The 68,146-nt window shown below is 38.7% G+C and overlaps 10 protein-coding genes and 1 non-coding gene across 18 annotated transcripts; 3 read left to right on the top strand and 8 right to left on the bottom strand.

Moving 5' to 3' along the window:
• Positions 1-8,683: 8,683 nt before the first annotated feature.
• Positions 8,684-10,947, bottom strand: LOC103427836 (vacuolar protein 8-like). Its single transcript, XM_008365914.4, has one exon. The coding sequence runs from the start codon at positions 10,611-10,613 to the stop codon at positions 8,844-8,846; it is 1,770 nt and encodes a 589-aa protein (XP_008364136.2). The 5' UTR covers positions 10,614-10,947; the 3' UTR covers positions 8,684-8,843.
• Positions 10,948-18,052: 7,105 nt separating this feature from the next.
• LOC103427833 (dynein light chain 1, cytoplasmic-like) lies at positions 18,053-18,706 on the top strand. The gene is made up of 2 exons (XM_008365912.4): positions 18,053-18,330; positions 18,430-18,706. The coding sequence occupies exons 1-2, from the start codon at positions 18,193-18,195 to the stop codon at positions 18,619-18,621; spliced, it is 330 nt and encodes a 109-aa protein (XP_008364134.2). The 5' UTR covers positions 18,053-18,192; the 3' UTR covers positions 18,622-18,706.
• A 277-nt stretch (positions 18,707-18,983) lies between these two features.
• On the bottom strand, positions 18,984-22,552 carry LOC103427835 (protein TRANSPORT INHIBITOR RESPONSE 1-like). Its single transcript, XM_008365913.4, has 4 exons — positions 21,745-22,552; positions 20,644-21,139; positions 19,575-20,381; positions 18,984-19,394 (listed from the first exon to the last, which is right to left on the bottom strand). Exons 1-3 carry the CDS (start codon positions 22,194-22,196, stop codon positions 19,623-19,625), a joined length of 1,707 nt encoding a protein of 568 aa, XP_008364135.2. The 5' UTR covers positions 22,197-22,552; the 3' UTR covers positions 18,984-19,394; positions 19,575-19,622.
• An 805-nt stretch (positions 22,553-23,357) lies between these two features.
• On the bottom strand, positions 23,358-27,937 carry LOC103427832 (external alternative NAD(P)H-ubiquinone oxidoreductase B2, mitochondrial-like). The gene is made up of 10 exons (XM_008365910.4): positions 27,608-27,937; positions 25,992-26,274; positions 25,700-25,906; positions 25,312-25,562; positions 24,966-25,188; positions 24,785-24,889; positions 24,327-24,596; positions 24,098-24,219; positions 23,818-23,937; positions 23,358-23,650 (listed from the first exon to the last, which is right to left on the bottom strand). The coding sequence occupies exons 1-10, from the start codon at positions 27,694-27,696 to the stop codon at positions 23,560-23,562; spliced, it is 1,761 nt and encodes a 586-aa protein (XP_008364132.2). The 5' UTR covers positions 27,697-27,937; the 3' UTR covers positions 23,358-23,559.
• Positions 27,938-34,521: 6,584 nt separating this feature from the next.
• LOC103427844 (uncharacterized) lies at positions 34,522-35,911 on the bottom strand. Its single transcript, XM_008365928.4, has one exon. The coding sequence runs from the start codon at positions 35,538-35,540 to the stop codon at positions 34,692-34,694; it is 849 nt and encodes a 282-aa protein (XP_008364150.3). The 5' UTR covers positions 35,541-35,911; the 3' UTR covers positions 34,522-34,691.
• A 2,488-nt stretch (positions 35,912-38,399) lies between these two features.
• Positions 38,400-41,184, bottom strand: LOC103427843 (uncharacterized). The gene is made up of 7 exons (XM_008365927.4): positions 40,960-41,184; positions 40,086-40,849; positions 39,769-39,957; positions 39,566-39,674; positions 39,427-39,485; positions 38,858-39,353; positions 38,400-38,777 (listed from the first exon to the last, which is right to left on the bottom strand). The coding sequence occupies exons 1-7, from the start codon at positions 41,120-41,122 to the stop codon at positions 38,668-38,670; spliced, it is 1,890 nt and encodes a 629-aa protein (XP_008364149.3). The 5' UTR covers positions 41,123-41,184; the 3' UTR covers positions 38,400-38,667.
• A 2,990-nt stretch (positions 41,185-44,174) lies between these two features.
• On the bottom strand, positions 44,175-45,824 carry LOC103427842 (F-box protein At1g61340-like). The gene is made up of 3 exons (XM_008365926.4): positions 45,045-45,824; positions 44,869-44,943; positions 44,175-44,775 (listed from the first exon to the last, which is right to left on the bottom strand). The coding sequence occupies exons 1-3, from the start codon at positions 45,318-45,320 to the stop codon at positions 44,506-44,508; spliced, it is 621 nt and encodes a 206-aa protein (XP_008364148.2). The 5' UTR covers positions 45,321-45,824; the 3' UTR covers positions 44,175-44,505.
• A 1,182-nt stretch (positions 45,825-47,006) lies between these two features.
• LOC103427841 (uncharacterized) lies at positions 47,007-50,643 on the bottom strand. Of its 4 annotated transcripts, none has more exons than XM_008365924.4 (14): positions 50,261-50,643; positions 50,101-50,163; positions 49,852-49,904; positions 49,569-49,649; positions 49,338-49,411; positions 49,123-49,214; positions 48,922-49,028; positions 48,691-48,833; positions 48,568-48,615; positions 48,289-48,341; positions 48,093-48,177; positions 47,903-47,969; positions 47,691-47,801; positions 47,007-47,325 (listed from the first exon to the last, which is right to left on the bottom strand). In XM_008365924.4, the coding sequence occupies exons 1-14, from the start codon at positions 50,464-50,466 to the stop codon at positions 47,213-47,215; spliced, it is 1,296 nt and encodes a 431-aa protein (XP_008364146.1). In that variant the 5' UTR covers positions 50,467-50,643; the 3' UTR covers positions 47,007-47,212. The 4 variants fall into 4 exon arrangements, with proteins under 4 accessions (XP_008364146.1, XP_070678933.1, XP_070678932.1 ...); XM_070822832.1 differs by having other exon boundaries at positions 48,691-48,779; XM_070822831.1 differs by having other exon boundaries at positions 48,691-48,779; positions 49,569-49,655; positions 50,261-50,597.
• Positions 50,644-51,040: 397 nt separating this feature from the next.
• Positions 51,041-51,112, top strand: TRNAD-GUC (transfer RNA aspartic acid (anticodon GUC)). The gene has a single exon. It is a non-coding gene; the product is annotated as a tRNA-Asp (tRNA).
• Positions 51,113-52,934: 1,822 nt separating this feature from the next.
• On the bottom strand, positions 52,935-57,527 carry LOC103427840 (calmodulin-binding protein 60 D-like). Of its 5 annotated transcripts, none has more exons than XM_008365921.4 (9): positions 57,243-57,527; positions 56,736-56,890; positions 56,420-56,495; positions 55,938-55,996; positions 55,318-55,814; positions 55,071-55,231; positions 54,788-54,991; positions 54,220-54,451; positions 52,935-53,986 (listed from the first exon to the last, which is right to left on the bottom strand). In XM_008365921.4, the coding sequence occupies exons 2-9, from the start codon at positions 56,846-56,848 to the stop codon at positions 53,412-53,414; spliced, it is 1,917 nt and encodes a 638-aa protein (XP_008364143.1). In that variant the 5' UTR covers positions 56,849-56,890; positions 57,243-57,527; the 3' UTR covers positions 52,935-53,411. The 5 variants fall into 5 exon arrangements, with proteins under 5 accessions (XP_008364143.1, XP_017185741.1, XP_008364142.1 ...); XM_017330252.3 differs by having other exon boundaries at positions 55,318-55,811; XM_008365920.4 differs by having other exon boundaries at positions 57,029-57,361.
• Positions 57,528-62,905: 5,378 nt separating this feature from the next.
• On the top strand, positions 62,906-66,648 carry LOC103427837 (sphingosine kinase 1-like). Its single transcript, XM_008365915.4, has 10 exons — positions 62,906-63,477; positions 63,767-63,889; positions 64,019-64,119; positions 64,512-64,584; positions 64,766-64,852; positions 64,978-65,055; positions 65,210-65,280; positions 65,418-65,720; positions 65,833-65,955; positions 66,082-66,648. Exons 1-10 carry the CDS (start codon positions 63,141-63,143, stop codon positions 66,271-66,273), a joined length of 1,488 nt encoding a protein of 495 aa, XP_008364137.3. The 5' UTR covers positions 62,906-63,140; the 3' UTR covers positions 66,274-66,648.
• The last annotated feature ends 1,498 nt before the right edge of the window (positions 66,649-68,146 follow it).

Here is a 68,146-nt window from a genome sequence, read left to right as displayed (position 1 = left end):
ATCTGCTCGGCGAACATTGAGTTGACTAGTCTCTGATAAGTCGCTCCTGCATTCTTTAGGCCGAAAGGCATGACTTTATAGCAGTATAGTCCTCTGTCGGTAGTGAAGGCTGTGTGTTCTTGATCCGAAGGGTTCATGAGGATTTGGTTGTATCCTGAGTAAGCATCCATGAAGCTCAGGAGTTCACACCCGGCCGTAGAGTCTATAAGTCTGTCAATAAGAGGAAGAGGGAAGCTATCTTTCGGACACCCTTTGTTTAGGTCGGTGTAGTCAACACACATTCTCCACAAGACCTTTTGAAGCAAAAGACTTTCTTTGGTCTGATTTTTCTTAACAAGGACCACATTTGCTACCCATGTCGGGTAATTGACTTCGCGGACAAAGCCTATGCCTTTGAGTTTTTCAACTTCTGCTTTCATTGCCTCGTATCGTTCAGCGTCATAAGATCTTCGCTTCTGTCTCACCGGCTTGATCTTGGGGTCAATACTCAAACGATGACAGATGACATCGGGAGAGATGCCTGGCATGTCCTCGTATGACCAGGCGAAGACTTCAGTGTTCTCTTTCAAAAAAGATATCAATGCTAACCGAAGGGGTGGTGACAATGTGGTGCCAATCTTCACCATGCGATCTGGATAATCTCTTGAGATAGGTACCTTCTCCAACTCTTCAGCAGGTTGGGCTTGCTGGGTGAAAGAGTCATCTCGAGGATCATCGGGTTGATTGTTGCTATCAGGAAGATCCAAGTTCGCTTCATCTAGGCTGGTCTTTGTGACTTGGTCATGTACAGACAGGGTTTCCTTGGGTCCGGGCAAGTGTTGTTGCTTAACTGAAGTGTTGTAACATGATCGTGCACTAAGCTGATCTCCTCTGATGTAGCCGTTGCCATGGGGGGTTGGAAATTTCATCAACAGCATATGCGTGGATACCATAGCCTTGAGATCATTGATGCCTGTGCGCCCAAAGATGACATTGTATGCCGTTGGGCAGTCAACCACTAGGAAGTTAGTGGTAATGGTAGCCGTGTAAGGGCCTGTACCAATAGTAAAGGGTAAATGTATGCTCCCTAAGGGTTGCACGATATCACCGGAGAAGCTTATCAGAGGAGAAATCGAGCGATCGAGCAAGTGTTTAGCTACACTGAGTGCCCTGAAAGCTTCGGCAAACATGATATTGACCGAAGCCCCTGTGTCTACGAGGATTCGTCGAACATCAAAGTTGGCTATGTGAGCCTCCACGATCAATGGGTCGTTATGAGGGTAGATGATGCCTCTTTCTTCCTCAGGGTAGAAACATATCGGATCCCAGTTAGGCTTTTGATACTTCCCTCCCCTGATGTCTTCCACGTGAAACACTTGGTGACCAGGCCTCAGAATTCGTTCACTGTTTTTCATGGCCCTATTGGAAGATTCAGATATGGGTGTGCCGCCGCTTATGGAATATATGACATTCACCTGGCGTTGGTTACGGTTATCCCTTTGAGGGTGAAGGAGGAATTGATCAATTTTTCCTTCTCGTGCCAAAGCTTCAATACGATCACGGAGGATGATACATTTCTCGCTATCATGGCTGTTATGCTCATGGTAGCAACAAAACATGCCCGCGTTATTCGGGGGCGTGTAATCTGGGTGCCTCGGCTTTGGCTTTGGTATCAGGTGAGCTATGCTGGGGTAAATGGCCGCGCATGTGGCATTCAAGGGCGTGTATGTCTCATACCTTGGGGTAGGGGGTATCTTGACGCGGGTTTGACCCACTGCATTGACTGCCTGGGGGCGAGCGTTATTGTGGCGATACCCTTGGTTATCGGGATAGTGTCCCTTACTCTTTTTACTGAAATGAGAGTGGTGAGGATGGAAATCCTTCCTCTTGCCTTGAAATTGATATGTCTGTTGATTCGGCGAAGCATTATGCAAGGCATGGGGAGGTGCCACTGCTGTTTGGAAAGTCGAGGTCTTCTCATTTAGGTGAGTCTGGCTTCCACCTCCCACTTGTTGATAAAGGATGGTTGTAGGGGGTTTCTCCTAATATGTCTTTGCCTCGGCGGAGGCATGGTTATAAGCCTGCGCCATCACCTCAGAGTAAGTCTTCCAAGTATTGGCATTGATCATGTATTTAAAGAAACAATCACGTAGGCCTGCCGTGAAGGCTTTGAGGGCAGTCTTGTCGTCTGCCTCGGCACACCGGGAGTATTCATGGCTGAAGCGGCCAGCATACATACGTAATGACTCATCTGGCTTCTGGCGGATAGTGTACAGGTCATCTGCAGAGTGCAAGCGATCGGTTTGGAAAATGTGTTGGGAAACAAATAGTTTCCTCAATTCCTCAAATGAGTCTACCGTCTCAGGTGTAAGACGACAATACCAATTTAGAGCTCCGCCAGAGAGGGTGGAGGGGAAGAGAAGACATCGCTCTTCGTCGGTGTGCATTCGGTATGCCATGGTGGACTCAAAGAGGTTAAGGTGCTCAATCGGGTCCTCTTTTCCAGTATAAAGTTGCAAGCCAAGCTTTTGCTTTGTCTTTGCTTGAAGGGGGGTGTTGAGGATCCTCCTTGTAAGAGGGCCAGGCCTGGGTTGGTTCCAGTCAGGTATTTCAGCCTGTCGTTCAGCCTTCAACTTGTTTACTTCCTCAAGAAGTTGTAGGACAAGGGGGTCCTGAGCGGAGTTATGTGCCACTGGAGCTTTCTTTCGTAAATCTCCATCTCCTCTTGGAATTAGGAAGGTTTGATCAAGGGCATGTGATTTTTCCCTGGACTCGTTGTACTGGCTTCCAGGGTATGTCTGTCGGAACACCTCTGAGTCCCCTGTACCCTCATGTCTCTCTAGGACTTGTTGCCCCTTCCCCAAATTGGTGGCCGGCTCGGGCCGTGGCAGGGGACCGAGTCTCTCAGAAATCCTTGGGTCATTGATCTTTGAGCTTATATGGATGGAATTCTCTCGACGTTGCTTCAGGAAATCCCGACAATCGCGAAAGACGGCTTTCGATCCTTCTGCCCCTTCAGCAAAGAGGTGTCTCCCTCCACTTCTCATGGTTCGGGTCGAAGCAACTGGGTTAAGAGAAGCCTCATGTTGATTATCAAGTCGAGGGGTAATCTGTTCCCTATCAGGGATATCTATGTCGAATGCATGTGACCCTCCATGTTGGAGGGCACCCAGTTGATGGTTGACTTCCACGGGGGCAACAAGCTCGCGTGTCTGAGCTTGCCTAGCTTCGTGGAGTGTCTCGAAGAGCTTCTCATATTGCTCCTGGAGGACCTCATTCCTCATTGCTATCTTGTTGTTCTGAGCTTCCAACTCATCGACTTTAGCTTGAAGAAGAACTCGTTTTCCTTCCTTCTTTCGTTGTTTCGCACTATGTGCAAGGGGGGTGTCATTCTGTGTGCTGTGGCTTCCTTCGCTTCCCATGTTGGAGAGGGATGCCTGGTCAAAAGAAAGTGTACGAATGATAGAAACCAGCTTGACACAGCTGAAGAGAGTAGGAATAAGTGTCGTTTCCCACAGACGGCGCCAAATGTTGATGCACAAAATCAACGAAGACTTTGGTACAACAGAAAGTGTCAGGTTTTATGACCTTCGCTTGGTTGCTTCGGTCACTAGTGAGGATAAGTACGTAAATGAATAGAGACAGAGAAGCAAACACAGGATGTACGTGGTTCACCCAGATTGGCTACGTCCACGGAGTAGAGGAGTTCTTATTAGTAGTGAAGGGCTTACACAAGTACAAAGGATCAAGCTCTCAATTTAGTGAGTTCTTGTGAATGATTTCACACAAAATGGCATTAGGCAATATTGTGGGGGAATGACCCCTATTTATAGAAAAACTTGTAGCTTTGTCACATTGACATGTGTCATGTTATGATTGGTTCTTGATGTTGACACGTGCTGCGCTCTGATTGGCTTCTAATCTTGACACGTGTCGAGTAGTGATTGGCCTCCTGGTCGGAGGGGAACTCTTCTGGGTCCTTGACAGTATAGCGTTGGTCGGTGCTCGGTAGTTTCGGGATTGGTCAAGTATGGTACAAACATTACCGATATTTAATACCTTGGTATAGACACACACACCACACAACCAACTGACATGGAAGAGCCTAATCTTCTAAAATTTATCTCTTTTCTTTTCTCGCTCAACGTGCATGCAATTTTCCCCATCTTATTTAAACATGATAAGATAGATAAAGATGCAATCGACAGTCGAGTGTTTTGCTTTGAAGTCAGCTTCCAGAAATACCAGAAAAGAATAAATTCTGAAAAAAAATTATATTTAAATATTCAAAGTCAACCAACATGGCATGAGATATTGAGACCGTCACATTTATTTATTTAGTTTTAATTTATTTAGTTATATAGTTAGAACTTGGTAGCTGTAACTGTAAGTATGGCTGATCCTAGGACGTAGAACATGGACCCAAAAGTTTGAGAATATGACAAGACAGTCTCAATATGATTTGTATGTGCCAATTTGTTAGTTGATGATATGCATTAGTCTCGTCGATTCCTTTAAACATATAGTGTTATGCATGACAAGTTTTTTTAGCGTAATTGTCAAATTATCATATAATATTACCAGTTCACTTGCGGTATATAACATAAAATTATGATATATCAACTATATCGTGCATCTAGTAAATTGTAATATTAAATAACTGTATAACACATCATATTAAAATTTTCTCATTATGAATGAACATATCAAAGGTTGTTACAAGATAGTCGTCCACATTTATGGTTCTCCTCCATGCCTTTTGACTAGAGGATGGACCTATCAATACAACCAGCACGAGAGTTGAAATTTTGTTGCACCCAAAGCCACTTCGTTTGTTCTCTTTTGTTTAAACAACCCCAAGTAGCAAGTAAGAGTGTCTCATCATAATCGTAGGTGGAATGTTACTGTGCATATTTGACATTGAAAGTCTCTTCAACCGAAGTGTTATTTGCTAACTGGATTTGAAGTCAAATTTGACATCAATGTCAAATTTATTTTTAGGGTAAAAGACTGTTTACTACCCTCATGTTTCGTGGTTTTCAACATTTAGTACATCAAGTTTTTTTCGTCTCAGAGTCATACCTAAAGTGTAAATTTTGGGACAGTCTCATACATCTGTTAGTCAAACTGTTAAGTCTTCTGTTAATTGATGATGTGGTGCCCACGTGGACAATGACTGGGCGCCACGTGTCAATAAGGGGTCCACTTGGAATTAAAAATTCAAAAAAATATTAAAATAATTAATTTTAAAAATATTATATATATATATATATATATATTTTTAGAAGTTGTCTTCTTCCTGAACCCCCCCCCAATGACCCTCCCTCCCTTCTCCCTCCCTTCTCTCCTCTGCTCCCACCCAAGTCGCCGCCGCCACCCCATCCCCGGTTGACCAGGCCCACCTCCTCCGGGTCTGCACCATTCAACAGAACTCGCCCGAGTCACATCTTCACTCGAACCTCAACTGTTTCGCCTTCCAACTCACCCACGAGTTCTTCCTTCAGATCTGCAACTCCTTCCTCCTTTCATGGCGGCCCGTCTTCCACCCAGATCTACAACTCCTTCCTCCAGATTTGCAACTCATTCCCACCACCCCGATTTCTTTAACGCCATGAATGGGTTTGGATTTGGGTGCGATTTGGGGAATTTAAATGTGGTGGTTGAGGATTTATGTGGGTCAAAGCTCGTCGTTGAGGCGAGATTTCTGGTTTTGAAGTTGAAGGAATCGATTCGGCCCGATGGATGTGCAGCGAATAAAAGGGAGGGAGAACAGAGGGAGAAGGGAAAGGGGTCAGGGGTTTGAGGAAGAAACACCTTTATTTTTTATTTTTTTTGTAATTTTGTAATGTTTAACGTTTAATACCCGGGTGCTCGGGTGCTCGGGTGGAGAAGATGAAAGGGGTGGAGGGGATGAGGGGTGGAGGGCAGGGATGGAAGAAGGGGGTTCTGGGTTGATTTTGGGCTTTTTTTTTTTAATATAATATTTTTAAAAGTAATTATTTTAATATTTTTTTTGAATTTTTAATTCCAAGTGGACCCCTTATTACAGGTGGCTCCCAATCATTGTCCACGTGGGCGCCACATCATCATTTAACAGAATACTTAACACTTTGACTAACGGATGTATGAGACTGTCTCAAAATTTACACTTTAGGTATGACTCTGAGACGAAAAAAACTTGATGTACTAAATGTTGAAAACCACGAAACATGAGGGTAGTAAACAGTCTTTTACCCTTATTTTTAATTCATTTTAATAGTAGGTCCCTTATTCCACTAACATTTCAACCAATACAAATTTTATTTCAACATTTTTTTTAATAATTACAATCATTTAAAGATCTATTTAAATAATAAAATAACATTTGACAATTCGGTTGGAAAATTACAAAATTTGACATAAGACTTCAGATTGCCACATCAGTCATTAATTGTAATTTGATTCTTATAATTTGACATTTCATTTGAAGATGGTCTTAAGGTAGCATATAATGAAGACCAAAAGTTGAGCTTAATTAATAACGTGATTAGAACTGGATAATCAAATTAATCCTGCTTCCCCTCTTCCAAGAACAGTTATAAGATATATATTTTTTTTTTTGCAAGAATCAAAACCGCCTTGAATTAATTAACTCAAGTGAATTATAAAGACTTGTATATTTTAAACAAATTTTTATAATGTACAGAGAACGAGAGACAGAGGCATGAAAACAATGTTAACTCCAGAGGACTCTAAATGTGTGTGTGTGTACTATTCTTACAAAAATCATTTTTGTGTACCGATTTCCGATAAATATATAATTTACAAAAATCATTTTTGTGTACCAATTTCAGATAAATATATAATGTAAAAATCATTGTATGCGCACCAATTCTTTCGTGAAATTTATGTGTCATTATTAATTTTAAAATTGTTGATTTAAAAGTAATTCCTGCAAAAGCATATACTTTTAAGTTTTTTCCTCTAAACGTAATAAAAAAACATTTTAAATAGTTAAAAAAACATTTTTAATCATTATCGAAACAGTCTCAAACGAGTTCTAAAACATGATTACCATACCATCGTACGTTTCCACATTTCTTTCACAAAACAATTCGAATCGTCTTCTCCAAAGGCAAAATATTACTTTAAGCCCCATATATTCTTCTTCGGAAAAGGCCCATAGATTTAATCATCCATTTTCAACCTTGGCCATTGGGCTTACGACTTGTGTGTTTACTTTGGGCTTATCTAGTCTCTGTCAAAGCCCAAATAGCCCAAACCTGGGCCCTTGGAGGATGTCAACTTACATCTCGCTCTAATTTCCTCCACACCAATCTTTGTTTGCTTGTATTATTTGCTTCTGAGACAGGAAAACACATTACCCCAGTGAACTTCACATGCATTTGATATAATGTATTTTAACGTGAGCGATATTGGTGGAGGAGAAACTCCGATATAAAATTCAATTTTATGGGTGAATGTTCTTAACTAATTGAATTATAAAACGCTTTGCACGACTAAACGAATAAGAAGAAACTTACAAGTCCTCATCACTAAATTTGTCCAAGTCCGTGTACCCTATCACATTATTTCCTAATCCACAACCCCCTTCTGTCTAACAAATAATTAGCAATTTTTTTCCTTCCACCAAGACTTGATAAAACACTTAAAAGGACAGACGTTTTGAGAAAATCTAATTTGTAATTAACTCGACTCCCTTTGATTCTATTTATGGACTGATTGATTACTCTAGATATAGCGTCACCCTCTAATTAAAGCTTTGAGCTCTTAAAATCAGAGGCTTAAAGCTTAAAATTGAAACAAGTAGCCAGTTCTAAGCTAGAATTCTAAAGTTTAAACTTTGAATTGTGATTCTACAGCCTAAAACAATCAACTACGTCAAAAAATGAGATCAAACTGAGCAAAATTACAGTTTACCAGAACGCATGTATTCAACAAGAAATTGACAAAAGAGACAATGGCATACATAGGACAAGCAAATCCAGCAGGAAACTTGATCTATCACTATCTTTTGTGTCCACAGAGGGTAAATGAAGTAGACCATGGCTTGCCTCTACTCTTCACATGCCCCTTGGGGAGTTCATGGCTTTCCCATGTGCTCCTTCCTAATAATACACAACCTAAATATTATATAACCCCTTTTATGCATCCCCATCTCAATTAAACTAAATGCAATTGCAATTGCATTCTCTTCAATCATTCATTCTTTGGCACATTGCTGCCACTACATGCATCAACAATATCTTAAACAAATATATTGTAGTAGCAAAGTTGGACGTAGTCGAGTTGGTTATGGCAGAGTCGAATCTCCCCCCTTGTAATTTATATTAAATTAGAATTATCTCTCGAATAAAAAAAATGTTTTTTAATCAAAATAGTCCATAAGATTGTCATAACTCTACACTTTTGTTCCCTGAGAATTAAAATCGATAGAACTAGTCGATTAGATTGTCCACCGTCAATCCCTTTGGTCATTCTTTGAAAAATCTTCGTTAAATTGAAGAAACTACCAGATTAAGGGGATTGGTTGATTTGACAAAAATACCCTAAATGACCAAATGATTGAGGGTGAACAATCACAGCAACGACTTCTATAGATTTTAAATCTTAGAGACCAAAACGAGGAGTATGTCAATCTCATGAACCATTCCGAATAAAGATGAAATTTGGACAATCTTATGTATACAACTTGACAAGAAGATGATGTGAAAGAGTATAATAAAGATGAAATTTGTAGTTCCAACTTGAGCTAGACAAACAAGTAAAAACTTGGAAAAACCCTTTTATGCAGATATACAAGTTATGAACAAAAATTACATCAAAATTATATAAAGACAAAAACCCTACATTTGATTCAAGAATCAACGCCAGATTCCACTCAACATGCTACGAAATCTGTTTGTGGATAGCTTCTTCACAAGCTTCTTGGCATCCGAAACTTCATTTTCTGCAAGTTTTTGGATGTTTTTCAAGTAACCCGAATGCGCAATCTTCTTCCTCCCACCGTTGCAGCTCGTCAGCGACATCAAAATGGAGAACAAGGGCTTCGTGTTGCCCGAATTTACTTGCTCCGGATTGAACCGCTGCAAAAGGAGGCACATGTTGCGATCATCCTGCACGAATCGTTTTCTATTTTTCGGGACTGAGACCATGTTCGACAGCGCCTCAGCCGCCATATCTCGAACCTCAAACGACTTTGAATCGAGGAAGTTGACCAGCTCCGTCATGAAATTTGCATCCCCCATCGCCTTTCTGGCCTCCTCTGACTTCCCACACATCCTAATCGCCACTTTTAGCGCCAGTTCTTGAAGCGAAACCTCCCCATTTCGTAGAAAGAACATGAGCTGATCAACAAAACCGTACTTGATCAGAACACTAATCGAATTCGCATTCCAAAAACACAAATTCTCTATTGCCCTCAATGCCGTCTCCCTCACTTTACAAGAACAAGCCACCGATCGAGGCTCCAAAACGTGAACTAACGCTCGAATTCCGCCCTCTTTCGCCACCATAATCCGAATTGCGTCGTCCCCAGAAGCGATGTTTTGCAGAAACTCAATCGAATTGATCTGCAAGACTTCGTCTTTCGACCTTGTGAGCCTGATAAACGTCGAAATTACACCTCCTTCAACCATGAATCTCTTGATTTCTTCAATGCCAACAAGATTTTTGAGTGCCCCGCAAGCAGGACCAACCAACTCTGATCTGATTTCGCCGCCATCGCCGCCGGAACATAACTTAAGCAAAGCCGTGACTCCGCCGTGAGCTGAAATCGACCACCCATTATCCGAATTTTCGGTTAATCTCTGTAAGCTCTTTGCAGCTTCTTCTTTCCCAGCCTCCCTCGCACTCTCCAAAACCCGAATCAACGGCGCGATAATCCCGGCTCCGACCAGAACAGCCTTGTACGAACGAAACCCAGAAATAACAGAAACAATCTTTGCAGACAACTCTTGGATTTCAACCTCATGCGAAAAATCAAGAAAACGGATCAGTAAATGCACAATCTCGCCATGTTCAACGACGACTTTAACATACTTGTCGTCTTCCACGACAGCCTCGTACAAATTAAGCAACGCCTGTCGTTTCATCTCCGCGTCGCCAATCTTCATCCTCGTCATCAAGTCTCTGACGTAGAACCTCATGTCGTCTCTGCAAGCTCCGTTGCCGGGCCTCGAAACGACGATCGCGAACCGCCGTGTCAAAACGCCGGCGTTGTAAACCTCCGACAGGTTTCTTGCGTGAAGATCGAGTCTTGCGGAAAGCATGTCCAAGTCGCTCTGCATCAGGAGCTTCCCGCTGTACGAAAGATCGACGCAGCGACGAGCGAGCTCGTGACACTCGTTGACCGTCTTCCATGTATTCGACACAATGCCTGATACAGCAGGGTTTTCGCTGGCCTCGCAGTTCTGTACGGCCACTAGGCCGGAGTTCAAATCTTCGAGCTTGGTCCTTATCGTTTGCCATTTCGCCGAAAAGATTTTGATGGAATAAGAAAGCGAAATCAGAGATGTTATGGACTCGATAATTCGCCGGAGACTTGATTTACCGGAGGAAGATTCCGACGAGTTTTGGCTCTGCTCTGTTTCTTTGGCTCGCTGCTTCTCTTCTTCCCCCATTGTTGCTCTCATTGGTTTTGGAATCAATCCATCTGGAAATAGCGAAGTGACCGAATCCCGGCTAGATGGGTACGAATATTCCGGAAATTTTGATCGGAATTGGAAACGGAATGGAATCTAGTTGACGATCTTACCGTGAACAAAGAGAGGGAGAGAGAGAGGCTCTGACTTCTCCCATCTTTCTCCTGGTTCTGTACTTATCGCTGGTTTGGCATGGACTTTAGTGCGAAATTACATGACTGACCTTCTGGGCTGGTGTGTGTTAGTGGAATACGAGCGGGGGATTAGGAGGGGTAATTTTGTAAGTACACCGGGGATAAGAAATCTGTTGGAAGTTGGAGCTTATTTAAAGGAGGTGGTAGTAAATCATTGTATTTTATCTAACACAATTTAAATATGTTTTTAGGGGCTATTCAGCCACTATTGGTGGTTAAAACTTTTAAGCAATGCTTACATTATGCATATGTACGGATTTGTTTAATTATTTATTCTAGAAGAGTTTTGGCTTATTTTAGCTACATTTCCTGAAATTTCATTTCAATCTCACTTTACCTCTTGAAACTCAAAAAGCATCATTTTACTCTCTGAAATTCGATTTCAATCCCACTTTGCCCCATGAAATTCAAAAGACGTCACTTTGCTTCCTAAAACTCGATTTTGATTCCACTTTACTCTCTGAAATTCAAAACTCGCAACTTTACTCCTAAAAATTCAAAATTTTCTCTATATTGCCTTATTTCTGTTTTTTAGAATAAGTAGGATCAACATCGAGTTCCACTGTTCCAGGGAGCAAATAGCAGCTTTTGATTTTCAAAGCGAAAAGTGGAATTGAAATCGAATTCCAAAGAGCAAAGTAACGACTTTAAGTTTCAAAAGGGAAAGTAGGATCGACATCGAATTTTAGAAGAGTGTAGTGAAAAATAAGTCTTCATAGTAAAAGCATTTAAATATACTAAGATGCAGCTATTTAACAAATTTCCTATTTTATCATCTAATTATTGGAGCAACCTTCGAATATTTTGTGACTGGTTATTAGAAGCAAACACCTTTGAATACTTGTTGAATTTTTATAAGCAAACACCTCGCATGTTCTTCTTCAAGTTTAATTGTAAAGTTCTAAGGTGCTGGATTTTATCTTTTTATTACCTTTCTTCTAACTTGTAATATTACACCGAATCTTTTAGTATCACTAGTTTATTATACTTCCACTTGGCAGCTATAGCAAAAAGGAAATATTCTTTGTTTTGTTTCTTTTTTGGGTAATATTCTAAAGATGTATTTTTTTGTCAAAAGAGCATAAGCATACCATAGACAAAGAAAAATATATAAAAGATCACCTTGTAAACGACTACAAGATGTGACAGTTCAAGCTTTGAGATAATATGGAATCAATGCTTTTAACAAAAATTCATCTTTTTTTTTTATTTTTTGGAAAGAAAAAAAGAAAAAAAAATGAATGTTTGGGTTGAGTTCACGAGTAGGGATTGAGATATTCTCTAAATCTCATACCACATAATTTGCACATCGAGCAATTTAGAGATGGATCAATGAGATAGACTAATAGGAATTGTAAAATTTAAATTGAACAGTCCTAATTGTTCGATCAACTACCCTTGAAATGTGATCGATCCCACGAGTAGGAGAAGTGTTATGGTAAGAAATTTCCGTGGTTGGACCTTTATCAACTTTTAATTTTGTATAAACTTTTTTAAGTAGTAATGGAGAAATTAATTATGATCACCAACTAAAAATTTATTGATTAGGACTATTATTTATTTTGTGGCAGAGTAGGGGAAGCATGAGCAAAACAAGAGACCAACTAAGCTGTACGTATATAAATACTTCGTAAGAAACTTAACTGGAGTTCTTATGGACCACCCTTAAAATAACGAGAATCTTGTAGGGTGACGATCTTATTGTCATAATATGTTCTTAGTCCAATTGTCATAATACAAGTAAATGACAAAATTAGCCAATTTGTTGCTATATTTCATAATCTTATAATATATTATCGGTAAGTATATCACATAGCAGTATACACTAAAAATCTTCGGAGCACTATTTGATTAGGTGAAAAGGTGAAAAGGAAAAAAGTAGGTTAGGTTTGAAAACTCTTAGCATGGGGATTAGATGACAAAGCCCCCCCACCGCACCCCACCCCACCATGTGAAGACCTTTGTTGGATGCCTTGAGGAAGTGGCTTCTTAATTTCTTTACAAATTTTTGAAAAGAAAGATGCTTCTGTTCTATTCTATAACCCTTTTGCACTGAAAAATAATGGGAGGAGCTTACAAAAAAAGCCAAAAGCTGCTTTTTTCCAAGAAAATGCGAAAAGCAAAGCGTGAAAGGTATTGAGCATGCTCACATAATAAATTATGGGATAAGATTTTTGGAAGCATTTATCATAGTTGTTCATGGAAAAATGGGAGACCTGTGTTGCACTTGCACGGATAAAACCCTAGCTAGAAGATGACAAGTGAGAGGAAAACAAAAATCCATGACCCATGATGTGAATAGGCGTCCAAGTACATGACAAAAAACTTGTTATTATATTCGACTAGTTACGGATTATTTTTATCTTATTTTGTGATGATACTGAGATGGGGATTCTTTTCGGATTTCTTTCATTCGGATCGTTCGGATCCTTTAATTATGAAGCTGGAGAGAGAGATGAAACAGGGGGAAGAAGATGAACAAGGAAGAAGATAGAAGAAGATGAATGTGGAGCAAAAAATAATCAAGAAAAATATAGAGGTGACACGTGAATTTTTGGATAAAAAAAAATTACCCTTGGAGCACACCGGGATTTCTACGCACAAGCAGTAGACAATCATCCATCAATCAATGTCAAAAGTGATCAAAATAGGTATTAATTCAAAACCTATTTCATCAACCCTCATCAATCCTTCCCCACAAGTAACTTCCAAATTATTTTTTTCAAATTATATTGATTGGCTAATTAATTGATTGTGATTTATTACTCAATTAATTCATTAATTAGCTAATTGATGGTGATTAACACCCAAAAAACCACTAAAGTGGCCGGTTCCCATCTCTCCCAAAGCGATCGGCCACACCCCTATAAATACCACCTCATTTTCTCCGAAACTTAATTCCAAGCTTCTTGCAAAATTCTCTAAACATTTTTCCCTCAAAATTCTAACTTTGGCATCGAAGGTTCTTCGGCCAAAGCTCCCCCCAATTCATCATGGGGGCGTGAGGCTCTTGGGCTTAGCCTAAGGTGTTAATTGTTTTTACAGGTGCATTTTCATCCAAGAATAAGAAGGAAGAAATTTGCATCCATAACGAACACGAGAAAGGAAGGTAAAAGTGAACAGACAATTAATTCCTGGCCGGTCGATTTTTTGTTGAATAGATTGGAGGATTCCGATGGAAAGGATCCTATTCCATGATAGTGACTATGATTATTTGCAACAAAAGTTTAAGAATATGATTTGGTTTTAATTAATCATGGTTCTTTCTTTGATCAAGTTGTTTTATGCGGGGTAATGATATAGGCATAAACCCCTTTTTGGGTCTCCAGTCTTTTGAACTTTCTATTCTTCTTAGGCCACCATGCTTCCACATTGAATCTATCGAAAAAGGAGCAATAATCAGCTGCAGATTTGGGACCTTCAGCATAATTGAATCTGCACATGGTCATCACATCTTAAGCCACACTGCTACGACCCCATATGTTACAATGTTACACATCACATTACAAAAAAGGTGGAGGGATTCAATATGCTACCTTCTTAATTTTAATCGTTGTTTATCTACTGTCGAGAAAATTTCTATATCAGTAAAGGTGAAGGGATTCAAACTTGAGACTATTTTGACATTAGAAGAGAAATAACTCTAAAAAAATGGCTCGATTGCGTTTATTTATATGAAAAAAAAAACACTTCTACTCATAAACATTCTTTTTTTTTAAATGTTTTTATTAGAAACACATTGAAATAAGCACCTAGCAACCGCTTCATGGCGAACCTGCTAGTATGTTTCTAGTTATCAAAAAATACTTTTAGCTCTTTCAAAAGGAGTTTCAACATCAGTTTAGTTGGTATCTTAAGCATGCATAACCCTATTACGTATGTGGGTTGTGTTATGTAGCCAGCTAGGTCGGTGGCATAAGATTCTAGATACTGTAGGTAGAGGGTATGCTAATTTGGTGGTTGTTTAATGGTGATAAAGTGCAGGTAGAAATGCCATGTGGAGTGCATAAGCTCGAAAGTGATTGCTTTGCATTGTTGGGACACCTTTGAGTATGGAACAAGTGAAATCCAATACGACTAGGTAGTAGGCTAGAAGCACAGTCGAAATATATACCTTAGCTTTGAAGAGAAAAGTACATAAAAACAATATGGCAGTATCATCAGATCTCATCCATCTACTCCATTGCAATGCTGGTGATGATCATGTAGCTAGCTAGCTTAGGTGACTCATAAGACAAGAATTTGGATCCTCTCCAGACCTTTGTGTCTGGGGTCTAAGGACCAAAAAATCTGAGCTCTTATTTTGTGTAAAAGAGAAATCGGAGCTCCTAATTTGTGTGAGGTGAACCAAAAGAATGAGTTAATGGGAATTGTCGTATTCATTTTAACTGGTTTGAACATGTATAATCTTTAGGCTCCGGACAGTGAAATCCAAAGTGAATTTCTGTCCATAAGATAAAACACATTGCTTCAATAAAGTTAAACCGATTTGGTGATTGTAAACCCTAATTCCCACGTAGGAAACAACAAACCGTAATTCCCATAGGAAAGAAATGCGTTCCACAAAACCCGTCTCTAGCCATTATCTTCTTGCATCCAAAGCACTCCGAATTTAACCCTAATTAGGATATACAATGCATGGAACCGCGATCGAATCGAGCACAGACTCGAAAATGTTTACGTGGTACTGTACTCCAGTGTTTAAACATGTTGGTGTTAGGTGTTAATCACCTCTTTCGTTTTCTTGAAAGTAGCCCTATACAAAGCATGTAGACTCGGACGTTTTCATCTACATCTTACGTTCCAAGAAAATGATGTGTGACTAGTGATCATGCATGGGACCAGCATTGCCTAAAGGATTCATATATGTGTGTGTGTGTATTTATGGTTATAATTATTTGCTCAAAATTTGAATGGGACTCCACACCAGAATTTACTTTTTTTTATATAATGAAAGGGTGATATACTAGATTAGGTGAATCGAACTATATATAAGGTTTAATCATCTGACTATAATAGTAAACTTACTCTTTAAACATGCACAAGATGGTTAGAAAGAACCAAGACCTCGGAATGAGCCATCAACTAAAAAGTATGCTACTTTATTCTCGCTTAGAGCGATTAGAAATGACTAACTCCCTCTGATAGAATACAAAAGTTTGAACTTTAACAGACGTTTCAAATTATTTTTTTACAGAAGCAAACATTATTATCCATGAACTTCATTTGTGTGTATTTGTTATGCATCTAATCAAATCTTTGTGGCAATTATAATTTTCAAGACATGATACATCACAACAATAGACCTCTTACCAAACCATACTTACCACCTCTTAAGTTATTAAAATTAGACTTTTGTGATGAATTCGTAGTCATGAGCTGCCCCACAAAATCTAAGTATGGCACCGTTAATTATTAAAGAATCTGATTTCCTTCTAAACTTCCCAAAAAAACACCGAGTGAATTAGCATTTGATGAAAACAATAATTCCCTTAATTTGTTTTGTCATGCCCATCCTGGATTTGAGTATGCTAATTTGCTAAACACCCCTAGAAGGAGAAAGATCGGAATCGACTCTTGGGCCGGAACTCATAGGGGACGATTGATCTTCAGGACGACATATTCTTAGATTTATGTCTTTGTATATGTCCATCACTCTCTTCACGTGAAATCACGTACTGGGAAATATATTTATAGTTAAGAGTTTTGAAACTAACAACAAATCTGCATGAAGTGGCTGCACATCTAAGAGCAAGTCCACTCCTAAAAACTTTGCGCCAGCATTTATTCACTCAAGTGAACAGTAATATATCACAATGAACAGTAATAGGCCAAGGCATTTCCACCCCTAAAACTAAATAGCCTAGTCAATTTTATTAAAATATTCTTAATTTTTATTATAAAATAATAATTTGATTTATTAAAATATTATCAATTTTATAAAAATATTAGCCGCGCACACACTCTCTTTCTCTGTGCAATTCCTTGTGCACGTTACATCCATCTCCCCCAGATGTCTCCCCCCCCCCCTCTCTCCCCTCATCAGAACCCAGAAAAAATAAGCAAACCTAATACCACCGCCGAACACACACCCAGTGCACCCTGGGACCTCCCTTTGCATCTCTCTCTCTCTCTCTCTCTCTCTCTCTCTCTCTCTCTCTCTCTCTCTCTCTCTCTCTCTCTCTCTCTCTCTCTCCCCACCCCTGGAACCTCCCTTTGCAACTCTTTCGATCTTCCCCCACAGAAAAATGAAAATCCGCACCCCTTGGTTTTTCTTGGTTTGCCGTTGCTTTCTGGGTTTGTTTATATGTTGTTCTGTTATGCTGTAGCTCGGAATCGGAGGTTGTCATCGAGAAAAAACTCAACGAAATTGTTCTCCAGCTTAGCCCCAATCGGAGGTTGTCACTGTGAAAGGCACGCACCAGGCAAATAGCCGGCTCCTTGGTCAATCAATTTTGGACTGGCCCAGAGACCAGCTTGGGCTGGGTGCCAGGCAAGTTGCTGGGCTGGAATGAATTGACAAGGTGCTAACCTGGTTTTTTGACTGGGTGCTGGGCTATTCTACCTTCGGTGGAACTGCTCTAAAAGCCCAGTTACATCATTTGCCTTAATGGATAATTAAAGGCTCGAGACTTGCTATTCATGTTTGGAGGAACGGAATACAGGACCTCTCGTAATCCTGAAACCAAATCTAGAACCTATCCTAAACCCAACTCATTTCCGCTCAATTTAGTGATGATTTTTTAGGCTGACACTTCTCTAGTAAAAGGGCCGATTGTTTTTTCAATAAAGTGCATATAGAGGCCTTTGATCCAGAACAACACAAGTGGATAATTGCTGTATTTTTCTCATCAACCTGAAGCAATGACAAGCTATACAGGTTCTTGGATCAACAAAAAAGAAAAAAAAAAGAAGAAAACAAGAGTGTAGGCAAATAGACAACTGACTATCAACCTCAGAACACCATCCTTGAATTTCACAGAAGTATCTTACTTGTAAAACCACAAACGTCCGGCATCTCCGAGATAATGTGGACCCCGAATCGAAAACTGCCCCTCGCTACGGCAAACTTGAAGCACTGATCGAACAAGATGCGAGATCCTGTACACAAGAAATGCATCTTCTTCCATGCCCCCATCATCCATGACACAATCAGCTTGTCTGTTTCCTGACCACCTGGCTTTATTCATTGGCATTATTCTTTGATGATCACACACGGCATGGAGACTACCACATAGAAATGCGAAGTTCCCGTTTCGATATAATTCGCTTCACTTCAGCCTATATATGCCTTCATTCTAAACTGCCTTATAAATCTGCAGCTCTTTCGCGATTTCGCAACTGCAGCGGCAGCTCCAGGCAGGTTTTCTGGAGCCATGTTGGAAGGTAAAGCCGTCGTCAATGAGACTGATATGCTTCAAACAATGCAGCAAGACGCTCTCCAGTTAGCTGCAAAGGCTCTCGATAACTTCGATGTCACTGAACCCACTGAGATTGCCCAATTCATAAAGAAGGTCACCTCTCTTTCCTGGATTATCCTCAGCATTGAATCCTCAACAAATCATTTGAAATTCACATGTTTATTTTTGCCTTCTTTGCTTGTTTCCATGCAGGAATTTGATGACACGTACGGGCTGGGGTGGCAGTGCATCGTAGGAACAGACTTTGGTTCGTTTGTGACACACAGCCAAGGCTGCTTCATCTATTTCTTCGTCGGTAGCCTTGCATTCTTGCTTTTCAGGGGAACACCCAATCTCGCTGTGGAAGCAAATAACATCCTGCCGTTGGAGGCCGTGACGGCATAAGCTCTGCTTCATAAAACTTTACTTCCCTTTCGTTCTCCTTGAATTTGTATATCTAGAAAATAAATAAATGAACAAATTCCAAGAACTGTAGAGGATATAACGGAGTCTTCCGCAGCCATGAGACACCGCAACAAACCCAGACTCAGTCACCCGACGGATAATATTATCACCGTCGGGATCAGAAGGGAAAACACGAAGTTCCTCAAGCAAAGGACGTTAAAACATATAGGAACTTCAAAGTTCTATCATCTTGGTGCTGCAGTCTTATGTAAGTCATTCTCGTAAAATTACAATTTATTTGTTTTCATGATCTTTTTTTCTGAAGAATTATTGTTACTAGTATTCAGGGTTATAAATACATATACTTCAAAATCAAATTGACTTATGAACCAGAAATCAATCCTTACATTTTCCAGTAGCAAAGGATTACGAATGTCGTAAGTTATTTTTCGAAACAGTGTGGTGAGTGAGACTAACTAATCCACAACTCCGATACAAGTATGAAGGATGTGAGACTAACTAATCCATAACTCCGATACAAGTATGAAGGAAAATCTACTGCTTCTGCATGTAATTCCTCGACGAACGACTTGAACCCAAAAGCAAAACTTCTTTCTTATTGTCAATGACTTATTCTACACGCGACCATTCATGAAGAGCCAATCTTGCTTAATCCTTCTTTGCTTAACTTTGTGAATGGTCAGTGCCTCAAATTCTAGTTCAATCCCTCACCTAAAAACGTCTCAGCCAAGACTGCAGATATCACAAATTCCCTGTTGCACCAGCTGAAATGTTAAAAAGAAAAGAAAAACCAAAATTTGTGTACATAGAACGATTCAAATTTTGACTCAAAATCTGTTTACAAGTTTGTGTGTATGTGTATGTGTGTGTGTGTGTGTGTGTGTGTGTGTGTGTGTGTGAGAGAGAGAGAGAGAGAGAGAGAGAGAGAGTACCATGTATTTTGTAAGGTTCAAAGAGGGAGCACAAAAGCTGTTCAGTCTTCAGAAGGTGAGAACAAAAGCCGGGGCATCCTTTCTTGGCCCGGCAATAGAACGGTAAACATAGACTTTATCAGCCTGACTGTCATCACCATTTTCATCATCTTTCATCACCTCAACATTCAACCTCCGCACCTTACTTGCCAATGACCGACAGGCATTCATTGTCACAAGGCAGGCTGACATCCAAAGTGACCTCATAGATTCATATTTCTCTAAACCTGAGAGCAAAGCTGTGTCCCCAAACGGGCAGTCCCGTATCTCAAGTTTCTTGAGCTTGGGGCAACCATTCATCACGTACTGCATCCCCTGATCACTGTCTCCAGCGAAGGCTACTGAAAGGTATTCCAAATTCTTGGCATATTTCCCAATGTATTCAAATGTAAGGTCGGTCAGTAAACCTGAAACGGAAAGCCTTTCGAGTTTAGCGCAAGTCTTCACCACTGCACCAAAAGCCTCATCCATAGGCTCACCCGTCAGGTGATCTGGTTTTGCTGGGGTCATTATGCAGAGACGGAAGTGGGTTATATCAGGGCAGTTTTGTGCAACAGTTGCTACAGCGGCATTAGTCATCTGCCAACAAAAGTAGAGGACATAGCGGAGTCTTGGACAGCCATTGGACACAGCAACAAACCCAGATTCAGTCACCCCATCAACAATATCATCTCCATCGGGAGAAGAAGGGAAAACACGGAGTTCCTCAAGCAAAGGACAGTTTGATCCAACAGCCTCCAACCCTTTGTCTTCCACTGTGTCCAGCACCTGCAGAAAAAATTTGATATTAAGAGTTAGCACCTACAGTCAACATGTACCATGTCATTGTTGTGATCAACAAACAGCGATTTCAAAATGCTATTACCCCAATAGATTAGCTTTCTCAAAATGAAGAAACTATTATGTCATTGTTGTGATCAACCATTAACGATTTCAAAACCGCTATTGTTTTTCTCGTCTGACTTTTTCAGATTAGCTTTCTCAAAATGAAGAACTGTTATATGTAAAAGGAAAGAAATGGGGCATTTACCCAAAGGCGCCGGAGATGTGGACAATTAGCAACAAGCTTAGCAAGGTCCCAACTTTGCAAAGTTGCTGCATAGCTCAAATTCAAGAAAGTAAGATTCGTACAGACAGGATACAGAACCGGGAGATAAAGAGCTGTTGCTTGCCATAAACCAGAGAGTGCATGTAAATTCTTGCAGTTGCTAAACACTCTTTCGAGTTCTGAATGCTGAGAGGGTGTCAGCTCTTGCCAGAACGAGCCGGTGCCTAGCTCCAGAAGTTGAGGAGCATGGTTGAGAAGACTTCGTAGTTGGTCCAAGGTTACAGTTTTATTAACCTTTAACACCTTCAGTGATTTGCACCTACTTACAAGACTCTCAAGAGCATCGAAGTCGACATCGGAATTCAGGCAGGAAAAGTTTAGTATTTCCATTGATGTGAAGTTTTCAGGGAAGCAGCTTAACCAGTCTCCACTTTTATCATCGATGTCGTTTTCCTGTATGTCGAGCTCAGTCAAATTCCTGTAAAACCAAATTAGGATGGGATTTAGTTGTTTTGTTTTCCTCAACAAGTGAAGTTCAGCATAAGCAGTAAAGCATATAGATCAAACGGGCAGATTTTGGGGAGATAGAACGTCATCGGACTTCCAGTCTTAGGAGAAAATTTTCATTCTGACCGGAACACAGGTACATCACGTCTTTTTATATAAATCGTGGAAATTTTTATTTTTTTAGTTATTAACTTTTTAGCACACATATCTCATCTTTTGTATTGTATAATGACAAGGGATGTACAACCCCTTGCACCGGTTACACTTAAAAATTTCTCCAGTCTTAGATCTCGGGCATGTTTCGATTGCTTCCTTCTAGAAAAATGTTTCTAAGTAGGTTTTCACATAAAACTTGGGGGGTTCTAGATCATAAACGCACTTTCTGAAAAAAGACCCACCATGTGATTGTTCGAAGAGTGCTTTTTTCGGAAAGCACTTTGATTTTCAATAAAGGTTTCATTGTGTTCCTAATAAAAGTACTCCTAGTATAAGACTTTCTAAGCAGTAGTGAAAGCGATCTCACAAACCAATCGAAAAAGCACTTAAAAACCAAAACAAAATTAAAAAGACACTTACTTGCAGTCAGTGGCAATGGCTTCAAGGCCATCGGTGCTGAACCCGTCACAGCTGAGCAGCGACAGAGCTTTGAAGTCAGCAAAAGAAGCAGCCAAGAACTCAAGGCTCTCATCACTCACCGTCATCCTCTTCAGCCTCAGCTCCTCGAGCTGCGGGTATTCAGTAGCGAACACATCCAGCCACGGCCGAACGTCGCCGCCCCAATTCGGAGGCACCAGATTGAAGTCCGAGAACCGCGGCCTCCCCTTCAGGGTCACGCTCCGGATGTTGGGAAACCGCCGGGTCACGATCTCCGGCGACACGGAGTAGCAGTTTCCGATGAAGACGTGGCGGCGAGAGTGTCTCTCCACGTCGTACCAGTCCTTGCAGACCAGCGAGACGGAGCTCCGGTCCTTGGGTGAAGTGACCAGGTTCAGGACCTGCTCCAGAACCTTCTTTCTTTGGGAATCCATGTAAGGGAGAGGGAGGTCTAAGTGTGGTCGAAGCTGTGAGAAATGGTGTGGAAATCCAGATGTGAGAGGAGAAGAAAAGGTTGGAGCGAGAGTGATGAACGGGAGGTTGATGTAGCGAAGAAGGAGAGAGAAGATCAAGAGAGTGGAGCATTATACCAGTGGTAGTAGCACCGCAGAGGAAATATAACTAAACCTTTGGTTAATTTTTAATCATGGTAATTAGAGGATTTTGAAGCAACAAAAATATTATTGCGACGGTATTTCTATTTGTTTTACTTGCGTCTAACATATTTTAATATCTCGTTAATAATTGATTTAAACACTTTTATCGTGACCATAATATTTCAAGCTGGTGTAAGTTGCGTTGGTTTAAGCACCAATTAACCTAGTGTAGGTAGATTCTCTTTTCTAAAAACGTCATTAGCGGTGTCATGTCGAAAGTGGAGTGGAGACTTATCTTGAGCTCCCACTATGTCCCCCAGAGCTTAAACAAACCCATGTTCTTCCAACGGCCTTCTTTGCTGGGTGTCCATATAAAATATCGGTGTCTGTTGTTTGTCGGCAACGTTTCACGTGGCGGCACTGCGAGAAAAATAGGCCACAAGCTCCGCACTTTGTTGTTAATGCGTCACCAAATGGATCTTATATCTTTGTTCAGCTTACATTGCACTTAGCACAAAGTTTAGTGCTAAGCATAACACATTTTGAGTGGGCCAGTAACAAAAAGCTCCTATTAGTTTCAGTTGATCAGCTTAATTCATTGAACGTAAGGGTGAAATCAAGAATGTTTACATAAGTGGGCAGTGATTTTTGTTGGATGATGTAGGTAGGGACAGACTTACATTGGGACCAAGGTGGTCTCAAGATCACTATTAAGGTGATCTCAGAATCACCACCAAGGTGATCTCAGGACCATCCGGAGTCTGAAAAATATACATGTGAATATTATCCGACGACTCTCTGAATGTTTGGTAAAAGTTCCTATTGTGCCAATTAAGTGTTTGAACTTTGATGTAATGTATGTTAGGTATATCTCAACAGGTTACGTTGTCAGCGCTTGACAAATTCTTTTGTTATCACTCATCAGATTGTTTTAGCATATGTCGAAAACTGTTGACAGGCGTGCAATATGATTTGAATAACGACAACAACCCCATCAAGTGCTCCACTAAATTCTTATTTTATTAAAAAAAACAGTACTGGTGAAACCATCTAAATCCACGAGAGACTGATAAAAAGTTAATACAGAGGAAGATCTGCTGCTGCTTCAAGTAATTAATTCCTCAACGAATGATTTGAATTCGAAAACAAAACTTTTTAAATGTGCGTCCAAGTGTTTGTGAATTAATCATCAGATGCCGGCTCAATTCAAATGCGACGAGTCCCTTCCAAAGATGAAACGCCTACCCCAGTCCGATACCACCAGTGCTCTGTTGCGCCAGCTCACTTGTTTGCTGAAACATTGTTCAAACGCAAATGCGTTACAAATGAAATCAATATTTTGATTTTTCTATGGTACAAACACGTATTAAATCGCTAACGGGCAATAATGTAAGAGGACCCTAAAATATGTGTTTGTAACTTTGTATTGGAATAATTGAAATGGTAAAGTAAATAATACCTTGCATAAACAGAATACCAAAGCCACTGGGAGCTGTGGCCAATCGAAACCCAATCTCCGGGAAGCTGAGCTGCTGTCTGCTCTCCTCCCAACGGAGCAAACTGACCTAGATGCTTGTACCTTCACAAGAATGAATCATTCTATATATTAACAACTGACCAAGACGTCGCTAAAAATATAAGGCCCGTTTGATAATCATCTCGTTTTTTGTTTAATTATTAGACAAAGAAGGCACTAAATTTCTAGCATAAGAATCGCAATGCATGGCTTTGAACTGTACCTAAAGGGATGGAACCGATGGCGACCTTCTCCACGGAACCTGAGAGGACCTTCAGGACTTTTCTCACACTGTTCCATACGATTGAAACATTTGGCAAGGTAGACACCTTGTTGAGCAGCAACCTGGAACGCATGGCATTGAAGAGTCAAATAAGACTTACGATATGTGGAGAAGAAGTGCCTTTGATAACATTACTAATGTCGAAATGTCCGTAAACCAAACCAAGTACCTGTCCTGTGGCTGGAAGATTTTTCATCTGGGAATCCACTTTGGAAAGAGCGGTCTTGAAATGTTCGATATTCAGCTCCGCGTTTCCTTTTGAAACATCCGCTGTTTCCTTCAAAAGGTCAACCATGTTCTTCATCTGTTTGCTCTTCAAATAAAGCTCCACTTGAGGATACCTTTCACAGATATCCTTAATCACTTCTTGATACTCCTTGATTGTTAGTGTTCCTGAATTATCCTTGTCCGCCTTGCGGAATATGGCAGCAATATCCTCCTGGAAAGCAAACAGGCATTAAGAAAACAAACTGGACATATTGGTGGAAGATTTAGACAAGGAATTAGATAATGTACTGGACTTGATGGTTATTTAGCATATAAAACACATTTTCATATATCAAACAGAGAATCAACAACTGGTTTATCGTATTGATTAACGGAGAAACCAGTCAAAAGTGCAGTTACCATGACTTTGCGCTGATTTATTGTTGCACAATCACCAATTGCATACACCTTGTCACAGCCCTCCACTCGCAGCCACTCATCAGTTGCCAAAGCTCGTCGATTAGCCTGATATTCAATTGAACTTCATAAGGTTTCTAGAGAGAGAGAGAAGTCAACAGCATCAATGAGAAGAGAAACACACCTGACCAACTTGAGCCATGAAATCCTTTATGAAAGGACGCGTTCCAATGCCAGTTGACCAGAGTGCCATTCCATAAGGCATGGCAGAAACTTCCCCGCCATTTTTCAGTTCTTTGGTAAAGATTTCTTTATCTGTTACTTTCACAACCATGGATCCTGTTTTCAGATCAATACCGTCTCTTTGAAATTTTTCTTCAGCAAAAGCTGTGATTCTTTTGTCAAACCTGCAAAAACATGAGAAGAAATCAATGACAATGAAAAAATAACTAACAGATATTGCTACATTCAATAACAAAATACTAGTTCCAAACAAATAACAAAGGTTCAGATGTCAGTTCTTTACTAACATATTCAGAATATGATCTCCAGCTTCGAGAAGCGTAATTTTAACTAGTTCCTTGACCCCGGGATACAATTTGACCAAATCCTCATTGACATAATCATGAAGTTCTGCAGCAAATTCCACACCAGTTGGACCACCGCCAACAACAGCAAAATGAAGAATCCGCTTCTTCTCCTCATCGCTTACAGTTGGAAGGCTTGCTCTTTCAAAGCAGTCAATAACAGTTTTTCGAATTTTTTGAGCATCTTCTACTTCCTGCATGTAGAAGTAAATTTCCCGAGATTAATAAAACAAAGATGCACACATTCAACTAATCAAAACTCGATTCACAAGAGAAAACTTACAAGAATGTATTTTATTAATACAAAGTGCAGGGTTTACAAGAAAACTACCTTCAAAAAGTGGCAGTTCTCCATCACACCAGGAGTATTGAATGTGTTAACATTGGCTCCCACAGCTATAATAAGGTAGTCATAATCCACAACGAACTCTTCTTGTCCGTTCAAATTGTTTTCCAGATTAGATCGGCAATAGATTTTCTTGTTTTGTGCGTCGATCTTGAGGCACGCAGCTTCACTGAATTGAACATCTACATTTTTCTGTACAAAAAAAAAAAAATCATTCCAGTTAAATAATAAGTGATGGGAACCAGAGATTCTGAAAACCCAAAGCAACAAGCATTACCTTTCTAACAATGTTACGAATTGGTTCAACAATGCTGCGAGCTTCCACTGTGCCACAGGTAACACTTGGTAGCAGAGGGGTGAAGGCAAAGTAATTCCGAGGTGATATGACCTGAACCTCATAGTTGGGGTTTTTCAGATTCCTTAAGAAACTTGTTCCAGCCCAGCCAGTTCCAAGTACGACGATCTTCTTTTTCTTATTTTCCCCTTGATCTATGCCGGGCGCGCTGCTGATCAGTTTTGGCTCAGAGTTTGCCTCAGCGTAAGCCACATAGCCGCCACCACTGCCGCAAGACAAAACAAAAACATAATCAAATCATGAACCATATAAGATGCGAGCATACCAATAACAAAATCCAGCATCGAAGCAAGTAAAAACGCGTAGTTTCAATCTAAACTTCCCTGCACCGTGATTTTTTGATAGCCACGGAACCACCAACGAATTGGCTTTGGTTCATAGCTTGAACTAACAGACCATAGCATCATCATTTTAAGTCAATGAAACAGTGTTAATCATGTACACATAAAATGCTATATTCGTGCATGTTCGCCAAAATTGCCACCATAAGACATGAACTAATGCACCACAGCATCCTTTTAATGGATGAATCTGCGCATACTATTTCTGTTATATCAACGGAGGCGCCACTTTGGCGGCAGTTCATGAAACTCAATGTTTCAGATCGACGAATTCCAATTTCCTCACAATTTTAAATTACAGATTCAATTTTCCACATGACTCTAAGAAAAGACTTAGAGTATTTGGATCTAACGGAAGACGTGACACATAACCGAACATAATGACGTTATAAGATTCATATAGCTGACCCCATTTACTAGGAAAAGGCTTTGCTGTTGTTGTATGAAATGAGTCCAAGAGATCTGATCGACTACAGAGACTTCCAAAAAAATTGGAAACAAAAAAAAATGAACAGTGGACATATTTTTCAGCATGCAATAAAACAGAGCAAATATTTTCCAATTAAAAAGCAATAATCGATAGAAATTAACAGAAAATAATACATTCTAATAAAGCATAACACAAAAAAGATACGGAAAATAATATATTCGTGCATGTTTCGAGTCGCGCCAAAATTGCCACCATAAGACATGAACTAACGCACCGCAGCATCCTTTTAATGGATGAATCTGCGCATGCTAATTCTGTTATATCAACAGAGGCGCCACATTGGCGGCGGTTCATGAAACTCAATGTTTCAGATCGACGAATTCCAATTTCCTCATAATTTCAACTTACATATTCAATTTTCCACAGATATGAAATGAGTCCAAGAGATCTGATCGACTACAGAGACTTCCAAAAAAATTGGAAACAAACAAAAATTGAACAGAGCACATATTTTTCAGCATACAATTAAAACAGAGCAAATATTTTCCAATTAAAAAGCAATAATCGATGGAAATTAACAGAAAATAATACATTCTAATAAAGCATAACATAAAGAAAGAAAAAAAACTGAAAAAAAATAATACAAATTTGGCAGTTTCGCTCATATTTTCAAATAAATACACAACAATCGAACTGAATAAGCACACAGATGAAGCAGATTGAACATGCAGAAAACGAAAGAGATGAACTAGAGAGAGAGAGTAAACCTGACGGCGACGACGACGAGCATTTTGGAAGCCTTAGGATAGTCATGGAAGGCTTTAGAAACTCGATCGAAGAAAGCGAAACCTCGCATTTTCGGCGCTCAGATCCGCAGCCGAAAAAGCACAAAATGTAGAGAGAGAAGCAGAAGGAGGCGGCGGCGGAGGAAGAAGGGCAAGTTACAGAGAGAAATTTAGAGAGAGAAACGGGGCTTATATATTGTAGGAATGCATGAGAGGAAAAAAGTGGAACGCGTTTATATATGGAAAGAAATTAAAAGACTCCGGAGAGGTTGGAGGCGAAGGTTTCCAGCCTTGCTGGCGACTTGGAGCGCAAGGCAAAAACCCTTGCCACGTGCAACGCGAATGCGAATCGAATCAAAACGGAGCGTATCGTTTGTAGGAGTTGGACACGTCTGCGGTGGTGGGCCCGATGATGCGCTGGACACCTTGAGGCTGCGCAGCTGTAATTTAGCATGCGGCCCCAGAATTCGGGGAGCAACACCAAATCTTTGACCTTTTTTTCTTTTTTATTGGTGCATACTAAATCTAGAGTTTATTTATTTAGTATTTGATTTAGTGAAGTTGTATTATTTTGTAGACTTCTATCAAGGCTGTCGGATCAAGTAATTAGGATCTTTGAAATTTCATCAAATGATTCGGATCTTTGAAATTTCGTCAAATGATCCACCTGTTTTAATTTCTTACAAGTTATAATATTTTTCTATCGTTTGATGAAATTTCAAAAATCCGGTAGTTTTGGTGGAAAAATCCTGTCAAGGATCTCTTCTCTATTTTGTGGCCTTTATTAGACTAAATATCGAGGAATGGACCGAAGTCATTTTGACCGGTTTTAGGAATATGCTTTGTTGTGTTCTACACATCGAGTATTTGACTTGTTACCTAAGCAAATAAGAGCACGAAATTATTATTCTTCTTTCAAGACGAAGCATCCTCGAGCATCGCTCGAGTAGCGGTGTAGCGTTGGAGTTCAATTAAGGTTATTGGAAATGCTTTGAATTTTACAAGACGATATGATTTTGAAAATAAAATTGACAAAATCTTTAACATGTTTAAAAATCAGCTACGTTTCAAAATGTAAAAGTAAACCTTCTTTGACCAGAAAAAATAAGTAATATTTTTATTTACTTATTGTTAATCCCTTCCATTTCAAGATGTAAAAAAGGTAATTAGTTATATATATATATATATATATATATATATATATATATATATATATATATATATATATATATATATTCAACAGGTGATATTATCTACACTAAGACAATCTCCAATGGTTGGGCTAAAAGCCAAATATTTTAGTCCGGAAAATTTAGCTTTTAGCCCAGAAACAGCTTTTCTACTCAAACCGTTCTAGCCTAAAATTTTAGCCCGGAATTATTAAAGAATGAACTTAAGCTATTTTTTTGTTAAATTAAATACATAGACTATCATAAATTAATTTTATAAACGTTTTAATCTAAAAAAACTTAAATTCCGATAAATATTGAAAATTTTAAATTCTGATTTCTGGGCTAAATTTCGGGAGGAATCTGACCTTGGTTTAGCATTTAGCATTTAACCCAAATTTTCCCCTTGGGTTGGAGTGGGTTTGGGGGGTAATTTGGCTTTTAGCCCACTATTGGAGTTGGTCTAAGTGGGGGAGGGGTGAGCTTAACTTCACAATATACTAACAATAATGTTGTTCAAATTCACATTTGACGAGAATCGAACCCAATACCTCTCATTTACATTAAGAGGAATACCAGTTAGAGTTAGACTTTGTACAAACACCTCCTTTTTTATATTCTTTTAGAATCCTTCACTTTTTATGTGTTTTACTCTTTGGCTCGCGTATTTTTTAAGAGACTCTTTCTTTCTTTCTTTTTCTGCCGCACGCATGTTTGATTGGCAGCTGTGGTATTGAAAGAGGACGGTAAAAGCAAGAGTACGATGTTTGCCTACAAACACTAAAATAATATGTCAATTGAGCATAAAGTTTTGGAAATTTGTTCGGACTGGTTGGTTGTTCAACCCAAATTTGCAAGTGATAGTTTGATGTGTCAAAAGGCATGTGACCTGCCAACCTATATATAAGATGCTCGTACATGTCAAAACTCAAAGGCATGAAGAATATGCCTTCATCAAACCATTCCTTTTTCCTTGATGATTCTCTTTGCCATACCAAATAAACCGGACCAACTCCATAACATAACGTCACGTTTGGTGTCTGGAATCGAGGAGGGGGACTTCTATTAGGTGGATGTAGTTGCGTCTTGTGTCAATGATAGAATATCACATTTTAAATTCTTACTACACGACCTTATATTATTGACACAAGACGTCACAGTAACGGTGTATTCGTGCCATATAAGTTTTTCTTCTAGAATTTGGTTTAAATATAATTGCCTACTAGATTCAACCCAATTCTAGACATCAAACAAGACTTAGAGAATTGAATTTAAATTTTTCGGTCCCATTAAAGATGACCTAATTGATATTATTCATACGCATCTACCCTTTCTTGTATAACTATCACCATTATGCCAATTTAAGCTGAACTAGAAACTGGCCTGTAGCCCATCAGAAGCCCACTTTCTATTTGAAGAGGCCCAACTAGATCATTTGGAACTTGACCCGAATGAAGTTCAAACATACCCACAATACCATGCACTGCTAGCTAGGGTTCAAGAGTACTAGCTATACTATTCTAGGTAGTATACGGTATTAGTAACCAACTTACGTGTTATAATCTGATTACAAGCTTGTTTGAAAGTGCTTTTGAAATAATTGAAAGTGCTTTTGATAAAAATATTTTTAGACCTTATAATTAGTAAAGATGTAAGTAAATCCTGGAAAAGCATTTAAAGTGCTTCCTGGAAGAAGTACATAATTGGTGCTTCTTGCAGAAAACACTTTAAGTGATTTTGGAATCCAAATTTTTTTTCTCTAAAAGCGTTTTCAGTTATTTTAAAAACACATCCAAATGAGCTCTACGTAGTTTGGTTATATATTGTTGCAGTATTTTTGCAACGGATAATGCTTGGAGCCAAATTATTAAATCAAATTTGCAAACTAAATGATGTGTCACTAGTAAGAAACAAGTACGTTAATTGACACTTAATTAATAATCCAATCTTCTACAAACACATCATTTGATTTGCAAGTTTTTTTTGAAAATTTTGGTTTCCCTATAATTATCCTTTAGATATCAAAACTCATAACAATTTCAAAATCCTAATGTTCATTCATGTACACTGTAACACAACCAACGCACATTAGAGTATGCATTATAAATGACGAGTTTATTACACATATTTATAACTAATTTATGTGTTATAATTGAATAAATTTTGTTCAAATGTTCGTATACATGTACCATGGATTTGGCCCTTCCTCCGTCTCAAGGGATGCACTTTGGACCGGAAGTTCAAATCCTATCACACCACATTAGCCTCCACGTGTCCCTCAAACCTCTCTAAATCAAAGTGATTGATCTTATCAAAGGACAAGGATCCTCTCCGGATCCTCTTTGTCGAAATTTGATAATTAATCAATCGTGTCAGCTTATCGTATATCATGCGGTCAATTTTCATTAGGTATTATTTATATTCATTTTTAAATTAAAATTTTTAAATGATTTCTAACCGTACGATGTACGATGAACAGACACAATTGATCGATCATCCAGATCCCCGCAAAGAGGATCCAGAGAGGATCCTATTCCCTTATCAAAAGGAAAAAGGTGCAGGGCTAGAGGCATATTTAGGGATAGCGACGGTTCGGTTTGGAGATAAAAATATTATATTCATTCTCATAATTCCAAAAATTAGCCATATTCATAACCGCAAATTAACCATTGGTTATTATCCATAACTATACCCATCGAATAACGAATTCCCCATCGGTTAACAATTATATCTATCTTTGTCAATATAAAAAACATATTCGTTCAATTGACGCATTATGATTTAGTAAATATTAATTTCGTCATTAAACGTTTGATATACTTGTGGAGTATAAAAATTAATGATAAATGTTGATGATGTTGGTTAATCTTTGAGATCTCCCATAAGTACCATTGAATTCTCATTGATTTTGATTAATATCAAAACTTTCGAACTTTCCCACAAAACGCAATCCACACAATGCAACTTTTGTATTCTCAAGGTAATGGACTCGGTGAATAATGAATATACATATACATATATATAATACTATTATATTATATACTATTCGGTTCGGATTCGGGGACGAATACGGATGGGTAACTCCTATAACCATATCCAAAACCATAACCGAATAATATTCATGTTTTTTTCCCATATCCAATATACCCCAATTTTCATACCCAAATCCAATCCATTCAAACAGTTATCCACAGATATCGGATTTAACGATTACAATTGACATCCTTAGGCATATTAGACATTCCAACCAACGAGAAAAACTTGTGCAAGATTTTGCTTGCCACTGGAATTTGCTGAGTGGCACTACAACCAATCAAAACTTGCCAAGTGGCAAGTCTTAAATATTATCTTTTATTATTTTTCTTTAATATTTAAAACTCTCATAATTTTATATCCTATTAATTGATATACACCATAACATTAATTTAAGATTTCATTTTTCCTCTGATCTCCTCTGTCTCCCCTTTTTCTTCCCAAATTTTCCCTGCCCGCTTCTTCCCCACTGTGCCTTTCCTTCCTTCACAAGAATAATGGGGAAAAAATTAAAGGAAAACTAATAAAAATGGCTTGAAAACTTTGAGTTTTAATGATAAGGACAAAATAAAGGGTAAAGTGAATAGTACCAGGATTGACTTTTTAGTGTAAAAATGTGATTTTCGTTAAAGTGAACAGTACCAAGTGCTTTTCGTTAAACTTCCCAAAAATTAAACTATCTTCTCCATCTTTAATGAAATGAAAATATGATACATACATACATACATATATATATATATATATATAGGAAATCTTTAAGGAAAGGGTTCCCCATTTTTTTATAAAAATGGGGATTAATTGTGGGGTCCACATTACATCGAACTTTAACGATCCGAACCGTCTATTTTTCAAGTTGCATCTCATAGATCATCCTTACAAAATATTAGCCAAATCGGAAATGTTTAAGACATCTAATTGGGTTCAAAGAAATGAACGAATACTTTGTTATATAAGAAACAATGAAATTTTATCTTGATAATTAAATAGGCAAATGGTTTCGGATTAAATTGAATTTTTGCAAGAATGATCTATGAATCGAGACTTACAAAATAGACGGTTCGGATCGTTGAAGTTCGATGTGAAGTGAGCTCCACACCTAATCCCCATTTTTTGAAAAAAATGGGGATCCCTTTGCATAAAGGGCCTGTATATATATATATATATATATATATATATATATATATATATATATATGGGGATCCCTTTGCATAAAGGGCCTGTATATATATATATATATATATATATATATATATATAGGAATTGCTTAAGGGGAGGGATCCCCATTTTTTCAAAAAAATGGGGACACGCTCCCCACCGTTGGATTTGACTTAAATGAAATCATGTGGTTGAGATTCTATGGCCTGCGTTTTAATCTCAACCACACAATTTCATTAAAGTCAATCTAACGGTGGGGAGCGTGTCCCCATTTTTTTTGAAAAAATGAGGATCCCTCCCCTTAAGCTCCCTATATATATATATATATATATATATATATATATATATATATATATATATATATATATATTCTAACACAGACTTGATGTTTAACAAAATTTGTCTGTTCCTTTTTTTCAATTTTTTTCCTCTTGTCATTCTCTCATTTTTCTTCCTTAGTTTTCTCTGCCGTGTGCAGTCTTCTTTCCCCTCTTTATTTCCTTTCTTCAAAAGAATATGGGGCAAAAACAAAGTCATTTTCTCCAACTACCATGAAATGAAAAGAGGAAAAAAAAAAGAAAATCCAAACACATACTTCTTTCCTTTTCTTTTTCTTTTGTTTTTTAATTTACAAAAGCTGTTTATTATTATTTTTCAAGTATGAGCACAATTTCATTGCCCAACAGCTCGTCCCTGTTTTATATATCTCTGAGTTGCAATTTGCGTATTTATGTTTCTCCTATAAAGGATTAGAATATTTTATAGCAAACTTTAAATACAATCTTGCAGACTCACTCCATACTATCGAGTTGATATTTCCACAATTTATTGGTTATCCTTCACTTTATTTTGGTGGATTATCCATTTTTAACATGATGGCATAAGTGGGAGAGAGAAGAAACTGAAGACTCCGACGGCAAAACATAAATGTACCATAGGGAAAACTTAGGAAGAAAAAAGGGGGGGGGGGGGAAGAAAAAATATACATCATTGGATTGTAGTGTCACTCAGTAAATTCCAATGGCAATTAAAGCCCCACACAAATTTTTCTCCCAACTAACATCTCAAAACACTCCAATTCACAAAAAAAAAAAATAATAAATAAATAAATCCTACGGATATGAACTTAGTTAAATTAACTAAAACGATATGCTCAAATTTTCCTTTTATTTTTTTATTTTTAACACAATATTATCTACACAAAGTGAAAAATGGATAAACTTAGCTTCGCAATGGGTTATCAATAATGTACCACTAGACCATAGTATTAAGTGACAATGATATAAGTGATTTTTTAATTTATCTACCGTAAATTATTTTAGTCATTTCGCGAAAAATATGTGAACGTCATTTTTAAACTACCACATCAACTACTACATGACTACCATTTTAAGGGTATTTTTTTAAACCAACCCATGTACTTAACGAGTGAACGACATACTTTTCATGAAAAAACTAAAATATTTTACGTTAGACAAAGTTAATTAAGATTAAAATAATAGTTACGTCAATCTCATGAATCTTCCTGACTAAAAGCCCTTAAATTAATTTGATGTTGATTACTGTGCATAAAACAAGAAAACATAATCCATCTTTTTTTTTTTTTGAACAAAAAACATATCCATCTTGTATTAATATTAATCTCATTACCAATCCAACACTAGCTGAACCTAAGTTCGCCGTCAAACTGCCATTTCTCGTCGCAAAATTCATTGTTTTCTCGTCGGAGATATATCAATCTCTATCAAATTCTCTTCATCGTGATCGTGATCAAACCGAAAATCCAATTCGCCTCTCTTTGAATTGCTGTCCAGAGCAATCTCTATAAGCCCTTCTCTATCATCCTCCCACCGGAAACACATCGCATCCGGCGAGTCCCACGCTCCGGGTACCGAAAACCCACAATCCGACGAGCTATCCGAGTCCGACTCCGGGTAACACAGCGACAACGAAGGGTGCTTCTCGAGACTCAGAACTTGGTTTCCCTCCTTTCGATTTGAGTCCGGATCGTTTCCATTCGGATCCACCTCATCTTCTTCACCTTCGTACTCTTCATAAATGACCTCCAGTGGCGCCTTCACGTTCCACTCGACGAACAAGTCTTCGAAGCACGGCTTCGGGTCGAAACCCGCTTCACTTTCGGAGTCTGTTTCAGATTGGTAGTCTAAAAATCTTTGATCTTGGTCCTCTTCCAAACTTGGGATTTTTTCTTGGATTCCATTGCAGTTTCCCCTGTTTTCTTCGCTTTCGAGCAGAGAGCGACTGGTTTCCTTTTCTTTTAGCTCATCGCCTTCCGTTTCGATTCTCTGAACTGCGCCGAGGCGGAGAATCGAGAGGATGAGGAATCCGGTGATGATCAGGACCGGCGAAAAAATGATTTGGAGGAAATGGTTGGGGAAGTAGAGGAGGATCAGAGCGCAGAGAGCGACAATGCTGGAAAACAGAGGGCTTGAGGAAATTGAAGCACAAAAGGTGGTCATGGTTTCGGAAAGTAGTAAGTTTGGAATGGAAGTTTTGGAATTGGATTCCCAGACGATGTGACTCGCATTTTCTTCCATGAAAATAAGTGGTCTTTCTTTATCAAGAGAAAGCAAAAACAAATTCCATTGGAGGTGGAAGAAGATAAAAAAGACTGACGGAGGAGGAGGAGAGATGGATTGAGAGTGTCGGCTTTGGAAGAGGATTGGGTTGTGGGGTTTTAGAGTTTTAGATTTTTTTTTTTTTTACCTGGAATGTGTAACGCTAGAGAGACCAACTATTTAAATTAAATTTCGTAAATTATGTCGTGGTTGTTCATGATCGGATTTACTATTTAAGTGTTGATTAACATGTTTATTTTCTATTGGTGATACACCATATGGTTTGCGAATTTGATCTAAATAATTGGCCTATCTAGCATTACTGTTTGGGAAAGGAATGTGAATAGGAGGAAGTTAATGTTGAGAGTTTCATATATCATAGATAGAAGTCTTGCATTATGTCGATTTTAATTCACTACAAAGTTTGGATTCAAATGTTATGTTGGAGTAAAATATAACGTTTTTCTTTTCGAATACGTCAAAAAGCTAAAACATAATTTCAGTCGAAAGTGAAGCTCATGTCAACAACAAAAGATGATATTCAAGGTCATTCTAACATGTAAGTGGTACCTTGATATGCATTTACCACTTGTATTATAATACTTAGTATACCGAATCGTGTTTCTGGTACATTAAAAAATCTTTCCCATAGGAGATGAAGTGTCACTCTAACATGTAAGTGGTAGCTTGATATGCATTTACCAAGGTGACCTTTATCCCATAAAATCTAGGGTTAGCGATCAACCTTAAAAGATGTATATAATGATTTGCATTCATGAATTTAATATGTCACATTCACTTAATCAGTTCAGAAGGTCACCACCAATCATCCGATACATCAAAATAGTGCTTTTCCATTTTAACTATAATTGTATTTCCGTCGTATCACTTTTACATTACAAAATAATATGATGAATTTACTGATACAATAACAAGTGTCGTTATTTTATTCAACGCTGTATTCAAAGTTCATAAAATATCAATCATATCGTCTAAATACTAATGACGAGTAATGGGGATGTGATGTGCCTTGAAACTAATGACAGTGCTTTGAAAGATAGGAAACCGATTCAATGCCATCCTCAAGTTATGGCCAAATGGCATTGCATGTCGCTTTCTTGGCCTTAAAGTTTAAATCAAAGGGGGTGTTCGTTAGATGCCATAAAGGCTAAGCAACTTATATTGCACTGCTATGATTGGAAACCAAAGTACCATAAATTTCGTAAAGGAAACTATAATTGGTGTTTCAAAACAATCGTCCTGCTCTCTCTCCAACTGAAGAGTGCGGTAACTTTTTTCGCAATACGGAGTTAGTTAACAAACCGATCGCTCTACAAATGAGCTAAAGAGTGACCATGGACCTAAGAATGTTTGACTCGCGTTCTGAAATGTAGACTTATTTAACACCCGACCACTTAAACAATGTGCTAAAGAGTAACAACGGGCCTAAGAATCCCGACTCTCGTTCACATAAATATGTGAGAGTTAACACATTGCCAATGAGTGGAGATTGTGTAATAAATACAATTGGTTGGAAAACTTAAGGAAAAATAATTTTCAACTAATTGTATGGTAACACTTGGTTGACCGTGTTTCCGACATACTGAAAAAGACGTTAAAGTGGTATGGTAATGGGAATCCACTTTGGTTAGCATGCATGTGCAACTGCTGGTAAAGTAAAAGTGTACCTAAAATTTTTATAGTGCTGCAAAGGCTAATTGGAAAAGACAGAAGAGAGAATGGAGACTTCTTTTTTCGTGTTCTGCAATATCCAGGTTTGATTTGACCTGAAACTTGTCAACCACTAAATCCTAACTTGACTTGGAAGAAAATAATGCAGGCGTTGTGATTGGAAGCGAAACGACATTAAATATCAACCAATCAAGAGAGTTTTTAGTGTCCAGATATCTGACGGAATATCACGCTTGAAAAAAAAAATACTTGGAATTAGTGTCATTATACAATTAAAAGAATACTTGGAAAAAAAAATTTCTCGAATTATATAATAACATGTGGTGTATCAATCTGCATTCTGAGCACACTGAAGAACCTCTCCAACCAAAGGATGCTCCGCTCTGATATTGTATGCATGTATGGGGGATTAATGGAGATACATGATATAATTGAGTGAAACAATATATGAGAGATGCTTATGTAGTTCACGCTTGAAAATTCAATGGTTCTTTTTTTACATTATAAACGATATTTTAAAGAAGATGAATATTTGAATTCGAAACACAGTCCACCACTTGCATTGAGTATTGCTTTGTTCTTGAGTTCTTTAACCCAAAGCAATAATTCTTTCTCTTAGTCATTCTGTGTGCTTCAAGATTGGAAACCCGATGCATTTCGAAATTTTACTTCGGAATTTCCAAGTAGCTTCCAATTTTTCAACACTTTTAAAAAATTTGGATTTTAGAATTTCAGGCGTTCCAAAGTCGAAAATTACCGGATCATAACAGGGTGAAATCAAAATTTCAATCCAATTTGCACACCTATCTAAATTCTAAACTCTAAACCAAGCTTTTGGATGCTTGTGTGTTCTTTTCAATATCGATCACTTCTAGCTAGCTCGATAGGAAAATGAAACGACATTGGAGCTGCTTCTGGTTGTGGCAGACAACGAATATAACACGACCAATTCAAAGGTTGAAATCCAAATGAAACGGGCCTCATCACATGGTTTGGGACCCTTCAATTTCAAGACCAAAACAACCTCATCAGCTTTTGGCGATTCTTATTAACCACGCCACTCACAAAAACTTTTTGGTTGTCACAAAGTGCTTTTAGCACTTCTGCAAGCAGTGCCGTGCACGACTTAATTTTACTTAAGCATCATTATGGTATCATAACGCGATTTTACGTTAATTGTTGATGAAAGAACCAAAATGCAGTCAGAGTCATATACAACCTTGAGTTGAAAATATACAACTACCTATCTCCCTCCCTCCCTCAAAATCTTATAAGCTATCATGCTTTGCAAGAAGCAGCAGTTCATGAAAGTATGAAACCCAATCTACCTTCTAGTTCTTCCTGTTTCGTGAATAGTCTGTCCGGAGGGGTAGCCTAAGGCGTCAAGATGATGACCGTCAAGTCTTTATAGCAGTCAGTGGTAGTACCCCGGCGTAGGAGGGTAATGGCCTCCATGATATGGAGTGTTAACAGGAGGAAGATGTCCGTACTGAGGACCAGGAGCTGGAGTTCCATATGGTAAGCCTGAATCACAGCCAATCACACAATGAGCATAGTATAAAGCATCTAAAGATACACGTAACGATAATTTACAATGAAGTTACCTCCATGTGCAGGTGGGGAAGGATTGGGAAGAAATGTGGGTGCTATTGGAGCCCAGGGAGCAGCACTTCTGGGATCTCCAGCACCACCAAGATGTCCGTAGGCATTGCCTGTGAAAGAAGTTGTTGCACTGCCTACTGGATAAGCTCCACTGGTACTACTACCGTAGGGGTTAGTGGGAGCACCTGGTCGTCCATAACTCTGGTAATGATCTGTACCTCCCCTAGGAACACCACTGTAACTGCCCGAGTAGCCAGAATAAGTTCCAGAAGGGTTAACAGCCCTTGGAGAAGGCGAAACAATAGGATATGGCCGCACCACAGTCATCCTAGGTGCAGGCGGAGGAATTGGCAGCACAAGACTTTGCCCATAATTTGGTGAGAACGTAGGAACAGAGCTTCCAACAGAATACGTATTAGAGTCAATGCTTGCGAGTGACCGCTTCATCTCATCCAAATATCTCTGTGACTCTTCTCTGTTGAGTTCTACAAACATAGCCTTACAGAAGAAAACAAGAATTAGCCACAACACAAATAGTACAATCAAAGTGTGCAGTTTGTCAGTAATTTACCTCGTCGAAGTACTCATCTGAACCACGCATATCCTTGCTGACAGGTAAAACAAAATTGGCTGCCAAAAATATAACACGCCTCTTAAATACAACAACATGATAAACATTAGAAGAACAAAGATGGTGGAGGATCCATTACCTAACATATTATTTACTGCTTCAGCAGGGAGCTCCTTTCCCATTTCTTCCATTCTTTTCTCGGAACGAACACTCAGCACTTCGGGGCTTGGGAACACCACAACAGCAATCTGGAATAGAAAATTAAAACACAAAATTACCCATATGGTTAAGTAAGCTGAATACAAATCTTTCCATATAAATTTACATGGACACGTAGCTTACCTTCCGGAAGAAAGCAAATGGCTTAAGTTTACGTTTACGAGCACTCTTGTATACATTTGTCTGATCAATTATGTAATTGCGAGGTGTGGTGGCTGCTCTGGATAAAAGGACGTTAAAAATATCCGTTGCTCGATTCATCAGGAAATGAAATCGTTCACCATAATTGCTCTCGCGCAAAAGCCCTGGCACCTGAACACAGTTTCACACTCTGCAATTAAATACTGGTCGATAAAACAAACACCGCTAGAAGCTCTCTAGTGAGTGCACTAGAATGGCGAAAACAAAATAAGACAAGAACATTAAACAATCGCACTCACCTTCATTTGATCGAGAATTAAATTTGTTCCAAGCACAATATAACGCTTCTCGGGATGTTGTTTCGCCCATTTCTCTGCCCAAGTAGTCTTTCCAGATGCAGGCAAACCCACCATCATAACCACTTCACAAGCCCTCGGGTCTGAAAAAGCAGGTCCCATCACTGCATTTCCATCCTCAAGTGCACATGCCCAAGGCTTAAAACCCTCTTCAGCAACAAGTCCATCTTCAACATTGAACTGCAGCTCCACCACCACATTTTTCAACAAAACGTGAGGGAAAAACCCCGACTCCCATTCCATCTTCCCCGCAGCAGTATCCACCCCTGAAACGCCCAAAACCTTAACCTCGAAAAACGTTGCTCGACCCAACCATTTCCCATTCTTATAGAACCCAATGGAAGCAAGAGATTTATCCTCGAGATCGACAGCACACGCTATGGTATCGCCAAGACCAAACTTCTCACCATAATCCGAAAACTTGCTATGATACGAGAATTTTCCAGTGCCCCCATACCCAAAGCCGAAAGCTGTTTCCCCAAGGCTCCCAACCGCATCATCCCCTCTCGAAATTCCGAGTCGGCATAGATGCTGCTGATCAAGCTTAGTATCCTCCATGTCCACCGACTGATAAGACACGATCTTGCAGCCGAAACAGTACTTCCCTCCATTAATCCCCACATTCGCTCGAGCTCCGGACCAGCAATAAGCAAAGCCCTGATCGCAAAGTGCATATCCTCGACGCTCATTGCCCTCGATTACAAAATCTTACCACAAAAAGAAAAAAAGAAAAAAAAAACCAATTCAATTCATCAATCGCAGCAATTAAATTTTTAGGTTTAGGGTAACGACAGAGGAAAATTCAAATTCAAAATACCTAGGGCACAGTCGGCGCGATTGAGCGCTACACGCTGCTTCCGGTTTAGGGGTTCTGAAGACGAGTTGCAGGACGAAACGTTATCGCCGGCGACCCTGGCCTTCTTCAGGGCCTCCTGGGGTTGGTCTTCACTGGGAGGAGCTTCGCGTTTCGCTGAGGCCATTAGAGAGAGTACAGAAAAGAAACGGTACGGATATATAATATGAGAGAGATAAAACGCGCGAAACGAAGATGGTTATGTATGATTTGTAATGGCGGTGGAAATTTGCTGGGCCTAAGATTTCAAACCGACTTTAAATTTTGGGCTTTGTAAAATGGGCTGCATATATGGGTCTTCCATTTGTATTTGTATCACGGACTTCTTTCGTTTTTTTTAATTAGTTTTTTTTTTCTTGGTTCGATATTTCTTTTTAGGTGATAATGGTAAAGGATATTATCACTACAAGAATTTCGAAGTTTAAATTATTTTTTTCCCTCCCTTCCTCCCTGCTCATTAATATTAGGAAAATTTTATTAAACCCATGTAGCCTCTTTCTACACTTAATTTAAATTTTAAATGCTAATTGTCTGTTTTATCATCTTGCATAATTACCATCAAGTACAAGATGAAATTAATAATAAAACTACAACTTATCAATAAACCCACACACTATAATTAAACGTTACCATCACTCCTTATTTATTCCACGTTCATCCCAACTAAAACCCTAATAACTCTTATAGAGAAAAACAAGTTTTTTATTATTGATGGCTAAAACCCGCAAGGATGGAGGAGCTGGATGAACCAACATCTCACTCTCAACCCATTCAAATTAAATAAACAACATATAAAGTATAAGCAAAAGCCTTGAAGATGTACCTAAGTTACGGGCCACATCTTCTATGTCAATGGCTCAACAACCTTCTATGATCATGGTCAGTTGGTGTGCCCTGAACTCAAATCTTCAAGGAGTCCCCTCAAAATAGAAGGATCTGCATGAAAACTACGAGAGACTTTATAGTCAACATGAATCAAAGTTCAACACTACTTAGTTTGAAATTTTGTTTTATACATGGGTGTAAAGAGAAATTAACATTTTGAATTGGGTATGGAAGGGTATTTTAGGTAATAATTTTAGGTTTAAGGAGAGATTAATTCATTAATTAAAAATAATATGAGTGTAGAGAGTAAGTTAGATGTAGAAAAAAAGTTACATGGGTTCTAATAAAATTTCCCTTACTATTGTACTTTTATTCCTTTAACTATATAAACAAAATAAATGTTTGTATAGACTCCATGGAGCAAGCAACTACATAAGGATTGACCCGAATTTGTCTACAATCAACCCGACTTAAAACCCAATTAGCCGGTTAGAGTTGAGTCAAAACCATCCTTACTCTATTTGCCATCAACCTGATCATTTATTGACTCGATTTAGATGGACGCCGTACCCACTCATGTAAACCCAAACACCTGATTTATAGCCCAAAATTGCTTAGAACATTATTGATCAAATTCATACTTTAAAGCTACATTTAAATTTGAGATGAGAATTTAATAACAAAGTGACAAAGTTGAATAACAGAGCGACACCGTTTAATTTAACCTCACTTGCTCAACTTAAATTTTCTTACAACGCACTCAATTATTTTAATGTCCTATTCAATCAAGTCTACCTTTCGAGACTTTAACATACAGTATTACAAGCTTCCCTTCTTCTTTTGCCCGTATTCGGATGCTTTGCTTTTGAACCCTAAAAGGGAAATGCAAGTCACAGCCAAAGGTCATACCCAGTACACAAGGCTCCCGCTTTACGCAGGGTCTGGGAGAGGTGAATGTCAGCTAGCCTTACCCCCATTTATGGAGAGGCTGCTCCCAAGGAAATGCAAGTCACAGCCAATTAAAACAAAATATTTATCGGAAAGCGTTACGAAGACATTCGAACCAAACCAGCCTTACTTTCATTGGAAGAATGATTTAAGGAAAAATTAGTATTCGGTCCCTAGTTCTTACTGTTCATTGACTAAGACCTTATTAGTTCTCAAATTTTGATTCAAGTCCCTATCATTAATGTGATAATGAATTTACATGTTTATTATATAATTTTTAATATAAAAATTAGTAATTAATTTAGGGTTTAATATTCACACCTCTATTAAACTTCTAATTAATTTTCAATTCAAACATTTCTAAAATAATAAAAAATTAAATTAAATTAAGTTTGTACCTATTAGTTTTTTTTATATATATAAAAAGATTCTCAATTTTTTAATCTTAAATGTACCCATTCATATAATTTTTCAATTTTTTAAATCTTAAATGTACCCATTCTCAAATATATCAATTTGTTATATGTAAAATGTACCCTTTTTTTAATATAAAATCCATTCAAATTTTTTAATCCATGTTTAAACTTATATGGGTACATTCTTTTTCGTTGATTTGAGAATGTATCCATGTTTTGGTACAATACCTTTTTTTGTTAATTTTGGTTAATGTACTCATACATATATGTACACACACACACAATATAATAGAGAGTATAATTTATATTTTATTATTTTTAATCCCATAAATTATGGGTTTTATTTAAAATCTCATTAATATAAACAATTACAAATTTCAATTTTTAATTTTTAATTTAAAAATATAGTAACTTACATTATTATATTAATGTCAGGGACCTCAATCAAAAACTAAAAACTAACAAGGTTTCAATCAAAGAATATTGATAGCTAGGGACCGCATCCAAAGTGTCCCATGATTTAATTAGAACAGCTAAAATTTAGGCAATGTCCACTTACACCCCGTACAGCCGATATGGTAAATTCCCAGTTCCCACCAATTGCTCTAAATAACATCCGATGACGTGCCAATTCCCAAAATTTGATTATACCGTCGTCATCAAATTCATACTTTAATAGTTACGTTCAATCTGACGGTTAAAAAATAAAATAAATATGAAAAACGTAAATAAGTTTATGTTTTCCATACTTCAGTTACGGTTACTATTGAAGAAAGTTAAAATTCTATTATAAAACTCATACAAGGTCTATTCTTCTATCAATGTGGAACTTATTTTCAACATGCAAAACAAATTTTCGAGTCTAATACTTAGACAACACAATAGAATAACGTGAAGTATATGTGTCCGTTTGGCTTCACCTGCTCTGATACTACGAAGAAAGTTGAAATTACATAATAAAACCAACATTTATGAAATAAGAAAGAAGAATTACATGAAAACATGATTTCATTTCATAAAAAACACAAATGTTATACACATTCTACATTCATTATCCGAGTGGAAGGGCACAAGATTAGCCCTTAACAAACAACTTGTGAATAGTGGAATCTCTCTCTCTCTCTCTCCAAAACATGTACAAAAAGAGATGAACAAGCAAGTTTATGGTCTTCAATGATGGCTTTGAAGAAACTGCTTGCGACAATATATTTCTCTGTTATGCACATACTCTGCAGCTATCGATCCTTACCTAATCGATGAAAACTATGAAATCACAAGTATGAGTTTGTATTTACAGTACCCACATTGCATATTTGCAGACTCACTCATCGTCTTCCTCCATGAACAGCCCCTTTCGAGCCCCCTGCTCCTCCTCCTCCTCGTCCCACGAGGCAAACAAGTTCACAGACAACCCAGCAAGCTTCTTCTCGTTAGGCAACTTCCTGTGCATCTGCCTCCACTGTTTCGGAGCATTCGGAGCTTCAATCTCATCCAGGCAGCTGTTGCAATCTGAGAAATCGATAGCGGTTCGGAAAGCAGGGGTTTTCGAAGGCGTGCTGTAAGCGAAATGCCACTGCTTAGCAATCAGAGTCTGCAATCGCACAGTAGGAAATATCAAAATCAATGCCAGTTGCTAAAACAAATAAAAATCAATTACTAAGTTAATTGAACTGATTAAACTCACCACTTCTCTAATTGCTTTCGATACATGGAAAAGCTGCTTCAAATCATCGTGATCGACTCCACACACAATCTTCAACTGCAAAGCACAAAAATAGTAATATGATTAGCAACGAATTAAATCGAAATCGATTCTGCATTGATTTTTCAATCGAAAAAAATTGAGAATTTGGGGCTAACCAGAATCTCCTGAGGCAAAGCTTCTAGAGAGGAGGAGGCGGCAGTTTCCGACTCCCAAACCATCTCCCCACTCCGCTGCTTCTTCAATGGAGTCTTGGGATACAAATCAGCCGGCGAATCCCCCTCGCCATTGTTAGAAATCCCAATCCTCTTCCTCCCCAAAGCTCGCGTGTACTTCACAAACCCTAACTCCATCGTCCCCTCCGCCTCCGCCGTCACTCCGCCGGCGCCGCGCTTGGATGTCAAGCAACTCCTGCACTTCTTTCCCAACGCCATTTTCTCCAACCAATCAGTAATCTCAAAATCCCAAACTCCAAAAACAAAAGTCTTATCAAACCCTAGATTCGAGCCTTGTTCACAGTATCTCTTTCTCTCTCTAGACTTTCTCTCTCCTCTGTGTGTTTTTGCTGCGGAATGGAAACAGAACAATCGATTTTTCCACCAGTAGCAGGAGGCTTTTGGATTTTATACAGGGGGCGAAAAGATTATATTTTTATTATTTTTTGAAAAAAGCGAAAACTGGTAAATTCTACGCGGTTCGCGGAATCGACTCGAACTTTCTGTGAAAAATATCTCGGGTTCCTGTAATTTATCCTTTTGGGCAGTTAAAAAAAATTGAAAAAAAAGGAGGGTAAGCAAAACTAGCCGTTGAGCGGACACGCGGCGGACGGAGAGCGCAGGTAGGAAGCTGCACGGGTGCCGCCGTGGGTGATGACATGGCGATATGGTCGGTCCGAGTCGGCTGCGTCGGTAGCTTTCTTAGCACGTTGGGTTGGGGTTACAATAAAGTGACAGTCTCATCTGGTGGTGGAGTTTTCTTGACTCGTTTATGTCGTGACACGTGTATGTACGATATCGGTGGACGGTGAGGATTTTATGTTTTTCTAATACATGACTGGTGGTGGGCCTCGTTTGACTGAAGATTGTGGATTGGTTGGCTGACGGCTGTTGCATTAGCAGCAGCAACAAGTACACGTCAAAACCGTGAACGCGTCAAATACGAAAAGTATGTTTGGTTAGTGGTTGCAACTTGCAAGAAGTTCATACTTATCGCTTGACTTAAGGTTTTGTCTTTAACCCAATATTTTCCTTTACGAACATTCGTCGATGGTGTCGCTTGATCGCGTTATCGTTTAGACCCCGGCAAATGGATTGCATTTGTCATGCTTTTACCGAACTCTTCGTGTTATACTCGTTATTTTAATAGATCGTGTCGTGTTAAAATCGTTACTTTATTTACAGTTAGCTCGATCACGACTAGATGTGTTAGTGGGTTGTGTTGTTTCGTATCAGGTTAACTGGTCATGCAAAAAATTGTTAAACATGATGGCTAGATGTGACAAACGATATCTTATTGGTTCTTAACGAATGATATGATATCAATCCAACTCGTGAATTGGTAAATTAGAAACCTGCTATTTTTATGTCATTTCGTATCGAGCTAATGACTCGTTTAGATCAAAAGAAATGCATACGAAGTTAGAAATCCGTAGTTTTTAAATCGCTATCATTGTGTCACGAGGAGTGTTTGAGTTAGAAGTAACTAGCAAGATTTGAGGAGGCCAAAAAAGTCGGGAGATAGCAAAGCATGTCATTTTCCGTCGAAGACGAAAATGCCACAAGGGAATAACAATTAGTCTGCTTACATTTGGTAAATTTGAGAATCAGAAACTAGATTTGAGGCCGTTGTTACACTGAGTTATCATGGGATAGCTTAATAGTTAGGGACGAATTTCATACCCGTATTCCATAATGTACGTTCTAGTTTGATTTCTGATGCTCATGAATCATATGATGATAGCCAAGAGATATTAAAATGTCTGTAAGAAAATTATCGTAGCTAAGTCACCAGCTCGTTCTTTTTTTTTATTTTTTTAAAAGCTTATTTTTCGAAACACCCACTGAAACTCACTTCGATCTCACTTTTCCTCTGAAAGTTGAAGACGAAAAAAAAAAAGAGGATTTGTAAAACTCGTCGTTTCCCGTATACCATAAAAATTGAGCTCAAATATTTGGGTTGTACTTTTACAAGTCGATGCATGAAGTCATTTCCTATTTGACTGATCTTGTTCATAACCTTCTAATTCAATTAATGTACAACAATTAGGCAAATGATGCACACATCTCCATCGATCTTTACATAACGAAGGCTCGCCATGGCTGTTTGTCTAGGGATGCTGGTCAAGGTTGTGGCTGTTATAATCATCACCGTCCATTGCACCATCATTCTCCACCATTGAAGCAACAGAGAAACTCCACACAGAAGCACAGTTTTCATCACCTGCATATCACGGGACAATTAACCTTCTATTAGTACAGTGAATCACTGACCCTTTCTTATGTTATCCAGAGAAAATTACGCATGCAGCTCAGATAAACCGGCTTAGGAGCTAATGACAAACTTCATTCTTTTAACAAGTCATATCATGTAGCTTCATGCAATCTAAAGTGCCTGAGAAGACTGGGGGACATAACACCACGACAAGTTCAACGGAACAAGGACAAGATGCAGATTGGGAAAAAAAGAGTGGAGAAAATGACACGAACAGAAACAAACATGATTTATGTAGGAGACTAAAATTGGAAGGATATACAATGTGATTTGTCAGAAGTATCTCCGAAAGGCATTAGGGTTATAGGAGGTACCACTCAGATGCAATTTGTCATTGCCACCATCAGGATCAACAAATCTTCGATGCCCTGAAGAAGTGGTAGCCATTGGCAGAAAGGGATGAAAGGAGATTCCATTAACAGTATCTGTGTGGTGTATAGAACAGAAGAATGAGTCAGCAAAAGAAGAGACTAAGGTTTATTGCAGTAGCACTTTAACAATTTTCATAGGATATGAAATGAATTACCCAATGCCGCTTGGAAGCCTGATACCCATTGTCCAGTTTGCAGATCATAGATATGCACAACACCGTCCTAAAACACATATACACGATTAAAAAAGTTGTTTCATTACATCCGAAATGGGGTTTGGAGTTTTGACTTGGTTTATGGCATCATATTTGGACACTGAAACATAATTCAAAGGTAAGACGGTACCTGACCACCTGTACAAAGATGGCGTCCAAGTGGCTCAATATCAAACAAAATCCGTTGGTTGGTATCTTCCGATGACCTATATAACCTGATTCCAGGGGCAAATAAAGTAACATGAGCAGAAGAGACCTCCAATGTACAAAAAACTATATATCTTTCTAAACTAAACCACTAAAGAAGGAAAGAAAAAATATCTTACTTGTACACAACATCAACTGCTTTGCGTATATCCCAGCATAATATATAAGGATCCTTCGAGTAATTTATGGAAGCCAAAGTCAATCACATTTAGAATCGAATGCAAGATCACAAATGCTAATATATTACATATAATACGTTAATAAATTTCCATGTGAAGAATAAGTCACACTATAAACTGACAGTTTTTACATAGAACTGGTTTACCGTATATCCATTAAATAACGGAGAGACAGAAAAAATTAAAACAAAAAATGATGGAGCATGTAAAAGCATTTACCTTTCGGGCTCCAGTATATAAATAATTTCCATCCTTTGAAAACTGGACCTGAAAGCAAAAGCTTCGGTTCATCTGTTGAAGTTATGATCAAAGTGAAATGCACAATAAGGAATGATGACTTACATGTGTAATCCCACCTTCATGACCATGCAATACATACAAGGGTTCCATATTATCTTCGCTATATATTGCAGCAGTTTTGCTGTAAGAACCTATAGCAAGCATTCCACTATGGGTTGGACAAAAAGACATTGCGGACACTATACCTGTCCACAATAAAAACGTTGAGAAATGTGCACTTGCACATCTTCGTAATTTATCATCAGAAATTAGAGATAAATTGATAACATGTACCCGTTTGGCCTTCTTTGTTTCCTTGAAGTGTCGAATATTGTTCAAAATCCCTACCAGGGTTATGTAAATCAAACACCCGAACGGATTTGTTGTATCCAGCAAAAATCCTACAAAACAATTGAAGTCACATAAAAACGAAGTAGAAAACATGCAATTGAATTATATAACCTTTGAAAAGGAAAGGAAAAGAATATTGCTTACTTTGTTCCAGTAGAATATTGAAAAGGAAAGGCAATTGAAAAAGCAGCCGTGATTTCATCCACAGCATCATAAGCACGATAAGTGCAACGTAGCTGCAATTTCAGCCCAATACCAATGGTGTAATAAGATATACAAACATTAAACCAAAAAATACATAGAAGAGCTGTGTACACATGGGAAAAGAGTGATCTAGATTTGTAATAATGAGCCAGCACCTGTCCAGAAGAAGCATCCCAAAGATGAATGGGATGGTCACGAGATGTAGTTGCAAAAACACAGGTAACCGGGTCTGCAATGTCGTAGAAAATTCCAAATCAAGCTTTAGCTTACAGAATCATATCAGCCACTCTAAAGTAAATAACCTGAATATCAAGTTCAGGTTCTCATCGTCACAATAAAGAATAAACTTAACAAATTGTCCCCCCTTAGAAGAGTTACAAAAGTACCTGAAGCAGACATGTATGGGTACCAACAGAAGTCGTATACAGACTCTCCCTCGTTCACAACAAGGTTTGCAGCATACGAATCTGCAGCTTAAGAGTACAAACATAAAATGTCTAAAAAGATGATTACACTTACATGCAAATACAAAACCAATCAAACATAGCTCGTCCCCGAAAATTTTCATTCAAACAATACCAACCATAAACTTTCAGGTAACAAGTCTTCTATTGGCAGATTGGCATACAATAAACTCCAAAGCAAATATATTTCGGGGCAAGAACTTACCTTCATCAGCAGCTACAGAACACCCATGATCATTCTCACTCCCATAATCTGGTCTGATAAAAACGAAACAAGAGTAGAGTTAGCGAACACCACCGTCAGCGATTTTCGAAAAGGTTGGTTTTTGAACTGCATTTTGAGTTCTGAAAGTCAGAAACAAAATCCCCAAATTGTAACCCAAATCAAACGGCAATGCTCTACTCAAAATCCATACAAAAATAAGACAAAAGCCGTCAATCGATGAGAACTTACAATGCGAAAACCCGAAGCGTGTTGTCCTCGGAACTGGTAAGAAAGCACGACCCATCCGGCGACCTACGCCGGAAACAAAAAATCAAACCCCAAACAAAAAGACAACAAATTTATGAAAAAAAAAATCATGGGAAAGTAAGGCGGATGCAAAAGGAATTACCATGTGACGCCCTTGAGAAAGCTGTTGGGAATTGGGGAAGTTCGGAACTGGTGGCGGAAGTGGAAGGCTCTGTGCGGATGAACATCGAACCGAATCGCCGGCCAAGAGTAGCCGTCTTGCTGTTGCTGGGTTGGGTGTTCTGTAATTTCTGCGTCTGGGGAAGGCGAATTGGGTTGGTGCTGCTGCCGCTCTTCTTCTTCGGCCATCGTTCAAGCTCTTGAGGCTTGCTGATCAGCTATGAGTGAGAGCTTGCTGGGTTTGGGTATTACCGCCAAAAATAGGGAATGCTGCTTCAGTTTTTTTTTTTTTTGGTACATCCTGATACGAATTCGTCCAGATTCGAACGTACCACATTTCATTTATACGTGAAGAAAAATATCATCATATCATAATAACAATACTCCTTCAATTTTAAGCAACGGAATTTACCTTGAATTCTTTCTCATTTTTATGGGCCAAAATGTAATATTATATACTCTCTATCTATTTTGGGCAACTTTCCACTTCGATGTATATAAAGTAATTTTTTGTATATAAAATGATTGTTTACGTTTAATAACTTTTTCGTACGTTTCTACTTTTAAAATTTTGTTATTTTATTATGGTTACATTTCAATGATGTAGTTAAGCTAATGAGACCTTATTTTTGAATTGCAACAATAAGTAAACTACAAGATTTAAATCGCAACATAACAATTATAGGTCCAAAGTGATATACTCCATATAAATTACAAGTGCCCAAGTGATATAAGGGATATTTCATGAGCAAGTAGCAACTCAGTCGTTGTAGTATAGTGGTAAGTATTCCCGCCTGTCACGCGGGTGACCCGGGTTCGATCCCCGGCAACGGCGTATTGTTTTTGTTTTTATTCAAATCTCTCTCTCTCTCTCTCTCTCTCTCTCTCTCTCTCTCTCTCAGAGCACTGCTTCAGTTCAGTCACCATCTCCCTCTTCCACAACGCCGGCGTTTTTGCTCCCATTCATTCCAGTGTTAGCAGCAGGGTTTTATTGCAAAGCTCTCTGCGCTTGCAGATTTAGCCATGGAAACCGACGAGGCCCAGCGAGTTCTTCCCTTTCAGCTTCAGTTCGACAAGCCAGCCGCTTCTCAGGTTTTTCTCTCACATTATATTAGTCATCAACGGAGTTTGAATCCACGCTGTCATGCAATGGCTCGACACCTTTTCACCACTGTGGTAAAGGGTCACTTGATGCCTCTTTGTCGTGCATGTTCTCTTCCCAAGTTGCTCTTCAATAAATGATACTTTCCGAAATGTGTACATTTAGGACTCTGTTGTTCACCTGGAAATGCAGAGTGAGAAGGTGCGCAGTATACCTCATTCCGTCGTTGCTCCCCTGGCAGTCAGCTGTAAGTTCTTAAAATTGTTTCTCAGTAAAAATCGAACAAGTTCCTAAAAGAAGTTGCTCTGAAATTTCGGTTGAATTTTATTGTAACAGCGTCAAGAGGCGTGGCCTGTGTTTTCGCTGCAAGAAAACGTGTTTTGGTCTACATTCTGGACGAAGACGACGATGAGTCTCAAATGCAGAGCGATTGCATTGTAATTTACTCCCAGAACAAATATGTTTTGCATGCTCTTCCTTAGCGCGTATCATATTTTTGTTTTGGCCCGAATAATATGTTTTAGGTCATCTCCAATCGATCCGGCCAAAAGGTTATAGGGCTAAAAATAGCTCGGAATACGAAAACCATCTCCAACCGAGGACTAGACCAAATGACTTGTGGGCCATATTGGGCCCAAACCCCCAAATCAGGCCAGCCCCCCTGGTCATTTCCAACTAGCCCTTTAGCATCAGAATGTCAAGCTTAACATTTTGTCAGCCCTCCACCCCAGCCCATTTGAATGTCAACGGCTACCTGGTGTTAGCATGAGACGCCAACTAGTAGCGGCCAGCTAACTTTATGTTGTCGTCAGGTTACCGTTGGAATTTGAAAATTTTTTTTTTGAAGAATTAAAAAAAAAAAGTTCTAATTTTTTTTCCTATAAATACCTTCATCATTCCTACAAAATTGAAAACTGAAGATAAGAAATGCCACGTAAATAAGAATCATATCTAAAATTTGCACAACCAATTACATATCGACACGTGGCACTCGAAATCCTATCTAAAAAATTATTAAGATTATATAAAGATAAGAAATCTGAAGAGTTACTATTTTTAGTGACACGTGTCACTCAAAATCCTATTCGAAAAATTATTGAGATTACATAAAGATAAGAAATCTGAAGAGTTACTCACATTAGCAACGCGTGTAGCTCAAAATCCTATTCAAAAAATTATTGAGATTACAAAAATATAAGAAATCAAGAAGCTTATTCATTTGGCGACAAGTGACACTCAAAATATGTACAAAAATCTTATTTTAATATGGTAGTTTAATTTAATTAACCATATTAATTTAATTAAAATAATAATAATAATCAATTATGTTTGGCCAATGACCCTTTGACCCTCTCGGTTGAAGATGGTATAAAATATAACATAACACTGTTCATTAAAATATAATTTCTTGCAGGGCTATAAGGCTAAAATGAACCCTTTGACCCTCCTCCAGTTAGAGATGACCTTACATTTTGTTTCTCAGCATGCATCATAATTTTGATCCCCTGTTGCGAAGTTCGAAATTTAAATTTTGTAAATATGAGACGGAGAGAACTGAAGATTGACTAGTTCACGTATTCTAAAATTAAAAGACTTTTAACTCAATCGGTTAAGATTGTAGCACATAGAATTTAAATCAACATAAAACCTCTTATTAAAAGCATAATACAAGGCCAGCACACTAGCAAAGAAGTGTAGAATTCACTTCCCCTCGTCCCCTCGTCCCGTCTTGGTTTCGGAACTTGCAAGCAAGAATGTTGTAACAACACCCTCTGCAGTAAAACACAACAGTAAAAGCGAGGTGCGAATGGAAGACATAAGCTTACTGCACATGAACTGTACAACCGAGAGGTCCCGAGATGTCCGAAGCATGTATTCCAAGAAACATCACGAGCTCTCGAACTTGAGGTTTTACTCACCAACCATAGTCCTCTCAGTTAGAAACAGCGGCGTGACAGGAATAAGGTAGGCAGGGGGAAGCGAAGCCTAGAGACACCAAAATCGGATCAGCTTTGCCTCGTACGAGTCATATTTATGAATCATCCAACTCAACAAGCTGTGCCCGTCTCTCAGCAGCCTTCTTTCTGATGAATATGCCCCATCTAAGGGCTGCCTTGAGCTTGAGCCAGCCAACAACAGCTTTCCCAGACGAACGGCTATGATCATCATCAACACTGTAGTTCACTTGTGGAGTGGGCACGTATGGTGACGAATATGGATAATTGTCTTCAGTGATGTTCATGGAGGCATGACCATAACCGTGGCCTTGACCCTGACCGCCCATGTTAAAGATATGAAGTAGACGCTGCATATCTTCATTTTCGAGAATCTCGTGGCTCCTCATACGAATTTCTTCCTCTGGGAAGAGATCCTCGGCTCCCCTATAAGAAGACGGATTGGATGTACCAATATTCTGGAACCCAGATGTGGACGACTGTGGTGGACCAAGGGCAAGCATGTTTTCATTTCTTTGAAACTGAGCCTGGTGTGAAGTGATAGGCTGCTGATTTTGTAGAGGGAATGGCAAGCCATCGAGCTGACTGGGAGCACTGAGATTTAGATTCTGTGACTCTACCGAGAATCTGTTAGCCATGCCGTCAGTATAACCTAGAGAGAAAAAGACCATTTACACACATTAGCAACGGATGTTTATCCAAAACACACAAGCCACTTACGAAAATCACAAATTTTCAGGTTGGTAGCCGTGACTATTAAAAGAATAATGCAAGCACCGAATATTCTTATTTGTGTATAATGACCCCCAGGCTTTGGTCCCGGAGGCTGAGGATTAAATTTTGTTAGAAAGTAATTAGATACAATTATTTTGTCGCAAGATATACCTCCCACATTTAGGCCAGAATCCATAGTAGGCGGTTCTGAAGAAACTGAAGCTGGCAGGCTAGGTAGAGTGAACTGCTGATCAAATGAGTTTGGATAATCCTGCGAGGCCGTTGGGACCTCAGATAGAGAAACATCGGGACTCTTCTCCTGCTTAAGAAGAGACTTTCCATCGTACTCCATAACATGCATCCAGTTCTCATATGCCTTTGTTACCAAACCGTCCACGTAGACCTGTAAGAAACACAAAAATTCACAAATCAACCACTTTGAGGGGTCATGGCTCATTACTACTTTGTATCATTTTAGATACATTAACCAGGGATGTAACCTGTTCAGTCAAAAGAGTGTTGTTTACAGATAAAATAGCAAATGCATATGGACTGGATTCTTAAGTGCGAAGGGAACTCCAATATGGACAAAATGAATCCTATCTCAATAAGTTTACAAGCTTTACAACATTTGACAAGTAGCATCACTCAACCACAAGAAGGAACACGAAATTATAAAACATAGCAAATCCAGACACTATAAAAGATACATGAAAACAGGAAAAGAGAAGTCATATACCTTCTGAGCGTCCGAGAGAGAATCAGCTGAGTAAAATTGTTCATTGGTAATTAGGCCACTCAACTCGTAGATATTGTTAAAAACAACACCAACGTTCCTTGCATCCTCAGGATAGTAGACATAGAGTTTCCCGCCTAGAAGACAGGTTTTTGCATGCTGTATGAGTACATCCCACATCTTATTCGACATGCCACTTCCAAGAATCTATCACAAATGGGCATAAAAAATATTAGGAATTGCATTTTCGAAATATGAACTTGACAAACAAATTCCAAAATCTTACATTCCGCAATCTCTGCGAGTCTCTAACCACAAGTCGCAGGAAGTCTTCAACTGTAACAATTCCAGCTTTATTCAGTCTCTTGTGGAATGAGCCATCTTTTCCAATTTTCTCCAATCTCCAGACCTCATCATTTAACGCAGGAGGGTAGTGTTTCTTGTATACTGTAAAAACCAAAAGAAAACTTGCCATGTTTATTTTTTTTTCAACTAACAAAGGAAATGTTAAATAACACTAATTATTAACTCACATTCCCCACGGTGATCCTTAACAGTAAAGGCATCTGTTTTTGCTTCGCGTATACGAATGTTGTCGCAATAGCCTGAGGCAACTTTCAGTCCTAGCCTAAACTTCCTGCTCCTAATCCAGCTAGAATTATCGGTAAATGTCAATTCCCCTAGTGTTCCTACACCTTCCTTCAGTGTCACTTGCAGATCGCCAGTAAGAAGTGGCCTCTTCCCTTCACGCTCTTTTACTACATGGCTCTCAAATTCTTCTTCAGTCCAGTTCTCATCATCCTCGTTGTTAAAATCACCTTCAAGCACAACAACGTCAAGTTTCACTGCTGACTCCGGGCCTGATGTCACAACATGCTTTGTATTTGCATCAATCAAGACAATAGGGATTGCAGAACCCCACTCCCCTTCTACTTTTCCACCAGTAAAAAGAGGAAGGGACAACCTGGACCTAAAGTGCAGCTGCAAGTCACGTCCATCGGGCCCTCCAATTTGTTTAGGAGAAGACCTGCTATTTTTAAACCCATTATAAGAACAAAACTACTGGCATGCAGCACTGATTAAATGAAGAAAAAAAAGGGAAACAACCATGGATCAGAACCCATTAAAAATAAGGGATGAAAGGGGTTGATACCTTCCAGTAAGTTTGGCAGGGCCTAATTTTGCTAAAGCACGCTCCACCTCTTCACTAACCTGTTCAGCAAAATAAGTAAGAAACATCAACCAATGCTTCAAACACCGTATGCACATATCAAAGGATTAAATCCTCTTCACTAGGCATGCAATTAAAAATTTGTCAAGCAGTTACAAAGTCATACACACCAATACTTTATCAAGAGCCCTTATGACTTATAGTAGGCATTCAGCTTGCCTTCAACACAGACACTTGTTGACAGCTGAGTCTTTGACACAAACGAAATGCCTCTTTTCTATGTCCGATGTTTAGGTCAGATAAATTTGCCACTAAACAACGCTTCACCATTTTTGTATGCGTATGACGTAATGAAAAATAACATAGAGCAGCCAAATAAAAAAACAATTAAAAGTCATTTAAACCTCTTCTATCCAGTGACGGATTAGAAAGCAAAAAGTCCATAAGAAATTAGAATGTCTTACAACTCTGCGTAGAATCGGCTCCAGTGACGAGCAAAGCTTCTGCAGACTATCCACCTTGAGAGCTTCAACAATTACACTGCATTAAGTTGAACATTCTCAATAAACAACGTTCACATCCATCGTTCATAAGACATTCAATTCATTATCCATTCAAGACTTCAAGCGACGCGCTTTCTCAGATAAAACACAACATTTGAAAATATTTCATGTCCAATTTTACATTTCAGCTGAATTACAAATAGAATACATTAAAACAGTTACCAAATCAGTTGTAATTACATCAAAATCCAAGTTTTTAACAGAAAGAAAAAGTCACCTGGCGAGAGCAGGCCGTTTCCTATCCGGCTGGCCTTCTTCAGCTGAAGACGAATCCAAACTTCGTTTCTCCCTCGCCATGCTATTCGATCTCTCCATGTACCTCGTCTGCATCTTCTTTCACCGTCCTAAAAAACTTAGCCTCCTGTTTGGTTGCTGAGAAAGTGAAAGGAAAAAGAAAAACAATCACACAAATACTTCCAAATCACTCAGAGCTAACTTTCACCTTGACTTGAAGATTCAAGATTCAAATTTTCAAAATTCCACTTCCCACACGCAAACACACACACACACCAGTAAACAAACAAAAGTCAACAGAACGACTCGGATTTCAAATCTTCAATTTTCTTCCGTTTTCCGAGCAGCCAAACAACAAAAACCGATCCAAAAACACAAGTCGTTCTCCGCTTTATTCCATGTGCGGTACGTGCGGAATCGAATTCTCGGATAAGGAAAAAAGGAAAAGTAAGAAAAAGCGAGCGGGAAAAAGTGAGAAAAAAAAATGAACCTGAGAAATATTTGAGAGAGGAATCCGAGAAGTTTCCGCGAAGCGTCGGCGAATTTTCTCCCTCGCTAGCGTCTCTGAAACAATTAATGAGAGAAAGAGAGAGGCCTTTTTGTCTCTGTGCTGCGGATACAGCCACTCGCTCGCGCTTTTGTATTTCCTTTCTCTTTCTTTTTTAATTTTCTCGCATTTTCTCTCGATCCAAACAGTGGCGAATCTCTTGTTGCCGCCTGGTCGGTGGCTGAGATCTTTTGCGGGAGGCCATCGGCGGATCGGGACCGTTGGAGCGGTTGAAGTTTGGGAATCTTATGAATTTTTTATGGTTTGGCCCACGTGAGTCTTTGGGTGGACTTGTGTGTTTGTCAGGGTCCGGAGGATCTGTGTGTTTCGGTGATCGTAGCCGTCCGATTTATGATTTTTATTTATTTATTTTATGAAGGGCTTCCGAAGAATGTCAAACATTTTGCTTATGGTATCAAACTTCAATTTTACTTCCTGCAAACTGATAAGATCAAAGCCCAACAGTAGTTACAAGGTCCGACCTGAAAATTTGGAAGCCCTGGGCAAGGTTTCGAATAGGGGGCTCAAAACTTCTTTGTCTAGACTCTTTGTACATTGACATGTATAAAAAAATTCGATAAATAAATGAAAAAAATTCATTTCTACACTAGATATTATTAAAAATTAATATAAAAAAAAGATATACAAACATTACTTAAATATTACTCGTTTCGGGTTTTTAGCCGCAAATATACTAATTAAGTTTACATAATCTAATTTTTCAACCAATTCAGACCGAAACAAGTGTGACATCCCACATCTTCCAGGGGGTGGATCCTGTAAGCCTTATATGTATATTCTCATATCTACCTAGCACGAGGTCAGGAGTCCCTACCCAGTACGCTAAATTACAATCATTTTTTTAATTGTTACAATGTTACTTATTACGTTCATTAAATGAATGAACGGTTTGATACAGCTGGGGAAAATATTAAAGTGAAGAGGATAGTTTTCATCTACGTGTAAAACTGTAGTTAATTGTGGATGAGGGGGAAAAAGCAAAAAAAAAAAAAATTGTGAAAAATTATATTATTGCCTCCGATTTTATAATTTGATATTTTTATTAAAACCTTGCATAAGAGTAATTAAGACTTAAACAAAGATGCCCAGATAAGGCTAAAAGAGGATAATGTTAAACACCCATTTTAATAAAAGGTCAAATACAAAGACTCCAAATGCAGCATACAAACAATATTTGGCTACTCAAAAATGAGTAGGAATTCCTACCCAAAACCCTAAGTATTTTAAACACGAGTTTTGTACTTACGATCCGAACCGTTTATACTATGAATCACACTGTAAAGATCATCTTTGCAAAAAATAAATTAAAACTAAGGCTGTTTAGGTAATCTATTGTAACAAATACAAACACGGTTCGTAATGTTTTTACCAATTTCTTTCATTGTTTTATCTCTTTCACGCTGCAGCTTGGGCCGTGATTTGCGCTTTGCAGCCTTTTTTGGAGGTTTCGTCTTCCTCACAGGTACATTGTGCTTTTTAGAAGCTCCAACTGATTCGGGTAGTCTTTTTGTCTCGATCACTTTCCTCCTCTCGAAAAATCTCATGTGTTGTCACAGTGACTTTCATCTCACCATTGTCATACGTTGTTGTACCTTAAAGCAATACCAAAGGTTAAACCCAAATTCTGATTAAGCATGAGCTGAAGCAATACAGTATGATGAACTGAATCCACACCTACTCATATAAAATCCCAGGGTGGATTCACCAATAAGTTCGTATATGTTTTCACAACTACCAGAACCTTGCAACCCTAGCAAAGCGGAGAACCTTGTTGGCTGGAATCACCCACTATAAAGAAAACATAACTCCCCTTCTTGCGTGCACGATTACTAAGGGTTTTGTGATCGGTCAGAAGTGATGTGATTGTATAGCAAGTAAGAAAGATTAATGCAGTGCCCTAACTTTGTTGCTGTCCTTAATTATTGAGACCTCGTGACGAGAACCTCTTTCTGATATCGGTAAGTTCACAAACTGATCAGTGTCTCATTAAACCAGAGAACCAACCAGTGAAAAGTAAACATTATAGGGTGATCGACAGCAGGGGTTAGCAGCACCAGAGGTCTCACTAATCTCATCATCCTCGTGCTCCTCAACACCCTCATCAACCTCATCAGCTGCTGTATCGATCCCACCACTAAGAACCAGACAGTGAAAACTTAGATTTGTTTGGTCACCAAAAAACAACAGGCAAAAGAGGCAATCAAACGGTTAAAAAAAAAAGCCATAAATCCCAACCTTTTTGCGCAGCTCGAGACGCTTCCGCCGCAGCGCCTCCCCTTGCTTCTTCTCAGCTTCCTTTCTCCTCTTCTTCTTCCTCTTGGGAAACCCAGACACGAAATCGCTCCACGAACCCAAAACAAGAAAACTTCAAAACCCAAAAATTCAAAAAACCCAATTCACAAAATGCGAAAAGAAGCAAACTTCAGAGCTTAGATTTCATCTCTGAGCAAAATTTGTGATGGCGGTTTTTTTACTACCTGAGTTCTTTCTCGTTAAACGTGACGACGAGAGCCTTGTTTTTCAAAGCCCTCTTCTTTATGTGACGGCTTCGGGGATTTACGGACGGAATCGCTTCCTCTTCGACCTTTCCCGCCGCCATTGCACAATCGGCGCTCACCGCGCCCAAGTGCTTGCACTTGTGGTTCAAGAGGCCGGTTCGCGTTCGTTTTCTTCAGTAGATTCGGCTCGGCCCGAAACTTTGGATTTGAGTATCCAGCCCAAAATGGATTTGTATGTTTATATTATGCTATGGACCGTAAAGCCCGAAGACATTTTTTTCCCCTACGGAGTGATCATTTTCTACCGCATTTGAGCCTTCTCACCTTTTAGAGCAGGGATGTGCTATCCACATACCCTATTTTACTTCTCACACACTCTTTGATAATTTTTGTCCGTTGATCTTCTTCAATTCATCCCTTGATAATTTCTGTCCGTTAATCTTCTTCAATTCATCCGATCGGACGGCCGAAAATTAAGAAGGTGTGTGAGAAGTAAAAAAGGGTGTGTGGATATCACACACACCCCTTAGAGCAATTCCACCCCTAAAAACTTTGCGCCAACACCTAGTAAACAAGGCTCTCGTGGATTTTATTAAAATATTATTAAATTTTATTATAAAATAATAATTTGCTTTTTTAATTTATGACTTCTTCTATCTGACTCCATTCTTCTTCTTCTCTTTGACTCCCGTCTTCTTCTTCTTCTTCTTCTTCCCACTTTTTCCACTTTTTTCTTCTCTTTGTACACCACGTTGTCGAACCCACCCTACTTTGAACATGGACACCCACCATCTTGGACCTGCGCACACTGTAAACCCCCAAAAATCAACACCTACATATTCAAAAATTCATCGAAAATATACAAAACGGAAAAACAAAATTCCAATTGCAGGAAGATCCGAGTTAATCAATCGATCGACGACAATCCAAGTTGTAGGAAGATCACGATTTGGAAGGGGACATGGTGTTGAATATATGGATTTATCAGGGGAAGGGGGTTGATGGGTTCCAGGGATCGGGATAGGGTTCCAGACGTCGGATAGGGTTCCAGATGAGAGAGACGATAACCATGACGTTAGCATGGCATCAAATGAGCCGTCTCCTTCCTCTGTCGATTTTAGGCGGGCTTGTGGACTGACTTGAGCTGGGTGCTAGTCTATTCCACGGGCTATAGTGGATTGGCTGAGTCTCAGCCTTTCCAATGGGTGCCGGCCTCTTTTGCTTCCGGTGGAAATGCTCTTATTTAGCCTAATCAAATTTCTTGAATACGGATCCTCTTTGTGAGGATTCTGATGATTCTTGAATCGTGTCCGTTTATTATATATTGTGCGGTCAGTACTCATTTTAAATATTTTTATTTAAAATTAAAGACAAACAGTACCTGACAAAAATGACCACATAATATATGATGAACGAATACGATTCACATATCTCATGATCCTCACCAAAAGAATCCGGAGAGAATCTTGTTGGAAATTTCTTTACAAGAATTGGGACTCTAGGAAGAAGCATCGGCTAACTCCACACCAACAACTGTGGCAAGTCACCTAGGCAGTGAATCGGGTTGAAAGTGAAAGATTAGTAATTTAAAATTTCTTAACGTAACCACTACTCATTTGGCTCATTGTTGTTGGGTATATATCGTGTTGAGAATTCCTGTGTCATATTTTACTTTACAAAAACGAAAAAAGTGATTCGAATTCAAATGTATAGAGGAGAGCACATTCATTTTACTTAAACAAATACTTTTTGCATATTAAGCGTTAAAATGAGGACATACGATATTTGGATAATTACACATACATCCTCTCGTATTTATTCATGTATGCTTCACAAATATTGTGGCTTTTATATATATATATATATATATATATATCTCTCTCTCTCTCTCTCTCTTTCTCTCTCTCTCTCTCTCTCTCTCTCTCTCTCTCTCTCTCTCTCTCTCTCTCTCTCTCTCTCTCTCTCTCTCTCCCCCCCCTCGCGTAGTGTTCAATCCGATATAGAAACAACCATTGAAATTTGAATCCACTCTCTCTCTCTCTCCTGTAATTGTTATTTTTTTCTTTCAAATTACTATAAAAGTATTTTATTTTTGGAAAATTAACTAAAAGAGTAAATTCGTCATTTAGGGTTGTGTGAAAATAAATTAAACTTTATGGAGTATATGTGTAATCAATATCCGAAATGCCGATAATATCGGCGATATTTCGCCTATATTATCGGTTTTTCACGTTACCGATATTTTAATAGGTATCAAACGGGTTTTCGTCAAAATATCGCGATATTAGCGATAATATCACCGAGGCTCCGTCGTCGCAACGGCAGCCGAGGCTCCGTCGTCACAACTGCCAAGATATGTGCCTCTCTCTGCAATCCACACTTAGACCCATCAAAATGAGCAATCCCTTTTCTCCGGAGGTGGCCGGAATATGGGTTGGGTGTCCTTGGGGTCATCGGGGTTCCTCTGCGCGTCGTTGTGCTTCCCAGAGACGGAGGAGAGGGAGGGAGAGTTCAGGAGGGTGGTGGAGATGCTGCGCTGGCATCGGGGTGGACGAATTTGGGTGTGCCTGGGTGTGGGTGAGATCGGGGAAATGGAGTCCTCTATGTAATTAATCCTATAAATGACATTTCCTTTGAAACCCTTCTACTATAAACCAATTCAAATTTGCATAGTATCCCAAATGGAAGATAAATTTAGGGGGTAGGATTCTCTCTCCTCTAAATTCCCCTTCCTTCTGTCCCCTCCTCTCTTATTTTCCTTTTTGTTTTTTTTCTCTTTATAAAAAAGTCAACACAAGATGTTAACGTAACTTAAATGTAACTGTTCAAATAAAATGAGAGAAAAATATAAGAAAATTTGACGTGAAGAGAATCCAACTCCGAAATTTAGATACAAGGACTCTCTAATTAAAGCAAATATACCCGACGAAAACGACGTAATGTCAAAATTTAAGAAGCGAATCGCGTTATCAGACAACTCTACTGGGCCATACCCAAGGACAAGTCACAAGTCATTCATCTCGTGCACAACAATTGGATATAAACTTTGGGCCCAACGCCTCTTTTCTTCATCTTTTGTGGTACCCACAAAAGCTCAACGATGCTTTGCTTGCAACTAATTTCAGTTTTTTTCTTTCTGGTTTTTCGGTAATTTTAATTTGCAACCGACTTCGGTTTCACATTAAACCCGGTTCGCTTTCGTCCAACCGAACCCGTTTCTCCGCCAACCAGCACATAAGAATAAAGAACCCACATCAGACTTTTCAGGCCCCCAAACCAAAACCCCTCAACTACCCCGGAAGACTTGAACGACAATCCAAACATGGACCGACCCGGACCCGAGTCTGCTCCCCCGCAACCCCTACTTTCCGACCGGGTCCTCATAAGCGGCGTCGTCACACCCGTGGCTCTATTCTCCGACGGAGTGCTCCAGTGGTCGGAGAGAAGTCAACGGAGCTTGATCGTCGAGAAGGAGGTCCTGGGGTTCGCGGCGGAAGGTCCGAAGATTAGGATAAGAGCTTTTGTGGAAGGCGGAGCTGGAATCTGCTGTGGCGCGAACAGAGGAGCTGTGGCGAGGAAGGACTTGGTGTTCGAGCCTCTCTCTGAGGACTCGCACAGGCTCTGGTGCCAGAAGCTCGGGGATTACATCGATTCTCTCGGTAATTTAATTTGTAATCGGCTTGCGTCGTGTTTGGTTGATAGGAAAATGCAGGAAAATGAAACGAATATTTGGAAAAAGTTTGACTTTTCACTTCTGGGTGTTTGACCGTTGCGAGATTATTTTGAATTTCCGTTGTTCTCGTTCTAATTTCTTAACTCAAGCTCGTTTTACTCTAATGATCACTTAAGCGAGATTAATTATTGAAAATAACATGAATTTATGGTTTATTGTTACTTTCTTGCGTATATGGTGATAATATAGGTGGTAATTTATCCTCTTTTGCACAGGACGGCCAAAGAGGCTGTTTGTTTTTGTGAATCCGTTTGGTGGTAGCAAATCTGCTTCAAAGATTTATGTTGATCACGTAAAACCTCTTTTCGAGGATGCCGATATCCAATTTACGCTGCAAGGTTAGGAATTTCCTTCAATGTTTTGCTTATTAGTTAATAGTTGATGTGTGGTACTGAATTTTGGATCTGTGAATTGCCAGTCGAGTTAGGGTTTCCCTTTTCGTAATTGGTTTTTTATTGAATTTTCAGAAACTCAATATCAACTACATGCGAAGGAAGTTGTGAAAACACTAGATCTTTCAAAGTATGATGGCATTGTTTGTGTTAGTGGGGACGGAATCTTGGTTGAGGTCGGTTTCCAATGATCAGTGGCTATGTGCATATGATTTCGTTGCAGCTATAAGAAACATGAGCAATGCAATATTGTGATTGAGCACATGACTCTGTCGAGGAATCAAATTACTTACACTGACGAACTTTGTTTTATTTCTCTTTTCCCTCAATGAAGTTAGATTTTGTTTGCAGGGAGAGCTGCTGGTAATTTGGTAAACGTAGTGTTATGTTTTTTGAGCAAACGTTAAGCTGTGATGGTTTTTAACTGAATTAAGTTGTGTTATTAGACTGTAAAACAAATATAATCTCATGAAGAGTGCTTTTTTTATAGTACATTGTTTGTCTTCAGAATTATGTGCTTATATTAAGCTTATGATTTTCTTCTTACAAGCATTGCACTTTTTAGTAGGTAGTAAATGGACTCCTAGAGAGAGATGATTGGGACGCTGCAATAAAGATTCCTCTTGGAGTAGTTCCTGCAGGTTCCGTACTCTTTATTTCTCAATTTTCTTTGTATTTAACAAAACATTTCTCGGATAATTAGGTTGATCATTCATGTTATAAAAGGTGAGGGCAAACTTTGCTAGTTTGCTTCAAACAGAGATAGTTATTAGTCTGTTTTTTGTTTTTAAAGTTAATTTCTGACGAGATTCTCTTCATTAGGTACTGGAAATGGAATGGCAAAATCTCTTTTGGATTCTGTTGGTGAACCTTGTACACCATCTAATGCTGTCCTCGCCATTATTCGAGGTATATATGCTGTCTGTCTATCGTTATACTGTGCTCAAAACATTATGATTGCACCCTTTCTCTTCCTATGTTGGTAATTCTTTTGATTAATGAGTTTTTCTTCTTTATGGTTTATTTACGGTCAGGGCATAAGCGTTCACTGGATGTAGCTACCATCTGCCAGGGGAAGATGAAATTCTTCAGTGTATTGATGCTTGCATGGGGTAATTCAAAAGTATCACCCCACTGGATAGTGGAATTAATACTTAAGTGAAGTAGAGTTTCTAATCGTACTGGCAGAATTCCTATCAGAATTTCTGGTTCTTGCTGCAACTGAAAAATGTAATATGTTACCAATAAAGCTTTATCTGCTTTCAGGTTTAGTGGCAGATGTTGACATTGAGTCTGAGAAATATAGGTGGATGGGAAGTGCTCGACTAGATTTCTATGTAAGTGTACACCTCTCATTTGTTATGGTCTAGTTTACTGGATTACTCCGTTGCTAATGCAGATGTTCATGTTTAATTAATCTGATGTTGGGATGGTATTGAATGGCAAGACACTAATAATTGTCTATGTATTTTAGGCTGTTCAACGTATTGTGCATTTGAGGCAATATAATGGATCTATCTCCTTTGTGCCTGCACCTGGCTTTGAAACTTACGGAGAGCCTACTAGTTACAGTAATGCCAGTGAACCTACCAACCAACACAATGCAGGTGCTCCAAATCAAGAGGAGCCTATTAGCATTCGACAGCATGGCTATCCAGGGCCTGATATTAACTTGGCTAGCATGGACTGGAGAACTATTAGCGGACCTTTCGTTTCCATCTGGCTTCACAATGTGCCTTGGGGTGGTGAAGACACAAAGGCAGCTCCTGATGCCAAGGTTGGACAGTAAAATTGTTTAGCATCTCTTTCAGATACTGCTCCACTTATACTGTTTTGGGATATTTATTTAAAACTCAAATAATTCACCACGTATTTGTGCTCCTTTGCAGTTCTCGGATGGTTATATAGACGTGATAATGATGAGGGTCTGTCCAAAATTATCATTGCTCTCGTTGATGTCTGGGTTGAGCACAGGAAGCCATATCAAATCACCATATGTCCTGTACTTCAAGGTCAGCAAAATCAAACTATCGAACATTTACTTTGATTTAAGATTTTGTCTACCTTTTGGTAAATAAGAAGCTTTAATGCCTTTTCGCTTCTGTTTATGTTATTTATTATCTTGCGACATTCTGCAGGTGAAAGCATTTATTTTGCAACCTGGTCCTCTCACCGAGGACCCAACTAAGGAAGGGATAATCGACTCAGATGGCGAGGTCCTGGCTAGAGGCAAAGGAGCATACAAATGTGACCAGAAGACATTGATGGTCTACGATAAACTTCAAGTAACTGTGGATCAAGGTTTAGCTACTCTGTTTTCCCCGGTATAGGATGAACTATTTTTTATCACAAATTCGATTTTGGTAACAGTGAGAAATTCCGAGCAGAAAAAATTTGTCATCCAACCCATACGTGTAAAAATCCGCAAGGAGGATACAAGGGATTCAGATCGATGAGGCATATTCTCAGCAACTTGCTTGCCGATAAGTTATTTTGCAATAGCCACTGATTGTTGTCGATGTAGCGTGCAGTTTATCTTTCACTCTTTTTGCTTTGATTTTTCAATTTCTTTTGTTTCGAAACAGATTTGTAGTACAGGAATGTATAGGCCGCTGTGGTCGATACAGAGACGATTTGTATTCGACTAGTGTAATACTTGTATACATTTGTTCATCTTAATAAAAATCTGAAGCCCTTGTGTGAAATGCAGATTGCTGTTTCACTTTGCTTGTGAGATAATGTGGTACAAATTTCTTCGTTGTCTCTGGTATGCTAAATATTTGGATTTTTATTTTCTTTTTCTGAATGCATGAAAATGGCTTTTTGCACACAACTGGGGGAAGAACTTGGGAAGGGCTGCCTGGCAGCGCTGTCAAATGAGAGATTTTATCGTGTAATCGGTTGTGTATTTATGTATATTTATTTGTCTCATCACGTTACACAAAAGATTTCCCCTCACAAGAGCAGAGCCGGCCCTGATTTTGTGCAAAAGGTGCCACTACACATGACCCCGATTCGGAAGGGCCCCCAAATTTTCTTTACATGTAAACAAATACATATTATATACTTAAATGTGCAAGATAATGATAATTAGAGTATCAGTGCTACTGGTGTAGGCCTTCAATCTTCTTGTATTTGGTCTAGGTTTGAGTCCTTGTGGAACTATTTTGATATTTTTAAGTTTTGCAAATTTATTGAACTTAAAAAGTTAGATAAGTTTTACACAAAAAATCATGCAACCTTTCAACTATTTTGCTATTTTTAAGTTTTACAAATTTATTAACTTAAAAAGTTGATAAGTTTTACATAAAAAACCATGCAACATATTTCAAACTGAAGACATTTCAAGACAAGAAACAATATTGTCCACTCAAATAATACTTATAATTTGGTACTCTAATTTGTAGTATTTAAATTTTATAGATACAAAATGAAAAAAATAAAATAACAAAGAAAATACAATATTAAAAAAGATGAAGGATCTCCATCTAAATTTTGTACGTGACCCCTAAATTGTTAGATCCGGCCCTACACAAGAGTAGACCGGCTTGAGAACGGGAGCTTGGGACCAAAACGCTTGGAGGTTTCGTACTTGTATTTATGACTTGGTCGAACGGTCCAATTGGTAGGGCTGTTTGGCGGAAGATTTTCCGACAATTTAGATACCTAAACCTGAGATTTGCTCATTTAATCCCTTGACGTAATCTTTAATACAACAGATAGACATATCCCCTAGGCCAAACAGTTGTTTAATTTTACCAAATAATCCAAGTCAACATGTCAAGTGATTCAGATTCGTATTTTACACGGCACGTTTTATGTTTAATTCTTAATGCTGACGGATCACATGATAATACCAGAAAATAAAAAACTAAATATCTCTGTAAATCTTTCTAACTCTCGAAGAAGAGAATTATTATGACAAAGTCATACACTGGTTAAACAAAACATGAATAAGAATATTTGAATAACTATAACGTTTAATTAAATGCAAGATGTGATAATGATGACAGGAAATGCGTCATTCTGTCATACATAATTATATATGTCATAGGTTCATCATGTCGGATGTCTTCACTCGAAAAGGAATCATGTGGTCCAAATCATTCGAGATAAATGCTAGGCAACTCTTTCGAAAAAATAGAATTTTTCATAAATTTTTTGTTATTTCATAATTTAATATTAATTTTTGTGTTAATATAA

Source organism: Malus domestica, chromosome 05, assembly GCF_042453785.1.
Source record: "Malus domestica chromosome 05, GDT2T_hap1".
Taxonomy (NCBI): Eukaryota; Viridiplantae; Streptophyta; class Magnoliopsida; order Rosales; family Rosaceae; genus Malus; species Malus domestica.
The sequence above is the reverse complement of the archived record's forward strand: the minus strand, read 5'-3'. Positions and strand labels throughout refer to the sequence as shown.

Excerpts from the sequence above, each read along its gene's own strand:
- LOC103427836 (XM_008365914.4), bottom strand. The coding sequence starts at position 10,613 with ATGAGAGCAACAATGGGGGAAGAAGAGAAGCAGCGAGCCAAAGAAACA.
- LOC103427833 (XM_008365912.4), top strand. The coding sequence starts at position 18,193 with ATGTTGGAAGGTAAAGCCGTCGTCAATGAGACTGATATGCTTCAAACA. Across the intron at positions 18,331-18,429 it reads TTGCCCAATTCATAAAGAAG|GAATTTGATGACACGTACGG; the intron begins GTCACCTCTCTT and ends GTTTCCATGCAG.
- LOC103427835 (XM_008365913.4), bottom strand. The coding sequence starts at position 22,196 with ATGGATTCCCAAAGAAAGAAGGTTCTGGAGCAGGTCCTGAACCTGGTC. Across the intron at positions 21,140-21,744 it reads GCCATTGCCACTGACTGCAA|GAATTTGACTGAGCTCGACA; the intron begins GTAAGTGTCTTT and ends TTGGTTTTACAG. Across the intron at positions 20,382-20,643 it reads CACATCTCCGGCGCCTTTGG|GTGCTGGACACAGTGGAAGA; the intron begins GTAAATGCCCCA and ends TTTTTTCTGCAG.
- LOC103427832 (XM_008365910.4), bottom strand. The coding sequence starts at position 27,696 with ATGCGAGGTTTCGCTTTCTTCGATCGAGTTTCTAAAGCCTTCCATGAC. Across the intron at positions 25,907-25,991 it reads TTCGTAACATTGTTAGAAAG|AAAAATGTAGATGTTCAATT; the intron begins GTAATGCTTGTT and ends TTTTTTGTACAG. Across the intron at positions 24,220-24,326 it reads ATCTTCCAGCCACAGGACAG|GTTGCTGCTCAACAAGGTGT; the intron begins GTACTTGGTTTG and ends CATGCGTTCCAG.
- LOC103427844 (XM_008365928.4), bottom strand. The coding sequence starts at position 35,540 with ATGGAAGAAAATGCGAGTCACATCGTCTGGGAATCCAATTCCAAAACT.
- LOC103427843 (XM_008365927.4), bottom strand. The coding sequence starts at position 41,122 with ATGGCCTCAGCGAAACGCGAAGCTCCTCCCAGTGAAGACCAACCCCAG. Across the intron at positions 39,486-39,565 it reads AGCAGTAAATAATATGTTAG|CCAATTTTGTTTTACCTGTC; the intron begins GTAATGGATCCT and ends TATTTTTGGCAG. Across the intron at positions 38,778-38,857 it reads TTCCCCACCTGCACATGGAG|GCTTACCATATGGAACTCCA; the intron begins GTAACTTCATTG and ends GCTGTGATTCAG.
- LOC103427842 (XM_008365926.4), bottom strand. The coding sequence starts at position 45,320 with ATGGCGTTGGGAAAGAAGTGCAGGAGTTGCTTGACATCCAAGCGCGGC. Across the intron at positions 44,944-45,044 it reads CTTTGCCTCAGGAGATTCTG|TTGAAGATTGTGTGTGGAGT; the intron begins GTTAGCCCCAAA and ends TGTGCTTTGCAG. Across the intron at positions 44,776-44,868 it reads CGAAAGCAATTAGAGAAGTG|ACTCTGATTGCTAAGCAGTG; the intron begins GTGAGTTTAATC and ends GTGCGATTGCAG.
- LOC103427841 (XM_008365923.4), bottom strand. The coding sequence starts at position 50,466 with ATGGCCGAAGAAGAAGAGCGGCAGCAGCACCAACCCAATTCGCCTTCC. Across the intron at positions 50,164-50,260 it reads TTTCTCAAGGGCGTCACATG|GTCGCCGGATGGGTCGTGCT; the intron begins GTAATTCCTTTT and ends TTTCCGGCGTAG. Across the intron at positions 48,178-48,288 it reads GCAGTTGATGTTGTGTACAA|GTTATATAGGTCATCGGAAG; the intron begins GTAAGATATTTT and ends CCCTGGAATCAG.
- LOC103427840 (XM_008365921.4), bottom strand. The coding sequence starts at position 56,848 with ATGCAGACGAGGTACATGGAGAGATCGAATAGCATGGCGAGGGAGAAA. Across the intron at positions 56,496-56,735 it reads AAACGGCCTGCTCTCGCCAG|TGTAATTGTTGAAGCTCTCA; the intron begins GTGACTTTTTCT and ends AACTTAATGCAG. Across the intron at positions 55,232-55,317 it reads TAAGGATCACCGTGGGGAAT|TATACAAGAAACACTACCCT; the intron begins GTGAGTTAATAA and ends TGGTTTTTACAG.
- LOC103427837 (XM_008365915.4), top strand. The coding sequence starts at position 63,141 with ATGGACCGACCCGGACCCGAGTCTGCTCCCCCGCAACCCCTACTTTCC. Across the intron at positions 64,120-64,511 it reads GGGACGGAATCTTGGTTGAG|GTAGTAAATGGACTCCTAGA; the intron begins GTCGGTTTCCAA and ends ACTTTTTAGTAG. Across the intron at positions 64,853-64,977 it reads TGTCCTCGCCATTATTCGAG|GGCATAAGCGTTCACTGGAT; the intron begins GTATATATGCTG and ends ATTTACGGTCAG.